The 72,089-nt window shown below is 44.6% G+C and overlaps 4 protein-coding genes and 1 pseudogene across 12 annotated transcripts in view; 3 read left to right on the top strand and 2 right to left on the bottom strand.

The window, feature by feature from the left end:
* LOC147031647 (tetratricopeptide repeat protein 1-like) overlaps window positions 1-6,327 on the top strand; it is a 60,318-nt gene extending 53,991 nt beyond the window's left edge. For both annotated transcript variants that reach the window (XM_085866357.1, XM_085866352.1), the window contains exons 7-8: window positions 5,281-5,335; window positions 5,436-6,327. In XM_085866357.1, the coding sequence (XP_085722483.1) occupies window positions 5,281-5,335; window positions 5,436-5,563 (183 nt within the window). In that variant the 3' untranslated portion in view covers window positions 5,564-6,327. The remainder of the gene's footprint in view (window positions 1-5,280; window positions 5,336-5,435) is intronic.
* Window positions 6,328-10,736: 4,409 nt separating this feature from the next.
* Window positions 10,737-38,915, top strand: LOC147031648 (peroxynitrite isomerase THAP4-like). 6 transcript variants are annotated; one of them, XM_085866374.1, is made up of 6 exons: window positions 10,770-10,870; window positions 22,156-22,286; window positions 24,770-24,926; window positions 26,051-26,160; window positions 32,641-32,744; window positions 34,508-38,464. In XM_085866374.1, the coding sequence occupies exons 2-6, from the start codon at window positions 22,187-22,189 to the stop codon at window positions 34,664-34,666; spliced, it is 630 nt and encodes a 209-aa protein (XP_085722500.1). In that variant the 5' UTR covers window positions 10,770-10,870; window positions 22,156-22,186; the 3' UTR covers window positions 34,667-38,464. The 6 variants fall into 6 exon arrangements, with proteins under 6 accessions (XP_085722509.1, XP_085722500.1, XP_085722518.1 ...); XM_085866402.1 differs by lacking the exon at window positions 34,508-38,464 and adding an exon at window positions 27,277-27,384 and having other exon boundaries at window positions 10,853-10,870; window positions 22,156-22,341; XM_085866377.1 differs by lacking the exon at window positions 10,770-10,870 and adding an exon at window positions 38,471-38,915 and having other exon boundaries at window positions 22,156-22,341; window positions 34,508-34,614.
* Window positions 38,916-41,674: 2,759 nt separating this feature from the next.
* LOC147031649 (uncharacterized) lies at window positions 41,675-64,727 on the bottom strand. Its single transcript, XM_085866359.1, has 2 exons — window positions 64,602-64,727; window positions 41,675-44,652 (listed from the first exon to the last, which is right to left on the bottom strand). The coding sequence occupies exon 2, from the start codon at window positions 44,125-44,127 to the stop codon at window positions 43,081-43,083; it is 1,047 nt and encodes a 348-aa protein (XP_085722485.1). The 5' UTR covers window positions 44,128-44,652; window positions 64,602-64,727; the 3' UTR covers window positions 41,675-43,080.
* Window positions 57,433-57,573, bottom strand: LOC147031650 (signal recognition particle RNA; annotated as a pseudogene).
* Window positions 64,449-72,089, top strand: part of ZW10 (zw10 kinetochore protein) — a 99,995-nt gene continuing 92,354 nt past the window's right edge. For all 3 annotated transcript variants that reach the window (XM_085866328.1, XM_085866334.1, XM_085866343.1), the window contains exon 1: window positions 64,449-64,747. In XM_085866328.1, the coding sequence (XP_085722454.1) occupies window positions 64,643-64,747 (105 nt within the window). In that variant the 5' untranslated portion in view covers window positions 64,449-64,642. The remainder of the gene's footprint in view (window positions 64,748-72,089) is intronic.

Here is a 72,089-nt window from a genome sequence, read left to right on the forward strand (position 1 = left end):
CGCAGTGTCTGGGGTGGCGGACGAACCGGCCCCCACGTGCGAATTCGCCCACGGATCGGACGATGGAAATGTTTGAGGCATTGATGAGGAAAATGGATGCGAATACACAACAATTGGATGCGAATACGCAACAAATGAACGAAGTGAAAACGAAAATGGATACAAACACAAACGAAATAAAAGGCATGAACAAGCAAATTAACCAAGTGAAGGCGAATATGGAAACAAACGCACTCAAAATGAAGGAAGAAATGAAAGAACTGCGGGGTGAGACGCAGAACATGGGCCGAGGCCTGCAGGCGGGCATGAAGGCAGTAACCAGGGAGCTCAAAATGGCGACTCCACGTGTGGGAGCGAACGAGCTGGGAGGGGGTGCAACGGCTGTCAGGCCCGCGGTGGAGGCGGGTGACAAAGTAATTCGGGGGACGTGTTGGGCGAGAAGAGTGACGGTGACCGAGAGGGAAAAACTAATTGGGGTGACGGAGACGTGCACGAGGGAGATAACAAGGGAAGAGACGGAAATAATAGTTGAGACAAGGGAGATAACGGAAGATATGGAAATAATAGAGACACGGGAGATGGGAACGATAGAGGAGAGACTGCATGATAATGACAAGGTTAGAGACGTACACACACACACGGAGGTAGTGGAGGACCATGAGGGTGAGCTGGCGGACTGGGTGGAGACCCAGTGCGAGCAGCGGGATAGCCTTCTCCAGGAACGAGGGGAGGGAGTATGCCCCCTTGAGGCGAATCACGACCAGGTGGGTTCAGTCGTGCTTTGCGAGGTTGAGGGGACGGGTGCTGTGGACAGGTGCACGGAGAGCTTGGGGGGTATAGAAGCCCCGGAGACCCTTGTGGGGACACGAATCCCCAGTGTGGCTGTCCCTGTGTGTGTGGTGCTAGGTGTGAGTGCGTCCCCGTGTGTGGAAGCGACCCCGTGTGTGAGTGGTATGGTGGCAAGTATGCCGAAGGGCGTGCTCCCCAGCACGCCGTGTGTGGATGAGACACCGCGGGCGAGTGTCCCCGCGTGTGTTAGTGGAAGTCCGCGAGTGAGTGGAGCCATGTGTGCGAGGGAGGTGGCATGCGTGAGTGAACGGCCGAGTGCAAGGGAGACCGTGTGTGTGAGAGAGCGGTATGTGAGGGAGATGTCGGTCGGCATGCGGGAGCACGCAGCCGCGTCTCCCGGTGTGAATGTGAGTGTAATGGAATGGTGTATGATCGTCGTGCCACGCGGGAGTGCGTGTGTTGAATGGAGACGACGACGGCGAGAGAGAGACAAAAGCCGAGTAGCGGCTGTCGCTGTTTCGGGGACCGTGCCTGGTTCACCCAGCAGCGAGCGCGAGGTCCGTGCCGTGCAACGCACGAGGCCCCCACGTGCTCGCTTGCGAGAGTGAAGTCCCGGTCCGGAAACGCTAGCGGTGGATTTGTCGATCCCGCGGACGGACAAAGTTTAGGCAGGTAAACGGATTTGGACCGGATGGGTTCTCCACGCGGGCGTGTGTGTTGAGCTTCAACGGGCAAAGCACATGTGTTCGCGTGGGGAACCTCTCGAGATGTGAGGCTTGTGTTTTTTTTATGCGCCGGGTGACGTCATGGCTGAGTGTATGGTTGGAATCCGGCAGGAGGGTGAATCCCTGCCAGATGGTACCGTCCAAGAGGGACGAGGGACGCGAACAGCTGCCATGACGTCACACCACAGGTGCGCGGCTGTGAATTGCCGCGCAGGTTGCGAGTTACCGCGCTGGTGCTGCGCATGTGGAAAAAAAAAAAAAAAACAAGCCTCACTTTCGGGTGAACAGGATTTCCTGGGCAAGCTGTGGAAGACCCCCTTGGCCTGGGCACAGGATGGAAACTAGTTAGGGGGAAGGGTTAGCTTAGTTAGACCGGCTCCATGGGGCAGGGGAAAGTCCTCATGGGGCCCTTGGAATGGATTAGTTAGAGGGATTGTAGTCAGATTTCGGTTGGGAAATTATTTTGGAGACAGTGACAGACTTGTGAGTGTGTAGAGGGGACGTAGTTTAGCTACGTAGTGTTAAATGGAATGTGCTACTAGTATAAGGGACGACGTGGGAGCACGAGTTAGTTAGGGGATGTAGTTTGCAGGATGGCAGAGTTCAGTGGTGTGTGTGTTGAAGAGTTGATGGGTTGTGATGTGAGTACATGTGCTTGGTGAGTGAGTGAGGCCAGTGGGTCTGTGTGAATGGAGTGAATGGGGAATGCATGGTGCGATGAGTGATTGGGGGGAGGAGTGACTCCCGCCCAAGGGACCCCGGGGTCAGTATAAAGTAAGTTAGCTGGGTTAGTCAAATTGAAAAATGGAAGTCGTTTTGCTGTTGGTGGGGAAGTAGGCTCGAAACCCGTTTGGAGGGGTGCAGGAGCCCTGTTGACGGGCTGGGAGCGTGGCTGCGAAAGGTGAGTATCGCTGAGTGGGTACCCCGGGCACCAGGCTAGTTGGCCGTGGTAGGCCAAGGGCCCAGGGGGGCCGGGATATTGTAGTGGGCACGGGTGCGTCCGCTTGGTGCGGGGCCCGGGGCGCCATTAGCCGCGTGGGGAGTGTTGTGGGCACGGGTGACCCTCGGAAAGGGGCCCGAGAAGCCAGCCTGCCACGTGTGCGTTTCAGGGGAGGTGCCATGGGAGCACTCCCCGGTGTTTAGGGAGCTGGTAGGCTCGGAGGCAGTGTAGTGCCCGGGGGTGCCATCATAGGGGAATAGGCAGAGGGTCGTGCCTGCCAAAGGGAGCCACGCGTCCCAGCCATGAGACCGTGTGAGGGCACGGGAAGAAAATTGGGGGGCGAGGCCCGAAATTGTGAGGACACCAACACAGGCGACGGGAATCTGGGTTGTTAGAACCAATAGTTTAAGCGAGAGGCGCTTGTTGAAAGCCCCGGGGTAGTTTAACAGTTAAATGGATAGGGTAGAATAGGAAGTGTACCCCTCCGCACCATCCATCCCCTCGCTCTCGTTGTGGGCCGCTGGACCCACTTTGTGTTATCGATCGCTGAAGTCTGGGGAGGCCATTCTGAGCCTTCGTTGGGCCTCGACACAGGACGCAAGCTCTCCCTTATTCCCCTCCGGGAAGGGAACGTAGGGGTTGGGAGTAGGCCAGGTGACAGGATAGGTTAGCCGAACAAGGACGATAAAGGGGGTTAGGGGACGATTTATAGTGGGGAAGTAAAAATAAAAAAAAATAAGTTGGGGCTAAATTGGGGTTTGACAAATTAAGGGAGTGGGTATAGACAGTGACAGGCAAAGGCGATAGGTTGGGAGGGAGACCGTAGGGTAGGTCCGAGCCCACCTTCCGAGTGGCCAGCACCACCGCACTCCCTCCACCAACCTCCACTGAACGGCAAAGGCTGGCCAGCTTCATCTGCTGGCTGCGTTGCTGCAAGGCCTGTGCCGGCCCACTTCATCGGCAGCTGTTGTTTTGCTGCAAGGCCTGTGCCGGCTGGATCGTCAGCAGCTGTTTACTGCAAGGCCTGTGCCAGCCAGTTCGTCTGCCAGCTGTGTTTGCCTGCAGCGGCCTTGTTCTGCGGGCTGTGTTGCCTGCTGCCTTTGCCATGCCATGCCCACTGCCCCTGTTCACCAGGCCGTTCAATTTTGCTTTGCCCCCCTGTTCATTTCCATGTGCGTCAGGATCAAGGCAACAGTTTGCAAGCTGCAAGAACTGCCCTGTTGGCAGCTACAACACGGGCCTGCAGTGGCGGCCCGTGCACCGTGTTTGCGTCCATCCATTCATCCATCCATCCATCCATCCGTTGTGCTCATTGCGTGTGCCACTTGAGCTGGCACGGAGACTGCGTTTGTGCAGCCCATGCACCGTTGTGGTTCACTGGGTTCATTTTAAAAAGGGAAGGCCTTGGACTGCGTGTGAGCAGCCGGCCACGTTCCCTGTCACCTGCATTGTTTTGAGCCAGAGACTGCATGCGAACAGCCTGGCTCCCTGCTAACTGCTTTCTTTTTGCAGAGTCCATTGATCCTGGGCCATGGTTTAGTGTAAAATTTGTAAGTTAAGGTTAAGATGTACTGTACATATGAGTGCGCCCCCGGCATGTATGTCTTCGCGCCGGCAATTTTATTTAAGTCGTCCGTGTGAGTGGGTTTGTTTAGTTAGTTACTCAGCCCTCAGGTTATTTATTTTGGGGACACGAATACCATGAATGTCGCACTCAGGGATCCATAGGTAAAACGTACTAGGGGAGAACTACACATGATGGCACACGAAAATTTGACGACTCGGGACGAGTCTGTAAAAAGGGGAGGGGGTAGTGTTGTGGTTGAGGAAATTCGCAAACCACCATTCAGGTCCTGTAGGTGAGATATCTCTGTAAGTACATGTGTAGTTAGCCCCAAACCCATTGTTTAGAGGGAATAAATGTGATTCCTTCGGGCTGCGACCCTTTAAGATAGCCGTTTTTCTGTTCTATCTTTATTTTGAACCAACCACGTCTCAACCGCCATCACACAACAACCACCAACCGCAACGCCGCTTCACAACAACAACAACAACGCCAACAGCCACGACCTTTACCGTCACGGCTCGCTCCCGTAAACATCGCGTCACCGCCTTTCCAAGCGTCGCCATGGCCATCACCGCCACAATAAACCCTCCACCACCTTCACCTCTCCTCCTTCTGCCGCCATTCCCGCACCGCTTGTGGGCACCGAGCGTCAGGCTCGGTATATACAAAAACTATATATATATATATATATATATATATATATATATATATATATAGTTTTTGGCCCCATCTCTCAATGGTGAAGAATCACTTAAAAAATTATCTGGATTCAGATCCTCACCAAAATCAAATAAATTCGGCTTTGTCGCACACCCAACCTGTCCACCAAGTTTTGTCTGAATCAGTCCACAAATTTGAGATATCCTGTTCACAGACAAACAAACAGATGGGTGAATACTTAACCTCCGTCCACCTTTGGTGGTGGAAGTAAAAAAGGGAGGGCGGAAGTAAAAAAAGTGAGGACCTCAGCTGACACTCACAACATATTAAAGGATGGTTGTGTACGCCTATTCCTAATTCAATTATTGCCTCATCTGATCCTCCAAAAAGAGAAACCCTGTTCATAAAATGTACAATGAAATTGGTGTGATCAACCACAATTTAGGGAAACAGAAGCATGAGATGTACGATAGCTGCAAACAAAACTTGGTCAGTGAGTTGAGAATGAAATGAACTGACAATGTCTCTCTCACTCTCTCTTTCTTGCTTCATCAACTGTTGTTGTATGCTGTGTTTTCTTTCTTCATGTGTCACATCAGAGTTTGACTGAAAGAATAAATGAGCGAAACGATCAAATGAAGAAGGAGATGTTCGGTGGGTACTGACAACATTCATACCTTTAAAATCACCTTCTAAGCCTATGTGCATGTGCACCACACCATTATCCAAATGGATGCTTATTTTTGCCGTGCAGATAAACTTCGAGAGCTCGGCAATATGACACTCCGGCCATTCGGGCTCTCCACCAAAAACTTCAAAATGCAACAGGACCCTGAATCTGGTGGCTACTCGGTCAGCTTCGTGCAAAACCCAAAGGACTGAGTGTTTGAGAGGAAAATGGTTATTGGCTCTGACCATGGCCTTTGGACCGTTCCATTTGTAAATGTGTTCTGTTGATGCCATAACATTTTGGGCAGTTTAAGCAAAGGCCATTTCCAATGTCTTTGATGCTTTTTATTATTCCTTTGCTGGTTTTCATTTTGACAAAAAATGGTGAGAGCAAGAGGAAAGGGCAAAATTTTTGACATTTAGAAAACTGCTTGGAGTTGTGAAGACAAAGGCTGCACCTTTGGAAGTAAGGGGTTTATTGAGAGCACAGGCAACGGAGGTGACCTGCATCTGGAAACATCACTGGTATTGTTGGAAAAACCAGAAGCCAAGTTGCTGCTCATTGTTGCAAGCTTTTTTCTGAATTTGGAATATATTTGACTTTGGCAGCATGTTCTGTTCTCGTTTTTCCACACTCCTCTCCCATCCCTTTTCACAGTGTACGGATGGGTGTGTACTTCTGGAGTGTGTGAATAAATGATGGAATAATAGTTAAATTATGATCACTATGTAGAAACATTACTCGTCACCTGCATTAAAATACCGGTGTGCAAATCTTCTAGATGTGAAAGGTAAAGGGTGCTCATTTGTCCTTGGAAGCAAAACAGGAAGAGGACGTTTTTCTTTTTCTGTTGAAATTACCGACTTCAGGTCTGTATTGATTGGTTTGATTGTACATGCTCTTTAAAATAACATCCACCTGCTCCTTACCTGTGAAAAGTTTTCAATCAAAATAAACATTTATCTGCTCATGTTTATCAATTTTCTCTTTGTAGATATTCTTATATAATACAACATAACGTTGTATTATCAGTTGGATTTTACTTTATGAATTTACACTGACAGTGATGTCATTCTTTTTAAATCTGGACATACAGTATTTTTGACCTATACTTCTTAATCTTGTGTTGTTTTGATCGATGTCCTTGGCATCTTCTATTACCAAAAGGAGATGTGTGTCCGTTGGGCTTCATTATAATGGGTTCCTGATTATATATGTATATATATATATATATATATATATATATATATATATATATATATATATATATATATATATATATATATATATAAAATGGCACCGTTGGAAAGCTAACTATCGATTTCGTTGGTTGGATAGCTAATAATCTATTTACTTGGAACAAAAAATCATGTCTTTAATAACAAAGATGCCCCTTTTAAAAGTCCGTCATTCTGCAATTGAATTACAAGAAATGTGAATTGGAGCTTAATGCAGCAGATCTAGCAGAAACCCTTTCAAATAACGTGTGAGGAACATGGAAAGAGTAGACAAAATTGAAGCGAGTAATACTTCTCGAAACAATAGAAAAATATGTAAAAGTACACGAAAAGTGTGCACAAACAACAAACACAGCTGCAGCTGTGTGTGCAACTATCAGGGATCCCTTTTCACGGTCTTCCCTGCTGCTCGGATTCGTCAGCAGCACAGCCATGATCAGACCGCTGATCGGTCCTGATGGACTGGCCCACTCCCTCTCATCTTCCACACGAACCCCTCACACAAAACACTCATATCTACAACAAAGTTGTTTTTTTTTTCTCGTTGGAGAGTGATGACCTGATAGCAATCCTCTTTCTCTTCCTCCTAGCCAGAGACATAGAAAATAACCTGGGGCTCACCACAATATACATTTGCCCAACTTGCAAAACTTGCATCACCAGCTCTCAGGCCAGAGGGGGTTCTGCTCACTGCACGAGGTGTGGTGAAAGGTTCCATCTGGCCTGTACCGTCCATGTATGTATGTACATCTGCAATCAGAGTACATGTATACATGGACCTGCAGTTTTCGGCTGAATCCAAGCTCAGACCAAACCAACGACGCACCGACATTAGTCTCAAATGCATTACGACCACTCTCATTCCTTCCACCCCACACACCACCACCACCTCAACTCCAAGCGAGTAATACTTTATATCTTTATATCCTCCACTTTATAACACACACAATCTTTATATCCTCCAATACTACACAGATGTCCTCATCAGCAAGGTCATGCAACTAAAACACTTCACTCTAAAAAAAACAAGCCACATAACCATCGTATAATAAACCAAATTACACAAGAAAAACAAAACATCGACCATCCCCAACTATACTCTGATACACCAGAGATTGAGGCTTCGTCACACATGCACAAGCCAGTTAGATACACAGACATCACTCAAGCCACAGAGGCACTTCTACCACCAGACAACACAGTCAAACTTCAAGTTTTCAATGTTAAAATGGGTAACAAAGAAAACACGAACATCATAAATGTTTACATACCACCAGACTCCACCCGCTGTACCAACCAAATACCCACCTCAATTACAGAACCTCTGCTCCCTCCCAAACACCATCGTTGGAAGGGATTTAAATGCCAGACCCAGCCTGGTATACCTATCACCAACAAAACATCAAAGGCTAATTTTTTTTCCGGTAATTGAACAAATCAATACAGAACACGACTGAAATAATGTATGTAAACAAATAGACAATTTAATGGTGTGGGTTGAGATTGGGGGGGGGGTGGGGAGCGACAGGGAGGGTAGGCAGGTGCGACCATGCTTCTGTGCAGGCTGAGCGATGTGTTGGTTCTAGTTAATGGTGAAAAAAATCACCAAGGGCAATAATCGAAATCAAAAAAAGTAATTTATTACAATTCCACGGAGTGCAATGTTGACAAGGAGATAGGTACAGCACAGTGCTGTATGTGCTGCTTGTCTCAGTTACCGCATTTCGAAGCTTTTAAAATTTTCATTTTAACTTTTATCATTCCACAATAACATCTGCACGTAGTGCTATCCGATGCCCAATGAAGTCGACGTATCGTGCTCATCTATAATAATAATAAATGTCAGTGTGTCTCCTCCATAACCATGAAACCTAGCGGCCCGAAACTGCATGCACACAAAGGGAACTCGAAGGGAGTGCATGAATGTACACCGGATGTTTGGGTAAATTTAAAACACCCCTTTTGAACATAATCAATGGGCTTATTAAATTAAAACTAAAAACAGGCTTACCCTTGGTAAGCCCGCGTTCACCTCACAGGGGTCTGAATCTGCCATTTTGTCTTGGCGTAATTAAACATTGTCTTGCCTTGGTATCGCAATGACCTCTCATGGACTAATTAAAGTATATAATAAAAATCTGTCTTCAGATTTGAGTATCGGAACTGGTGGAGTAAATAAGTGTCGAAAAACTGGAGCGAAATCTGAAAATTTAAAGAAATTACTGATTTTTATAACTTTGCATGTATCTTTTATAAGCGTTAATCAAGGCTGTGTGTGCTTCCTCCTCCATATTTACACAAGAAAATGTGAAATTGCCAAAGCATTAAACCTCACTCTTTCGACTTTTTCCCAAAATGTAACTTCATCGAGTGCAATGAAAAGAATTAAGCAGATGAAGGCTCCCATGGTGTGAGCAGTAGGCATGGTGACCTCGGCTTGGTTCTCGATGGGGACATTTCCGGAGTTGGTAAGGCAAAATTATTTGGAGGATTAGAATCAGTAAAGCAATGGGCCAAGTGAGCTACGAGTTCAAGAGAGAATTGAAAAATATTTTCACTGCCTACAAAGCAATGAATGAATCCTCCCCCACACCACGGCAGTATGGCCGAGAGGTGTGCACATTTTCTCAAAGCTGTCGAGCCTGGGTTTGAATTGTTTCACCTTTTTGTGTGATCGGCTTTCATTTAGGATGTTATTTCTTTTCTTTAGGACCTTGGAGTGGTTATCTTCTCTCTTAAAGGTCCCATGACACTCAAAAGTACTGAAATTGCATGTGTATATATATATATATATATATATATATATATATATATATATATATATATATATATATATATATATATATATATATATATATATATATATATATGTCCTATAGGAGTTTTTCATCGTGATTTCAGATCTGACAATGTTTTTTCACAATACTCGTTCTGTAAAATGTAAAATTAAAAAAAACAAACCTCTTCGGGAACGCCCAAAAAATTCTGCCAAAATCTACTGAACGATGCATAACCCACATGACGAGGTGGGCGGGAGGAGGTAGTGAAAGCGGTGGGGTGCGGTGGGTGTCCGGATGGGGTGGTGGGAGGAAGGAGGGGAAGGGGCGGGAGTCCGGAGGGGGAGGGAATTGTGTGGGAGGAGGCAGGGGTTGAGGTCGGATGAGGAAGGGGAAGGGGTGGGAGGAGGGACCCAGCGTTGCCCGGGCAACGTTGGGTATCTTTGCTATTACTTAATGTGTATGCTCTCGGGAACCTTTCTCGAAAGTCTCAAGGTACCATGTTATAATGACTTCTTGTCGCCCTATTTTCACACAGTGCCCACTCCTCTGTAACATTCTGATCGTCATAAGAGATAGGATAGCAATGATGTTCTATTACGCAGGAAGAAATCATTTCAGGAACTCCAATATCATGAACAACAAACCATGGCTTTCGACCAGGTACCATTACGATTCAGCATACTCAATGCGTGGCCATGACTTGGGATGTTTAGCATCGTGCCGAAGATATTCTATGTCGTTGAACGACATTCGGAGAGGAGGAGAAGGGGATTGGGACCATACTCTGCACAGAGCGTTGGTGCTGCTGAAACAGTCTCCTTGGCTATTGGGCACAATTCTGGACGGGTCACCACTCCGACACAGTATACCAGCAAACTGGTACTCATTTTTCCAACCTTGGAAGGATGACAGGTCGAGTTAACCCCACCTGGTATTAATTCAACAACTGAGCGGGATTTGAACTCAGGACCCGAGGATCCAAAGCCGAGGATCCCGAACCATTGAGCTAACACCAGGCATACATTTGGACGGACTCGACAACAAAAATTACGGACAGTATCACAGAAGCAGTGGTGTTCAAATCGTCGCTAAGGAGTTGTTTTCACCGCGCTAAAATGGCGGCGGCTGTTGCTAACCGGAAGTAACCCAAAGTTACGTCTCCCGATAATCGTAGGTGCATCGTGCATGTTATAATATTTGTTATCGCCGGTCATTGGGGTTATTTGTTCTCACGATAAAATTGGCAGGAACTAATAATGTATTACCTGTCGAACGAGCCTCAGAATGTACGCGTGTGTGAGAAGTTTGGAGGATTTCGAAACTGGTGAAACAATGTCCGCACGTTGTTCTCGTGCACGTCGTGAAGTAATGACGTATTGACGCAATGACGTAATGACGTGAATTTAAAAATAGGTTGTGGTTCCTTCCTGGTTTACCTTTTGCTGATATATTTTGACGGTATTCCAGCCGAGGAAATAAGTTTGTATGGAGAAAACGGAAGGTAATTAAAGAAGAGAGAGAAAAAAAGGTTTTCAAAATTGTTTTTTTGAAAGTTACTGTGGATGTTCGATCTGATTTATACATTAACCGTTTTTACAAACGTCCTTTTGCCCTTGTTTTTTTTTTTTTTTTTAATTCGTTGAATCTCCTAATGACCCGGTGGACGTTCAAAATGAAGGTCCTAATTATTTCATAGTGCAACTTTCACGATATATTTTTTTTTGTTAACGTAAGATAAACCATATAGGTCGTTTGCAGTTTCACCATGTTGTGTGGTATTAACAAGCGGCTGGCGTGAGCTTACGTCGGTTAAAAAATTAATTAATTAATTAATCTTACGCACGTCATAGTGTTGTGGGCCGGGGGGGGGGAGGGGTTCGGTGGCGAGCAATGGTCGCCAGGTGGAGCAGTAGGGCCGTCTCCCACCGAACACCCGGAATTTATAGGTCGTCACCCCTGACAACTCCGGAGTCGACGGGTCACTTTAGGACCGTGCTCGCCAATTCTCTGATGGCGCGGGGTAGGGTTAATAGCCAAATTTCAATATACCGGGGAAGTCACACCCTCGACGGACCTCAGGCAGGACGGGTCGTTTACCGAGCCCGATCCAGGTGTAAACCGAACGGGGATTATCAAGATCCGTCGGTCCAGACAGAACAACTTACCGGTTCTAAACGGCCTTACTATTTCTCAATACGCACCTTGCTAGGCCAATGAAAGAAAACACGAACAACGAACTGGAACATTTAACACGGGGGTTTATTTATAACAATAATCAGGGAGGGGAAGCACACAAAGAGCAGAGTTATCACGAATAAGAGAAATGCAAACCATGTACAATGAAAAACACTAAACAATTTCTACTTATACAGACTGGTGACACACACACACACACACACACACACACACACACACACACACACACACACACACACACACACACACACACACACACACACACACACACACACACACACACACGATGGCCACAGCCTGTCTTTGCACCTGTCCGCCTCGTGCAGCCTGCTCGACCTTGTCCGGTGGCAGGACTCGGACCCGCCGCCAACAACGCAGCACCAAGTACCAGGGACCAAGATCGATGCCATGGACGCCAGCCAGCACGGTAACGGACTAGATGAGAACGCCAGCAGGCAAGACTAGGCTTCCTCTCTTTGCATCGACGAGGCGAACCTTGCTTGCGACGAGGCGAACCTTTCTTGCTTCGACGATGCGAACCTTTCTTGCTTCGACGATGCGAACCTTTCTTGCTTCGATGAGGTGAACCTTTCTTGCTTGCGACGAGGCGAAACTTTCTTGCTTGCGACGAGGCGAACCTTTCTTGCTTCGACAATGCGAACCTTTCTTGCTTCGATGAGGTGAACCTTTCTTGCTTCGACAATGCGAACCTTGCTTGCTTGCGACGAGGCGAAACTTGCTTGCTTGCGACGAGGCGAACCTTGCTTGCTTGCGACGAGGCGAACCTTGCTTGCTTGCGACGAGGCGAACCTTGCTTGCTTGCGACGAGGTGAAACTTGCTTGCTTGCGACGAGGCGAAGCTTGCTTGCTTGCTTGCGACGAGGCGAACCTTGCTTGCTTGCGACGAGGCGAACCTTGCTTGCTTGCGACGAGGCGAAGCTTGCTTGCTTGCTTGCGACGAGGCGAACCTTGCTTGCTTGCGACGAGGCGAACCTTGCTTGCTTGCGACGAGGCGAACCTTGCTTGTTTGCGACGAGGCGAACCTTGCTTGCTTGCGACGAGGCGAACCTTGCTTGCTTGCGACGAGGCGAACCTTGCTTGCTTGCGACGAGGCGAAACTTGCTTGCTTGTGACGAGGTGAAACTTGCTTGCTTGCGACGAGGTGAAGCTTGCTTGCGACGAGGTGAGCTTTGCTTGCTTGCGACGAGGCGAACCTTGCTTGCTTGCGACGAGGTGAACCTTGCTTGCTTGCGACGAGGTGAACCTTGCTTGCTTGCGACGAGGTGAACCTTGCTTGCTTGCGATGAGGCGAACCTTGCTTGCTTGCGACGAGGCGAACCTTGCTTGCTTGCGATGAGGCGAACCTTGCTTGCTTGCGACGAGGTGAACCTTGCTTGCTTGCGACGAGGCGAACCTTGCTTGCTTGCGACGAGGCGAACCTTGCTTGCTTGCGACGAGGTGAAACTTGCTTGCTTGCGACGAGGTGAACCTTGCTTGCTTGCGACGAGGCGAAGCTTGCTTGCTTGCTTGCGACGAGGCGAACCTTGCTTGCTTGCGACGAGGCGAACCTTGCTTGCTTGCGACGAGGCGAACCTTGCTTGCTTGCGATGAGGCGAACCTTGCTTGCGACGAGGCGAACCTTGCTTGCTTGCGACGAGGCGAACCTTGCTTGCTTGCGACGAGGTGAACCTTGCTTGCTTGCGACGAGGCGAAGCTTGCTTGCTTGCTTGCGACGAGGCGAACCTTGCTTGCTTGCGACGAGGCGAACCTTGCTTGCTTGCGACGAGGCGAACCTTGCTTGCTTGCGACGAGGCGAACCTTGCTTGCTTGCGACGAGGCGAACCTTGCTTGCTTGCGACGAGGCGAACCTTGCTTGCTTGCGACGAGGCGAACCTTGCTTGCTTGCGACGAGGCGAACCTTGCTTGTTTGCGACGAGGCGAACCTTGCTTGCTTGCGACGAGGCGAACCTTGCTTGCTTGCGACGAGGCGAACCTTGCTTGCTTGCGACGAGGCGAAACTTGCTTGCTTGTGACGAGGTGAAACTTGCTTGCTTGCGACGAGGTGAAGCTTGCTTGCGACGAGGTGAGCTTTGCTTGCTTGCGACGAGGCGAACCTTGCTTGCTTGCGACGAGGTGAACCTTGCTTGCTTGCGACGAGGTGAACCTTGCTTGCTTGCGACGAGGTGAACCTTGCTTGCTTGCGATGAGGCGAACCTTGCTTGCTTGCGACGAGGCGAACCTTGCTTGCTTGCGATGAGGCGAACCTTGCTTGCTTGCGACGAGGTGAACCTTGCTTGCTTGCGACGAGGCGAACCTTGCTTGCTTGCGACGAGGCGAACCTTGCTTGCTTGCGACGAGGTGAAACTTGCTTGCTTGCGACGAGGTGAACCTTGCTTGCTTGCGACGAGGCGAAGCTTGCTTGCTTGCTTGCGACGAGGCGAACCTTGCTTGCTTGCGACGAGGCGAACCTTGCTTGCTTGCGACGAGGCGAACCTTGCTTGCTTGCGATGAGGCGAACCTTGCTTGCGACGAGGCGAACCTTGCTTGCTTGCGACGAGGCGAACCTTGCTTGCTTGCGACGAGGTGAACCTTGCTTGCTTGCGACGAGGCGAAGCTTGCTTGCTTGCTTGCGACGAGGCGAACCTTGCTTGCTTGCGACGAGGCGAACCTTGCTTGCTTGCGACGAGGCGAACCTTGCTTGCTTGCGACGAGGCGAACCTTGCTTGCTTGCGACGAGGCGAAGCTTGCTTGCTTGCTTGCGACGAGGCGAACCTTGCTTGCTTGCGACGAGGCGAACCTTGCTTGCTTGCGACGAGGCGAACCTTGCTTGCTTGCGACGAGGCGAACCTTGCTTGCTTGCGACGAGGCGAACCTTGCTTGCTTGCGACGAGGCGAACCTTGCTTGCTTGCGACGAGGCGAAACTTGCTTGCTTGTGACGAGGTGAAACTTGCTTGCTTGCGACGAGGTGAAGCTTGCTTGCGACGAGGTGAGCTTTGCTTGCTTGCGACGAGGCGAACCTTGCTTGCTTGCGACGAGGTGAACCTTGCTTGCTTGCGACGAGGTGAACCTTGCTTGCTTGCGACGAGGTGAACCTTGCTTGCTTGCGATGAGGCGAACCTTGCTTGCTTGCGACGAGGCGAACCTTGCTTGCTTGCGATGAGGCGAACCTTGCTTGCTTGCGACGAGGTGAACCTTGCTTGCTTGCGACGAGGCGAACCTTGCTTGCTTGCGACGAGGCGAACCTTGCTTGCTTGCGACGAGGTGAAACTTGCTTGCTTGCGACGAGGTGAACCTTGCTTGCTTGCGACGAGGCGAAGCTTGCTTGCTTGCTTGCGACGAGGCGAACCTTGCTTGCTTGCGACGAGGCGAACCTTGCTTGCTTGCGATGAGGCGAACCTTGCTTGCTTGCGACGAGGCGAACCTTGCTTGCTTGCGACGAGGCGAACCTTGCTTGCTTGCGACGAGGCGAACCTTGCTTGCTTGCGACGAGGCGAACCTTGCTTGCTTGCGATGAGGCGAACCTTGCTTGCTTGCGACGAGGCGAACCTTGCTTGCTTGCGACGAGGCGAACCTTGCTTGCTTGCGACGAGGCGAACCTTGCTTGCTTGCGACGAGGTGAACCTTGCTTGCTTGCGACGAGGCGAAGCTTGCTTGCTTGCTTGCGACGAGGCGAACCTTGCTTGCTTGCGACGAGGCGAACCTTGCTTGCTTGCGATGAGGCGAACCTTGCTTGCTTGCGACGAGGCGAACCTTGCTTGTTTGCGACGAGGCGAACCTTGCTTGCTTGCGACGAGGCGAACCTTGCTTGCTTGCGACGAGGCGAACCTTGCTTGCTTGCGACGAGGCGAACCTTGCTTGCTTGCGACGAGGTGAACCTTGCTTGCTTGCGACGAGGCGAACCTTGCTTGCTTGCGACGAACCTTGTTTGCTTGCGACGAGGCGAAACTTGCTTGCTTGTGACGAGGTGAAACCTGCTTGCTTGCGACGAGGTGAAGCTTGCTTGCGACGAGGCGAGCTTTGCTTGCTTGCGACGAGGCGAACCTTGCTTGCTTGCGACGAGGTGAACCTTGCTTGCTTGCGACGAGGCGAACCTTGCTTGCTTGCGACGAGGCGAACCTTGCTTGCTTGCGACGAGGTGAACCTTGCTTGCTTGCGACGAGGCGAACCTTGCTTGCTTGCGACGAGGCGAACCTTGCTTGCTTGCGACGAGGCGAACCTTGCTTGCTTTCGACGAGGAAAAACTTGCTTGCTTGCGACGAGGCGAACCTTGCTTGCTTGCGACGAGGCGAACCTTGCTTGCTTCCGACGAGGCGATCCTTGCTTGCTTTTTCTCCACGGCTCGCCACTTCCTCTTATCCTCCCCCTCCCCCGCGGGTCGAGGGCACCGCTCTGAGGGATTCGCCTCCGGATTGGACGAGGCGTTATTGGGCGACTCGTGGCCTCCCTTCATTGGCCGGGCCGAACACTCCCTCTGGCTGGGCAGGGCCACCCCCGAGGTGGTCAGCCCCCCTGATTGGCTGTGGCGCACGTGCGATGCTTGCCCTTCGCTCATTGGCTGGAGGAAACGCTCTTTGCCCCTATTTGGAGCGGAGCCTCGATCCGAAGCGACGGAGGCTACGCCCACGCCCTCAGCCAAAAACACGTGGGCAATAGCGACCGGGTTGAGTGCGGGACAGTGTCACTGTTGTTGTAGATGAAAAAAAAAGCCTAACTAAAAAAATAACTCACAGCGCACACACGAAATTCCCATTAGACAGAGGGGATGGATTCTAACTATACACATACTTATCGAAATAACTAAACTGCAGGGATTCTGGCTGTTTGTGTGGACAAGGTTTCCAAATCCGTAACAATCCGAAGGATATTGAGGTACTTCGGGAATGTGGTGGTGGCTGTTGCTTTGACAGAGCAGCGTTTTCTGTTGCTCTCCCCTGACCCTTCCCATCTGCTAAGCGCATGCTCCTGTTTGTGTATATACGCTGTTGTGTTTGCTTATGGGAAATAGGTGTACAAGTTAGTTGGTAATTGCTTTAAAATTTGGGTCGTTTGGCGATTCAAACGTTTCTCACTCGGCTGTGGTTTCCTCATTTCGATCTCGTTCTTTCCATGTCCCACGATTCTGTGTCTTTTGTAGAACGAATCTGTGATGTATTGCCCTTCCTCAGGTTTCACGTGAGTGCTGTGTGCGCATGAGTGACACATGGGACCAGTAATGTAGCTGAGTGTAGTGAATAGAACCTTCGTGAAGGTGAGTGCATCGTGGCCGGTCTGATTGTTTGTACTTCACGACATCACAAGCTCTTGAGACCTCTCGCTATGGATGAAGCAGGTTTCAAACGTACAACCGGCTTTGGTGTAGCCTTACACGAAGATTGAGCAATCTTATTAACAGTATCAACACTTGAAGAGTTCTGGCTCTTTGACGAGATCTTCAGCTTTTCAGCAGTCGTCATACATCTCTGTGCAATCTTCACTGCTTTTCCGAGGTCAACGTCGTCTTCTTGAGCAAGGAGTTTTCGTAAGATGACATGACATTTACCCCAATCACAAAAAAGTCTCGGAGCGCTCATCAAGCACAGCACCAAACTGACACGGTTCTGCTAAACGGCACAGATCAGTGGCAAAACTGGAAATGTCCTGATTTTCCTGACTAGTGTGTGTATAAAACGTATACCTCAATATGATTAGACCAGCTTTCGGGTTGAAGTGTAGCTTGACGAGCTCACAGAGTTCTTCAAATGACTTGTCGGTAGGTCGCCGTGGTGGCAGCAGGTTTTTGATGAGTCCGTACACCTTCTGCCCGCACATAGGCAACAACACAGCACGACGACAGACGGAATCACCAACAGCCGCCATGTTGTTGGCTACGAAATACTGGTCCATCCTCTCGACAAAATCCGCCCAGTACTCCCCCATCGGAGTATTCATGGAGAATGCCGACAGTCGCCATTGAGACACGGATAGTTCTCCACCTCGTCGCCACTTGTGATGTGAAGTTCAAACAATCAGACTGACAACGATGCCCCACCCTTGTCAAAATCAACCCTGCTCGGGAGGTGGGTTAAGAGCTCTCAACCAGTGTAGAGAATTCCCTCCCGTGTCAAAAATTGACCCTGATCAGGAGGTGGGTTAAGAGCTCTCGACCAGTGAAGAGAATTCTGACCCTTGTCGAAAGCGTTCGCGTGAACACTTCCTAGGTTGCGTTGGACCCATGTTGCCAGGTTGGTGGATCGGTGCACTCATCGCTAAAAACGGAACGACCTTTGACCCGCGACCAGAACATGCGCAAATTATGTGCCCTCTTCTATTCTTAAACTTAGCAGCTCACCGTTCTTGACAATTCCCTTCAAAAAATGGGCTCGAAAGTGGAAAAAAGATCCACTTTGAGCAATGAGGACGTCATGGATATTTTTATCAATTTGGTCCGATGCTTCAATTCAAGATCAACTGGACGGCACAACCCGAAACAGTAAAGTGTTTGTAAAGATCAGTTATGCGCTGAAACTGTCTGGTATTGAGAAGATGGCTGTACAATGCCAGGACAAATTTTTAAAAATCTCTGTTGTGAGTACACAAAGGTAAAAGACTACAACAGGAGTCAAATGGGCGGCAAGAGCAAAACATGCCCGTATTTTGACATCCTCGATGAGGTTTTGGGATGTAGACCCACCTTAATCCAGGAAAGCTGTTGTGTGACAACTTTTAAATGCGTTTCCCTCCTCTAAAACCTGGTGGCTGTCTCTAGTGTATGCTTCCCTTCCATCCATTCCCTCACTTCAAGTGGCACCACAGCAGACTCCGCTCGAAAGAAGGCTGAATGCCTCAATTCCGTGTTTGCTTCAAAATCTAGTATCCCTAACGCTTCCCTCTTACTTCCCAGTCATACCCAACTGCTCCTGAATTCTGTCTTTTGCACCTGAAAAAGTGAAAAAATTTCTGGCAACCCTCAAATCTGACTCTGCAACTGGACCAAATGGCACCAGCTCACGTGTCCTAAAAATCTGCTCTGCAACTCTTGCAATTCCTCTCTCCGCCCTTTCCACCCTGTCATTTACCATAGGTCATCTTTCATCTGCTTGGAAATCAACCAACATTACTGCAACACCTAAAACAGGTGCACAAACCAATCCCCTTAACTACAAACCTATTAGCTTACTTCCAATCATCAGCAAGGTCATGGAATCCATCATCGCATTTGACATACAATCATTCCTTTTCTCCAAAATACTCATCTCAGATCATCAATTCAGATTCAGACTTCGTCACTCTACCCTGGACATGTTGCTTCGACTCTCCAAACAATGGATGGAAGCCCTCAATATCAGACATGAGATCAGGGCCGTCTCTCTGGACATATCTCAAGCCTTTGATACAGTCTGGCATCCTGCCTTAATCTCCAAACTGTCTGCCTATGTAATACAAGGCCAAGTCCACTCTTGGATTCCTGACTTCCTCCACTCTCGTAGCCAAAGTGTGGCTCTCAACAGAACCCTTTCATCTCCTCTCCCTGTCAAGACTGGAGTACCCCAAGGCAGTGTTCTCGGGCCCATATTGTTCCTAATCTTCATGAATGATCTCACTGACTTTCTGGAAAATCCTCTTTATCTCTCTGCTGATGACTCCACTCTCTGTCGTGACATCCCTCATAATTCTGACTGGCAAGCAGCAGTCTCTTCCCTCTCTTCAGACCTTGACAAAATCACAAACTGGTTAAACACTTGGAATATGTCTTTCAATCCTGAGAACTCTCTCTCTCTCTCTCTCTCTCTCTCTCTCTCTCTCTCTCTCTCTCTCTCTCTCTCTCTCTCTCTCTCTCTCTCTCTCTCTCTCTGTCTCTGTCTCTGTCTCTGTCTCTGTCTCTGTCTCTGTCTCTGTCTCTGTCTCTGTCTCTGTCTCTGTCTCTGTCTCTGTCTCTGTCTCTGTCTCTGTCTCTGTCTCTGTCTCTGTCTCTGTCTCTGTCTCTGTCTCTGTCTCTCTCTGTCTCTGTCTCTCTCTCTCTCCAAAAGGACTGTAATGCAAATCCTCTCATCTATTTTCTTAACAACCCTCTCGAAGAGGTTCAGTCACTCAAACTCTTGGGTCTCACTTTTAGCCATGATCTCTCTTGAGCAAGCCACATTTCAAAGTTGGCCTCCAAAGTTAGACGCTGACTGGGCCCCCTCCATCGTGCAAAGTCCTTCCTTGGCACACCTGAGCTCCGATACACCTACCAGGCTTTTATCTGCAGCTTGATGGAGTATTGCTCTCCCCAATGAGTGGGGTCTGCAGCCTCACATCTTGCTAAGTTTAACGCTGTGGAAACCAAGGCTTTTAAGATCATTGGAATCTCTCATGATGAAGCTGAGATGAGAGGCCAATCACTTCGCCATCGCCGACAGGTCAGTGGTCTCTCTGCCTTCTTCTGTTTCATTTCTGGTCTTGCACCCTCTGCCCTCTCTGTGCTTTGTCCCCTTCAGGTATCTGCATAATGCAAATATGCAATAATATGCATAAAGCAATAATAACCTGCAACCCCCTCTGAGTGATACTGCCTAAATCCAGAACCACTGCTCACCTCCACTCATTTATTCCTCTTTTTCCCTGCCTGTGCAACCAACTTCCACACTCTCTTCAATGCTTTCTTCCCTCCAGGTCTTCAAGACAGCTGTTCACCATCATCTCAAGTCACCCCCCATCCAAAATCATGATATTTTCTGCACCCGTTAAAACACCCCCACCACTCCCAAATTTTGCTTATGTATCCATCTTGTCTTCCCCTTGCGTTTTCCCCTACTCTTCATCACTACCTGCATCCCTCCGTCAACTTTCTACCTCCACCCTGCCGTTGGTGTTTCCCCTTTCCCCTGCTGTTCCCTTTGTTATGTTGTGTCCTGATCTGTTCTGTGTCCTAGCTCTTCCACGAGCCGAGACCATATGTGTGTGTGTGTGTGTGTATATATATATATATATATATATATATATATATATATATATATATATATATATATATATATATGTATATATATATATATGTGTATATATATATATATATATATATATATATATATATATATATATATATATATATATATATATATATATATATATATATATATATATATATATATATATATATATATATATATATATATATATATATATATATATATATATATATATATATATATATATATATATATATATATATATATATATATATGTATATATATATATATATATATATATATGTATATATATATATATATATATATATATATATATATATATATATATATATATATATATATATATATATATATATATATATATATATATATATATATATATATATATATATATATATATATATATATATATATATATATATATATATATATATATATATATATATATATATATATATATATATATATATATATATATATATATATATATATATATATATATATATATATATATATATATATATATATATATATATATATATATATATATATATATATATATATATATATATATATGTATATATATATATATATATATATATATATATATATATATATATATATATATATATATATATATATATATATATATATATATATATATATATATATATATATATATATATATATATATATATATATATATATATATATATATATATATATATATATATATATATATATATATATATATATATATATATATATATATATATATATATATATATATATATATATATATATATATATATATATATATATATATATATATATATATATATATATATATATATATATATATATATATATATATATATATATATATATATATATATATATATATATATATATATATATATATATATATATATGTATATATATATATATATATGTATATATATATATATATATGTATATATATATATATATATATATATATATATATATATATATATATATATATATATATACGTCGAAGACGGGTAATGTCACTGAAATGGACGCTCATTTTCACCCCTGAATTTCATGAAAGATAAGCATCAGTTCACCACAAAAATTACATTAAGCCCCCTTCCAGATAGTAAAGTAAATACCTGCCAATTGTCCGGAGGCTACGATGTGATTTGGCACTGCAAATTGGCACCAAAATTTGGCGTTTCTGTCTTATTGTGTATATACATATATAAACTTTGGGGAGCACAGTCAAAGTTTGACATCAAAGATGCACAAAACATTTTTGACATTGAAATTTTGCAATGCAATTCTCGAAGTGGAAATTGTTCCCCAATCGGTGTGAACGCAGCTGTTGTGTTAATGCCTGTGAGGAAGGCGGATGGTGGATAGTCAACCATGAAAGATGCAACTTGCAGAAGTGCTACTAATATGTAAAAAAAAAAAACAACTAACAATTCATTTGGGCAGCAGACAAATGAATGAGTTTTAAAATATGAATATAAAATAATTTTCTCTTGACTATTTCCAGGAGAATCCAGGAAGAAACAGTAACAGTCCTATGAAGTGGAAGAAGCTCAAGCAATAGCAAGGTAAAAAAAAAGCTGTGAGTAATGCTTTGCTTTCCTTCAGTAAGCAACAAGAGGCAACTAATAAATTGCTGATGGAGTGGGAGGAGAAACATGTTGAGAAAGAACGGGACAGAGAAGATGCACGTCGACATGAAGACCAGGAGCATGACCTCTGGCTGTTTGGAACGTTCGGTCAGTTGGTGGTTCAACTTGGACGTGGGCAACAACATCAACAGCAGTCTGAACAGTATGCATCTTAGAGCAGTGGTGGTGTGTCTATTCATTTTGAACAAGATGGCACCAGTTTCATGAAGTTGTACAATTGTCATAAGATCCTGCATGTAGACTTTGGGGTTTTTGTTTTGGGGGTGTTCACAATGTTTTAGATTTTTGTGAGTGCACAAAGCATGCATTTTTTTTCCAAGACCGCTCAAATAGTGTAATTAGGGTCATAGTTGCAGTGCGACACTTGGGTTGGATTATGTTAAGTTGAATTAGTCTGTTCAATTTTCTACAATTAGTTTGTTCAATTTTCAACTAAATACAACGTTTTTCAGGGTGTTCTATGCGAGCTCTTTTCTTCCATGAAATGGAAGAAATAAAATAATTAAATAATTCTTCTAACACCCATGTCAGAAATGAAGGTCAGTTAACTTTGGCGCAATGCAACATGAAACTATGCTGGCCTGGCCGTGCATGCTGTGACCTGTGACCTGTTATACCATGTGTGCAGTGAGACATAAGCACAATACACGAGTCGAAAGTTACACATGTAGCGCAAAAGCTGGTTTCACATATAGCAAGTGTGAACACGATGCGTTGTTGGCCCGTGTTGAAACTGACACGGATTAGAACCGTGTAGATTTTGACATGGGTTAAAGTCAAATATTGGTGGTTGAGTGGGTTTCTGTCACCTCGTTTTTCAACCCTATCCACCTATTTTTGATTGTATTAGTGATTAAGAATAACGTTTTTATTATTATTCTGGAATTCATGACTTTGGAGCTTATTTCATGCATTTGCAGAGTACCCGCCCGACAGGCGATCTTGCTTCAAGCATGCAACACATTCTTCTGACGCATACCTTTACTTGGGCGGTGTATAGGTAACTGACAGCTCTGTATACAAAAAAAAAACGCAACAACCTGGGTTACATGCATGAAGCAAAAACATAACTACTGCTTATAATTCAAAACACCTCAGTGCACTGGCAAACGTGGGGACAGGAATAATGTACTGTAAATGGTGGAGACTTGTAAGACCCTCTCCGACCTGGAGGCGGTGCTACACAATACACATTTACATAGAGAATTTGTGTCCCCTTCCCCCCCCCCCCAAGACCACTGGCAAACATTAAAGACACCCCTATACATTAATTGAGGTCATGCTGATCCTATGCAGCAAGTCTGGATGTTATCAACCAAGAACTGTAGCAGTAGCGTGACAAACAAACACACAAGCCGGTAGGCGACGAGGGATTCGCTAGGATCGAAGCGATAGCTCGGATGCTTTTCATTATGACCGATCCACCGACGAAGATTCATTGCCAAGACGTATTGGTTCACATACAATTGTTCCTCTGCCTGGCAAGATTTTTCCTATTGCGTATTTTGCCAACTGGCACTCCTCATAAAAATGACGGTAAATGGACACCCTATTTTTGAAGGACTACCATTTGAAAAATAATCGATCTGCTGGTTTGTGCTGTGGAGCCTCGCGTTGCAGACACACACACACACACACACACACACACACACACACACACACACACACACACACACACACACACACACACACACACACACACACACACACACACGGAAAACCCGATAAACTTCTCTCAATGCTCTTGTTTGACCACACCTCCTGAGCCACACAATATTTTTCATAAGCCACACCCACTTTCCTACGCCACTCCTACTTTCCTACGCCACTCCCACTTTTCATCAACCACGTCCACTTTCCCTAAGCTCCGCCCACTTTCCTAAGCCCCTCATAAAAATGACAGTGAATAGACACCCGATTTTTGAAGGACTACCATTTGAAAAATAAAACCTCAATCAAAAATCGGCTCGAGTAAAATTTTCTAAATATCTCGAAGTGTTTACCTCCGAAGTCTCGTTTCTCTACATTAAAAACTGAAGGACAAGTATTGAAAATACTGTACGCGGTTTTTCGGCCGCTGCACAGCAACGGGTGGTTGCTAGGCAACGAAATTCAAACGCGCACATTCCCAGACCATATGGCACCTGTTGGCAGAGTTTCATCGAAATCGGTTCACTGGTTCGTGCTGTGGAGCCTCGCGTTGCAGACACACATACACACAGACAGACAGACGGAAAACCCGACAATAAGGGATATCTAGCATATATAGCGAATCCAACAAACGCATGTCCATTCGTAAGGATTCTGACTTTAAAGGGAAATTGTCACTGTGACGAAGAAAAATGTGGCACCTTTTGATACAAGCCACTACTGCTTTTTGGGTTTAATGTAATAATCTGCACTGCCACATTGAGTTTGTCATTGAGTGAAAGGAAAGACAATTATCTGTTTCCCATGTTCATCTTCAAATGACATCGTTAGATCCAGTGGTTTGTGTCTAATTCTCATCCACAATTTGAGGGTCACTGGTAAGAACAAAACAAAATTCTCTCCTGACACCTGTTTCCTAGGTCTTCCTTTGCATCCAGATGTTGCCCATCTCGAATGGCTGCTTGGCCACTGGGAATCGAAGACCCTAGGTCAAGGAACCTATCCCACCATCAAGTCTTTCCACTACCATGAGCAGGCCAACTTCACACACTGTGGGCAACCTCTACTAGATTATGCGTAGGTCATCGAAGCAACCAGAGCAGTGCACTGCAATCTTAGCATGCTTATATCACATGTTTATTAACATTGGGTTATATTGCATGTCGATGTTGGAAAGGTAGAGCAAATTACCTTGTGGGAATGACGTGATTAATGAGTGTCTGATGTCACATGAATCCAATATATTGGGGAAAAGTAATCTTGCTTTCAAATCTGAATCACTTTTGCAATTAAGATACTCCATTATATTCTTGTCTTCCCTTTTATTTTGAGATCACATAATCCATCCATCCATTGGGACCATACTCTGGCAGAGTGTTGGTGCTGCCTGAGCAGTCTCCTTGGCTATTGGGCACAATTCTGGAGAGGTCACCACTCCGACACAGGATACCAGCAAGCTGGCACTCATTTTGCCAACCTTGGAAAGATGACAGGTTGAGTCAACCCAACTTGGTATTAATTCAACAGCCAAGCAGGATTTGAACTCAGGACCCTAGGATCCCAAGCCCACCACTCTAGCCATTAAGCCAACACCAAGCATGATCACGTAATGATGCAAGCAAAAAGCCTGATGTAGCCCTGCGATAACTGAAGCTACAGTTTAATTAACGCTAGTCCTTTAGTCGATGCTGAATGAGCAATTATTGCTGGTGTAACATCTCGTAATCTCCCAGTCCTGCAATGCTGCCATGATTTCTGCAATCCTCTCCCATACCACCTATGCCTACCCCCACCCCACCCCCAACTCTTTTCCCAAATCCTCCCCCCCCCACCCCACTAAGTTGTTATGTCTGTCCTGAACAGCTATAGTTATAATACTCTACTGGTGTCCAGCACCCAAAATTATTTGCAACATCATGTGATGTCATAGAATACCAAATGATTGTCCTCCATTTTGTCAAGGAAATGAAAATAATTACAACAGTGCAATTTTTTCATCAATTATTATTTAAACTTTCAAAAATTATTTGACAATATAAATAACTAGTTTTAACAACTATGAGCCTCTTATAATGGTTTTATCCAACAAATCAGCGCAGAGGTTTTTTAAAAACATTTTACAACAACATGGAAATGCAGAACACATTCAATACATTTGGTGCAAATATCTTGCATAATATACACTCTGCTTTGATTTGCAGGTTTTATGCGTTCCATGGAGACACAGGGCGGCCTCTACATCGAGAAGTTGGATTTTTGCGACCGCGAGCTGGCACCGACCAAATTGCCTTGATTGGTGCACAGAACACAGGTGCTGAAAGAAGACGTGACCTTTCATATGACAGTCATGAGGCCTCAACCATCAAGAAAGAGATGTGGTGTGCCTTGTGATCCCGTCGTTAAGCTGCACTGATGGTTTGGGTCAAATGATTACGCGTAGAGGATGAAATTTGTAGTAATACTGATTGATTCCGGCGGGTTAGAAAATGCATAAAAATATACAATGTTCAACTGCTGGGGCCGTCTCTTCATACAGATTGTGTTCGTGTGTGTTGTTTAATACATCACTGGTTAAATTTGTACAGTGAACTCTTAATATCACAGGTTTTGACCAATTGCAGAAACCTCTTTATGTACTGATTTAGATGGCGCAGCATTTATTGTTGACCAATCATGGTTTTTGAGCTGAGTTGTGATGGTTATCTCACACCATGAGCCTTTTGCACCATTCATAATTAAATGGAATGGAAATGTAAAACAATAGACAAAAGTAATTCTTTTAATTTTATTTATTCGCTGGTTTAGGGACTGCAAAATTATTGAATAAAAAAGGAACACATTGACAGTTTACAAAGGAAAACATTTAAAGAAATTAATAGGGGAGGAATGGTGAGGGTGAGGGTGAGGGGGCAGTTTTAATCGCTTCTGAATGTTTAATCTGCTTCATCGTAGTAGGAGACTTCATTGTAAAGTTGATTTGTATTTAGTTTACATGTTTAATTCGATTGTGATGTGTTTATTTTGGCTGGCACCCACCTTCCTCTATATTCTCTCAAACCTCAGGAACATAACCCTCTTACAGTCACACCTGGGGATAATTATTGATTATGGGAGAGCTCATTGGTTGTTCCCTCCAATGATGGGTGAGAGATGCAATTGGACCTTTGGTAATATTTTTGTCTATTATTTTTAAAATCTGGGTGATATTCCTGTACGTGCCCCACTGTTCTCTCCACTCCCCATCACTGCCATCCTCCCCAGTGAAATTAAGTTGATAAACTGATAGATTTAATTAATGTGTTGTTGTAACATAAGCAAGACTCCAGCTTGTCAGCCATCCGGGCCGCACTGGAAGTGCGTCCTTTATTTTTCTAGTTCCATTCAGATAACCAACAACAACAACACTAAAGTTGTTTCTGAATTGCAGGCACTTCAAACATACATTACAGATGTGATGCAGGCATGACGGGTCAAATGGCCTCCTGCATGAAAGTCCGTTGTATCCTCCATTATGCAATGCGACGTGCATGACATGGTGAGATGATTTATTTGCTCTCCACCATAAAAAAAAACAGAACACGTAATTGTCGATGCCATTTATTTTCGTGACATCATGGCAATGGGACACAGATGAAGTACAAACCTCTGATAGATTAATGCTGAATAATTATCTGTCTATTTCATTGTGAACAAATCACATCATGCTGCGTAGTGGTGAATGTTTTCACCTAAGGATCCAACATGAAAGTGGCAATCTCAACATGAGGCATGTCCACCTCAAGCAGAAATCACTACATTGCACCGTCATCGCATTGACCATATGAGCTCTCAAATCTGAGCCTGGGGAATAGCATTCAATGCCTGAATCAGCTCTTATCCCAGCTTATTAAGTGTCTTTGGTGGTTTGGGCAAGGTTTGAACACGATGATCAATGACATCCCACAAATACCCAATGGATTTAAATCAGGCAGGAATGCAAACCAGGATGTCATGACATTAACATTGTCATTGACAAGAACATTCCTTGTTTGAATGACCCTGTAAGCAGGAGCATTATTGTGCATAAACATGATTCAAGGACTATCTTGTTGAAGGTTAGGCAGCACATGCTGCTGTCAGATCTCATTATTTCTTCGCTCTGCCGTCAAATTGCCATGGATGCGGATTAAGTAGGTTTGAAAGGTTTCAGCAATGCCACCCCACATCATGATACTTCCACGTGCAAAATTTGTGGCTTCCTGGACACAGACTGGTGCATATCGCCCAGTGAGTTTTCTGTAGACCCGTGCACGACCATCATGCTTTTCAAGGAGAAATGTGGATTAATCACTCAACATAGCACTTGCCCATTATCTCTGTGTCCGTCAGACATGCTGATTTGACCACTGTAAGCGTGGTTGCATGTGTAGCAGTGCAAGTTCTGGACGCTGAACAGGATGACGAGCACAGATCTCTGCATCACGGAGACTCCTCAAGATGGTGTATAACACTTATCCTGCGAGGTCCAGTAGTCCAATAAACCAACGACTTTTGATTGGAAAAAAAATAGGGGAGAAATGAAACTTGGCAGGTATCTTCATGTGATTATCAGAAACAACATACTAAAAGTCCCCGAGTGTCACGCGTGAGCTAACGTGGCTACACGGGAAGTGACGTCATACCTTTATAAAACCACTTAATACCTGTGACTTCTCAATATTTGTTAGGAAAACAAGCCGTTTTTTTGACAGATACCTTCCTGTGACTGTCACAAATGAATACCAACCTATGGAAGACATCACCAACAGTACTGTTTTGAACATGGTCATTGAAAAGCTGGAGGCTGTCAAGCTCCAGGCCGCGAATACTAGCCGAACAGCCAAACTTTGGGTTCAGTATTTCAATCAGGTAACACTGATGCGCGAATTTGTACGTGCCGAGCGATGTGGTGATTGGCAATTGCATCTCGAAACGATTCGCGGAATGATTCCACATTTCCATGCAGCCGGACACTTGGCTTATGCAAAATATGCTCACTTGTATCTTCAGCAAATGTCCAAGTTGGATGCCAAGATGACACCAGCAGAGTTCCAGAAGTTTTCGTCCATGGGTAACTTCACAATCCGACATAGTGATAAAATGTGGGCGGGAGTCTGGACTGACATGACAATAGAACAAGTTTTGATGATGCGCGCAATAAAAACGTCTAGAGGCCTGACACGTGGCTGAGGCCTGACTGACAGTGTTTTGAACCGGTGGGTGCTCGGTATGCCTGGCTGTACAGAGCTAAATCATCGTTTTGAAGAGTTCTGTGGCGTCAGTTTCACTACTTCTAAGGAACATGTTGAACTTAGGAAATCTCGCCAATTTCGGGATAACCAGGATGTAGAAAAACTCTTTGCGTGGCTAACAGTCCATTCACCTTTGCCACAAAGCCATGAATTGATGTCAATAGGTTCCGGTGTTGTAGGCAACGATAGCATCAACTGTGATTCCGCAGTAGAGATTGGTACAGAAGCAATGAAGAAATTAACGGGCAAGACTTTCGGTGATGTTCAGTTCCATCGGAAAGATAGGGTCCTTCCATTGGCAACCGTCGGCAACTCCGTGAAAGTGCGCAACGAAATCATACCCGTGAATACCATGCAACTGTTCAACAAGATTATCTGCGTGATAAAATCAGATGAGGACTTCGCTTCATGCCTAGAGTATGAGTTAGCCCCTCGCCCCTTGTCATTGTTCGATGGCATATCCATGAGAAAGACAGAGAAGGCCGTTCTATACCGTGTGATAGAATCATACGCCGCAAGTGAACAAACTTATCCCAAGGATAGCATGTGCGTTGTCGATGGAGGTTATCTACTGCGACGGGTGGTATGGCCACAACATGGGACATACAGCGACGTGCACAGCGCGTACGTATCCTATGTACAAAGACACTATAGTACAACCAGTTATGTCATATTTGACGGCTACGGTGATGTATGTTGCACAAAGACCGTTGAACACAATCGAAGAGCTAAAAGGGTCGAATCCGCAGAGATATTGTTCACTGATGACATGCCTATTACCATTCGACAAGATCGATTCTTGACAAATGGAAGGAACAAGACCAGGCTAATTGAGGGTTTGAAAGTACAGCTGGAACAAGCGGGCGTACGAGTAACAAATGCGGAGGCAGATGCCGATACGATGATTGTTCGCACTGCAATAGAACTGTCACATGATAAGGACGTAGTAGTTGTAGGCACAGATAGTGATTTACTAATTTTGCTGACTCAACTTTCTCAACCAGACAATTGCATCTGCTTCTTTAAACCCGGGAGAGGAACAACACCTAACAAGGTATTTGATATCAGACGTGTCCAGCGTCGTCTACCAGAGGGATTCTCCCACAATCTGTTTTTTCTGCATGCGATGAATGGTTGCAATACCACTTCGGCTCTCTATAGACAAGGGAAGAAGAAAGCATTCAAGCTACGACTGAAGCTACTATTGAAGTCCAGATCTAAATACGTGCATGGAAGTCTTCAATAACCCCTCATCATCAGAATGCTCCGTTACATCTGCTGGAGAAGAGTTCCTATTAGCGCTTTATGGAGCTCCGAGGACAACATCTTCCCAGAACAAGCACGGATATCAATGTTTTATGAAAGCAGTTGCAAAGTGTCCAATTCATACCAAACTCCAGCTCGCGTCCCTACCACCTACATCTGCAGCAGCAAAAGAACATTCCATGCGTGTTTATCATCAGGTACAACAATGGTGAGGTTGTGATATACCACTGACAGAATGGGGTTGGGATTTAGTCGATGGACAGCTGTATCCAACTCTTCGCGCAAGCGTCCAGCCCCAGACACTCTTTTAAATTTGATTTCATGCAACTGCAAGACTGAATGTGAGCGACGATGTGGATGCAGGAAAGCTGGCATTCAGTGTTCACCGCTATGTGGTCAGTCTCGCGGTGGTGGTTGCAGCAATTCTGAAAAACCAGACACTGATGAAGAAGTAGACGATGAGCCAAGCCGTGAGGTCCAATGTGAAGAATCCAGTGAGCTTGTGCAATCTGACAATAGTTCCGACGATGAATATGATGAAGATGACACAGGTCTACAAGAGGACGATCTCCCTAGTTCGGATGTTTATTCGGATGAACCTACAGCCTCAATGTCGACCAAGGGGTGCGAAAGAGAAAACTAAGCATGTAAACAATAAGCAGTGATGCCTTTTGCCGAAAACTGATACCTTTGTTGATCCTGTGAGATTTACTGCAAGTGTTTGTGACCGAGAACAATTATATTAAGTATGAAAAAGTCTCTAAAAGTGCATTTTACGGTAATGACGTCATTTCCGGTATAGTGACGTTAGCTCACATGTGACATGCGGGGACTTTTAGTATGACATTCTTTAAGGTCCAAAGAAGATTCCCACCAAGTTTCATCTCTTCCCTATTTTTTTCCAATCTTTGCCAAAAAAAGTCGTTGGTTTACTGGACTACAGGGAGTATGTTTGCAGTACTATGGGCAGTTTGAAATTGATTGGCGTACTTTGTCCATGCAAAAGTATCGGTCCTGAGTGGGAATCCTTATCCTGAGAAGTCCACTTCTTGGTAGTGTCTTGTTGATATAGTGGCTTGATAACATCTTCTGAAGTCATAAACAGGGTGTCCAATTATTTCATTCCTCTCATTTTCTGTATTGTAATGGATTGTTACCCTGCGCAGGTGAAGCAAAAAACAGGGTTAAGCAATTGGTTCATGTCTGTCCATCTGTATTTCCAGTTTATAATTGTCAGTTTATGATCAAGGAACAACTTATTGAAATTGAATGTTATACAGTATTTTGAACATGAATCAGAACATGAATCGAAGACAAGTTTCTCGTTTTGCCCTACCTTGGCTCAGGATTTGTCCTGAGCGCACATGCACAGAGAGGAGTGAGATAATCTTTTTTACTCTGTCTGCCTGCCTCGCAAGTGAAACAAAAATGAAAATAATTTCAAACAGGAAACTCACTGTTTTTTAAGGACGTCATAACGGACACATACGACAAGCACAAATAACTAATGTCATGTGTTAGATACGATGATGTAATAAATACTGCGGTAAAACTGGAATTAATTTATTTATGTGACTTTTACAATCTTTATTTAAATTGAATTATATACTTGAAGAACGGAGTACATAAATAATGTCATACTTCCAAGAACTTCCCATTTTCCATACTTCAATTTCAATAAAGGTTCAATGGGGGTGGTGTATAAGGGTGGTGTCAGATGCGGATGCTGGTCAGACAGCCAGACTACTGCTTCTGGACTACTTCAAAAGCACGAAACGTTTGAATTTTTATTTTAACGATCATTTAAGTTATTATTTTGTTAAAATTTCAGTAACTGCATGGGGGTATCGTGTTCTATGAACTCTCGAGTTAAAGAATGTCTGTCATCAGTGAGTTTTTATTATGATTATTTAGATCATTCACAGGCTGGTGTCTCAGAAAGACTTCAAATTTGCTCAGAATACCTCATGTTACCTCCAAAAAACCGAAAGGTGCATGAGTTGCACATGCTGATGGATTATTGCACGAGGCAATTTTGTTACATGGAAACTTGCAATTGGATGTTCTGCACATCCCTCGTGCCAAAATGGCACTTGGAATGAATGCTGGAACAGGACCTCAACAATCATATTATCACTTCTATATGTTCGGGGTTTTCTTAATGGCAGAGAATATAGTTATATGGGAATTACTTTGGAGTTATGTTAAATGAAGAGAATGAAGGGCAGTTTTTTATGTCACTTTTCATGCAATAGGCCTTTCGATCGTGGAAGAGGGTGAAGTTCGCGGAAAAGAGATTACACTTACCTCGCATTCTGTCAGCCGCATCACATTTGGAAAGGAGCCCAGAGTTGTGAAGGTGATTAAAATTATGCACTGCACAAAAATTACAATCCTGCTTTCACAATGTTGAATTCTTATTTAAAGCTCCTGTTGGTTGTGAGACAGTGCCTTCAGTAAATATTCACACCCCTTGATTTTTGTCACATTTTGCTGTGTTCCAGCATGAATTTAAAATGCATTAAATTTAAACTTTTTTGTCACCGATCTCCAGAAACTACTCCATAATGACAAAGTGAAAACATGTTTTCGAAATTTTTCTGAATTAATTCAAAATTCCATGCAGAAATGTCTAATTTACATAAGTATTCGGCCCCCTGAGTCAATAATTTGTAGCAGCGCCTTTGGCAGTGATTACAGCTTCGAGTCTTCTCGGGTATGTCTGTACCAGCTTTGCACATCTGGATTTAGGGATTTTCTCCCACTCTTCCTTGCAGATTTACTCAAGCTCTGTCATGTTGGATGAGGAGTGTCGGTGAACACGAATCTTCAAGTCTTTCCACAGATTCTCAATGGGATTCAAGTCTGGGCTTTGGCTGGGCCACTCAAGGACTTTCACGTTCTTGTGCTAAAGCCATTCCATTGTTGATTTGGCTGAATGCTTGGGGTCATTGTCCTGTTGGAACATAAATCTTCACCACAGTCTAAGGTCGTTTGCACTCTGAAGCAGGTTCACCTCAAGGATTTGCCTCCATTCATTGTTCCCTCTATCCTTACAAATCTCCCAGTCCCTGCCACTGAAAAACATCCACATAGCATGATGCTGCCACCACCATGATTCACAGTTGGGATGGTGTTAGATGGGTGATGAGCTGTGCTCAGTTTCCACCAGATTTAGCAGGGGCAACCGCCAGATTTAGCGGGGGCAAAGAGTTCAGTTTTCATCTCATGACACCACAGAATGTTTTTCCTCATGCTCTGAGACTTTCACGTGCTGTCATGTGCCTTTTTCTCAGGAGTGGTTTCTGTCTGGCCACTCTCCCATAAAGCCTGGATTTGTGAAGTGCTGCAGAGATAGTTGTCCTTCTGGCAGGTTCTCCCATCTCAGGCAAAGAACTCTGTAGTTCTGTCAGAGTGGTCATTGGGTTCTTGGTCACCTTCCTGACCAAGGTCCTTCTTGCCCGGTTGCTCAGTTTGGTCAGACAGCCAGCTATAGGACGAGTCTGGGTCATTCCATATTCTTTCCATTTCCTAATGATGGAGCTCACTGTTCTCTTGAGAACTTTCAACACTCTAGAAATTGTCTTGTACCCTTCCTCAGATCTATGCCTCCTTACAATTATATCTCGGAGTTCTATCCCTAGTTCCTTGGACTTCATGGTGGAGTTTCTGCTCTGACATGCACTGTCAACCGTGGGTGTTTCTCAACATCAGGCGTGTCCTCAAGGTGTGTTTCTTTATAAATAATGTCCAATCACTTGAATTGACCACGGGTGGATTCCAATGAAGTTGTGGAGACATCTCAAGAATGTTCAAAGGAAATTGGATGCACCTGAGCTCAATTTGGAGTCATAGCAAAGGGGTTGAATACGTATCGATGAAAGACATTTCAGCTTAAAATAATTCTCAAAAAATGTTTTCACTTTGTCTTCATGGTGTACTTTGTGTAGATCGGTGACAATTTTTTTTAAATTTAATCCATTTTAAATTCAGGCTGTAACACAAAAATATGTGAAAGAGTTAAGGGGTGTGAATACTTTCTGAAGGTACTGTACAGTGTACATACTCACTGACGAATACATCCCAACATATCTGATATGGTGTTTGCTTTTCTCTTCACAGACAAAACGGATTTTAAGCCTTGATCAAGATGGAAAGCTAAGACAATGCTTTTCAATGGCAACCAGCAACCAAGAAATGAGACCTCATCTTGAAATAACTTACTGCAGGTTGTCCCAGATGTTGAGCAGAGTAACTGAGAAATGGGATATGGTACTCTGATTGTTCTTTTTTTTCAATTAAGTTGCTTTGGAATGTGTGTATGCGGAAATTGATAACATAAATGAAAGAGCATGTTCTGCGGAAATTGATAACATAAATGAAAGAGCATGTTCCACGTGTAATGACTCTCTGTATCCATTGGTGCATATGCACCATTGGCACATGAAATATTATCTTTTGCACTACCACTTCAAAGCAAAGCAGAAAATGACACTGCAAGGACTTCTGGGATCTGAGTGCTGCACATGGCTGCCCCATGGAGATGTGCCAAGAAAGGATAAATATAAATATATCATTCATCATGAAAATGAAAGATTGGGTGTTGTGTTTGTATAGCCAAACGATGACCAACTTATTAGATATCTCAAATAACAAGTGAACATAGTTATTATTGTCATGCCATTTTTCGTCTTGGTATAACTTGCTGTTTTAATCTCTTCTAGCTGGTTTCAGTGTTCACCGCTATGTGGTCAGTCTCGCGGTGGTGGTCTGTAACTTCTGATTGGTTCTACTATCACTACTACTGACACTGATTCCACTGTACTCACTACCATGAACACTACCACTGATACTCCTGACCCATCTGACATTATGAGGAAGGAAAAACTGGAAACTTCAAAAGGGGTGTGCTTGGGGAGGGTAAATGGGGCCACAAAGCATCATGGTTTTGGATGGGGGCTGATGACCTGAGATTGTGGTGAACAGCTATCTTGAAGTCCTGGAGGGAAAAATGATATTGAAGAGAATGAGGAAGTTGGTTCCACAATCGGAAAAAAAACAGAGGAAGGAAGGAAGGGAGTTGAGCAGCGATTCTGCATTTAGAGGGAGAGTAATACTCCATAAAGCTACGGATGAAGGCCTCATAGGTGGGTAAGAGTGCAAGAGATCAGGTGTGCCAAGAAAGGACTTTATACGACAGAGGATGCCCAGTCGGTGACTATCTTTGGAGGCCAACTTAGAAGTGTGGTTTGCCCAAGAAAGATCATGGCTGATAGCGAGACCTAAAATCTTGAGTGCCTGAACTTCTTCAAGAGGATATTTAAGAGAGTAGATGGAATGGTTTGCCAGACAGGCCTTTTAGAGAGACAGAGACAGAGTGAGAGTGAAATTTATCAGGATTGAAAGCCATATTCCAAGTGTATAAACTAGCTTGTGATTCAATCAAGGTCTGCAAAGAGGGAAGAAGCTGCTGCCTGTCTATCAGAGGGATGGATGTTACAGTGGAGGATGGACTCATCAACGAAGAGATGTTACTCCTTTCTCAACCATGTATTCACAACAAATAGCTCAATGCTCTGGGCAATCTCAAGAATCCTCCCCCCCCCATCTTAAAATGGGGAGAGGATTCTTGTTGGTTGCTGGTTGACGGGGTTTTCCTGCCATATCCATTTGCTACATGTTCCAATTTTTATCCACCCACTTTTTGTCCTACATGGCCACCTACATCTGCACCAATTATAGATGGTACCCTCCTAACTATGTCTTCTAACTACTCTCTGAATTCCTCTTTCTCTTCGTCTGAACACCCAGATTGTCGTGTACCCCGAGATTGTACTCACTCGTCCATTCTTTGCCACCAACTTCAATGGCATAAACCCATCACGAATTCTCTTCACTTCTAGTACTTTCCCTTTCCACCCCTCCTTCAATATGATGGCAAGTCCATTTCTCTTTCTCTGTTCTTCACAGTAAGAAAAATTCTAGCCTTCTAGTTCTTTTATACCTTTCCCAGTCAATTCCGTCTCCTGTGCAATCTTCTTCTTCTTCTTTCGGCTGCTCCCTTTCGGGGTCGCCACAGCAGATCATCCGTATGATCCGCATAGTGATTTGGCACATGTTTTACGCCGGATGCCCTTCCTGACGCAACCCTGGTCGCCTCTTACGACACAGGGATATAAACACAGGGTCCTGTGCAATGTACACACAATATATCAACTTCTCTTCTCTTCTCATCATCCTTTCCACCAACTCTTTCCCATATCCATTTCATTGTATCAACATTCCATGTTCCCACTATGATGCCCTCATTTTTCTCGACATGCCTCTTTAGCCACAGCCACTGGTTCTTTGGGCAGTACCCCCTTTCCAACTTTTCATATCAGCCGGGAGTTGCTGGTGCGTGTTGCTTGAAGGGGATGCACTAGCCCTTTCAAAATATCTGGATCCAAGAATCCTTTTTGCATTGGAACTTATCTTTTTTTTTTTTTTTTACTGTCGGGTGCCCTTCCTGCCTTTGTCCAAATGAATGGGTGTTGTTTAGGAGACACCATCTCCTTACTAGATAGTGTTGGCTCCCAAAAGGTAGCTCATCCGTCCTTCATCAAGTGTTGTTTTTAGTCCTGCAGGGTGTCACAATCACCATTCTTACTGGCAAGCCAGTGAGGGGAGTCTGTTTAGTCACCAACAACCCAACCATATGGCAAGTTGCACTGGGTTACATGTTGCCAGTGGCAGTCCAAAGACCGACCTGACTTTTGACTGTCTCAAATCTGTGTCAAATCAAAGTTTTCTGTGAAGTGGGTGGAACAGATGCGTTTCTTCGAGGTGTCGGATGTTCTTAAATTCCCAATGCTGTGACCGCTATTGATCAAGCCTTGCACCGACAGCCCCTTGTCTTTCAGGAAGGGTCATAGACAATCCTTTTATTCTGGAACTTGGAGTACTTTTCAGCCATTTTTTGTTGCACCCAAATATCAAACAATGTGGCATTGTAAAATTGTATTCACCCTTTTCAATATCTGAGCTACAGTGTTCTCATTACACAACTATATAGAATGTTGTTGCAATCTCATGTGATTTCCCAAACAGTCCTGTACTGCAAAAAATGCAGAATGCAGGCCCCTGCACAAAGTAACGACACCACATCTATATATTAATACTGAAGGACCAATTTTATGCTCCTCCTAGTGGTCGCGTCACGTTTTTCTCGGTACTGTGACCTGGACTGAAAGAAACTTCGTACCTGTAAGAGTGCATCGCACATAGTGGCAATAGTCAACCTTCAACCCTGAAGCATTAGAATAAATATAAATATTTCAAAATCATCACACGGAAACGCTGTAGTTCCTGAAATCGTCCACCGGAGGGCACATTTTTCAACTTTGAACAGTAAAGTGGAAGGAGAATAAATATAAATATATCAATATCATCACACGGAAACGGTGTAGTTCCTGGAATCAGCCACCGGAGGGAGCATTTTTCAACTTTGAACAGTAAAGTGGAAGGATAATCTATATATTAATACTGAAGGACCAATTTTGTGCTCCTACTTGCGGTCACGTCACGTTTTTCTCGGTACTGTGACCTGAGAAGTTTTGACACGGTGTTTGTACGTCAAAGTAGACACGTGCACAAATCAGGGGACTTCTTCACAAGGAGTAGTGTACACCAAAAATGTCGTGTACAAGGACGTTTTGTAGGCCTCATTAGGTAAGGCCATGGAGTACATCGACTGGGATCCGGCTCTTACAAGAGCCGCCACTGGTTGTCATATTGGGCTCATGGAACGGAATCCGTCTGTGACGGGGTTTCGGCTAGTGTAAAATGTTTCAAAACATCACTTCAGTTTTTATGCAGTAACTTATGGGCAGATTATAATCGAGGAAATGTGAAAAATATAAGGTAACTGAACTGCATATTCAGCTACAACTACACATTCATGTTGACCACATCCTGACATTCTGCTTTGAAGATTTTTTTTTTATATTTCAGCTCGGTTACATCATACCTTTTCTCATTGGTTCATTCGAGCAGCGACCAATGATTTCGTGGCATTCTGACCATTTTCTCCATTCTTTTCCACAGAAAGATGCCGTGATGAACATCATTTCCTGGTAATATCAAGGCAACACTAAGTCTTTCCTCTTGTTTGCATTTTAATGAACAATGCTTTGGTAAAATATAAATTCTTGGTAAAGAATAAACTTATTGAGAGTTTGCTTCTGAATCCATCTCGTCCACCAAATAGTCCTTCTCCTACCCCGCCTTCTTCCCCCACATCCCATATTTGTCAAAACCACCCTCCATATTGTCCCCCAACCCTGCTGTTTGTATTCTCCCCTTCCCCATTCCACTCTCTTTCTGTTATCTCCTGATCCATTCTATGTTCCTGCTCCTACACAAACCTCAACTTTGCATACAAAAAAAAAACTTACAAATGGTTTACAATACATTGTTCGGTACTTTGGAACATTACCTAGGGATGTTTAGTACAAAATAGAATATGAATAAAACTGTTCATCAATGTAAACCTTGCCTGTTTATTCCTTTTTCCCCCTAAAGTTTTCTTTATATTTGCCGAGAGCTTATAGTATGGAGCTCTCACACACACACACACACACACACACACACACACACACACACACACACACACACACACACACACACACACACACACACACACACACACACACACACACACACACACACACACACACACACACACACACACACACACACACTCTCTAACCCCAAGATGCCAAGAGACACACCCTTCTTTCATATGCAGCACATTGCTGTGGGTGGCATCATTTTTCTGGGGGCATGGCTGTGCCGCTAATGCAATGCCACCTCTAGGTTAGAGAAGGATTTTGGAAATCGGCCAGGGTGCTGGCTATCCTGACAAACCATTAAAAAACAGGTGCTGTATAATGGTTTGCAGCTCTCCTCTCCATCCAGTTCAGAGGTGCTATCAATTCAGGATGAGGGGAGTGTTTTAATTCTTGCATTTTAAAACTTATTTTTGTCTTGCTGATATTATAATACAACACCATAGTGTAGAGGTAATGGACTTACCTTGAGCAGTCTTGGCTGGGAACGATTTCTGACTGAACCATAAACTGTCAGATTTGTGTTGCATCATCAGGAGTGCTGTCCATCAAATGGATATGATGCTGGGTGTCCTCTCTGCTCGCAGTTGTTGGTGGACAAAAACGATCGCACTGTATTTCCTGAAGACGAGGTGAGTTATCACTGGCACTCTGAACAAATTCCAAATTCCTACCACCTTTAGTTGAGCATCAGTTCTGGCCAGCCAATGTGTGAAAGACTTGAGCCATAAATTTCACCTGGCTGACTCCACAAGAATGTGGGAATAATTGGGGCCATTAAAAGGTGTACAGTCTTAGATTATTGTCTTGCTGATGACATTTTAAGGTGGAAATGTGTCCAAGACTGAGGCATTAAAATACTTTCCACAATATACTGTCCTGTGGATTCACTCTGGAGAGATGTTACCCCTTCCCTTTCTCCTTTCTCCTCCCAACCTCCCCTCTCTTCCTTTTGAATCATCCCAACCCTACCTTCCATTCCCTATCCTAAGATCCCCCCTTCATTTTTTATCATCTTCAGCCCACCACTATCCACTCCAACGCTTGTGTACATAATAACTTTATGGTCTCATCTCCGACACCTCTTTCTGAACTATAACAGGAAACCTCTACAGCTATACAGGAACTGCCCTACACCCCTTTGCTCTTAATGATTGCAAACGAGAAGCCAATCTACACTTTGATTGGTAACACCGTGCATACAAAGATTGCAAATATACAGATATTTCCATTCTTTGAAAGAATTTGTATCAGGATTGATAACTATCCAAGCATTTGATCAGCCATTACTGCCAGTCCTGGTACAAACAATACAATTTGTTTACTGCTGTTACTTCTTTTCATGGCCCAAATTATTCGTACCTTCTTGTGGGGTCAGTTGGGGAACACTCTTGTGGGATCACATGAACCGGCTTCCCAGGTCTGACATTCTACCGAAGGAGTGGACATTTCTCGTTTGTTCAGGATGCCAGCGATAACTCGCCTACTGTTCGCGGAAGACACTGTTATCTTCAATGTCCACAAATGACCGGTGTTGGCAGACGGGTCCTCCAGGTTATCGTCTTTCCGATGGCCGACATGCACACGTGATGCCTCGCCGTGCATGCAAAACACCAGGATGACGGTTCAGAGCTCTATCGAGATTCAAAACCAGGCTAGACAGCTCAAAGGCGAATTTAAAAGAGAGGAATTGAAACCTTGTTTTACACAGGTAGGCCTGGTTCACGTTACCAATTGACAATGCAGCTCATGATTCTCAGACCCCTCGGGCAAATCCCGTATATTAGATTGCTTCATATACAAAATGGAACGCACAAGCAACTAGCATATAGTTGCTCAGCATGAGCAAGGCTCAGATCCTTCCCAGCTGAGCCTTGCCTGCTGAGCAGCAATACTTCTTGGTGGACAGCTTACAGGTGAGTGTGCTTACCTCTCGGCTATCCTGGCTGTAAACTAAGTTAATATGAAGTTGTTGGCATATTTCTTTTTCGATCTGCCATTGTATTCAAGCAGCGTAATGTAACACGGGGCCCTTTCTTTGTGGTGAGCAAAGGTGATCGATGTTGCGATATGAGGCTGCGCAATGTAGTGATGCATCACTGTGACCTTTTGTTAACGTTTCCACAAAGGTTGTAACAAAAGTCAACCGAAGCCTTAATTTATCTCTCCAGAACCTTAATTTCCACCTTTGAATTAATTACACCTTTGCAAGGAATAGTAAATTAGATTGACGTCCGTCCAAGATCTATAGCTGTCGCTCCTCTTGGAGCACAAATAGTGAAGTGGCTGGAGATGAAAAAGGGCTCTAATTTAAGAGATACCCCTACCGGTGGTATAACAAGCTGAAACCGGTCTCATTTGAACCGGATGGATGTCTAGTTTTTGAAAACTGAGGTTGTAGTTGTTGAAATTCCGCACAACTTGGTGAATTAACCCCTTGAGTGCAGGAACATAAGAGAAAATGGCCATTTTCAATAATTATTTCCTTCAATAAGCATAAAATACATGTCGAATGGTTGAATATTTCATGGTATTTCTCTGCATTGGACATGTTTTAAGATATTTCAGGGGGTTTTAGGCTCCAGAAGGGGTTAAGGACCCACAAAATACCCCCAATTTTGCCAGTTTTTTGTGCAATTTTAGCAAAAACTTGTACGTTTTCTCTTATTAAATGCCCAATATATGTTTTAAAAGTGCCAAATGTGATTATTTTCATCATGCAGGGTGTCTCATTAAAGAATATGTCAGTTAAACTATGATAGAATGTTCACAACCAGGTAAATTAACCTTTTCTCTGACATGTGCACGGTTCAAGTGAAAATTCTCATTTTTCTAAAATCGGCATCTTTTATGCAAAAATGAACTGTTATCATGGAAAACTATGGAAAATATCAGGGTTACTATTAGAAATTGATATTATGCAAGGTATTTCATGGACTTTTATGCTGCCAAGGGGTAAAAGACCCCCGGAATACCTCCAAATCGGCAATTTTTTAAAACTAATTTTATGCCACAATTGCCCCTTTTTTCGCATGATATTGTCATTACATGTTATAACAGTCCCAAGTCTGATTTTATGAGCCAGTCAGATTGTCTCATGAATGAAATTGCAGTTGAACCCGGATAAAAAGATTCACACCTTTGAGAAAATCTATTCAATATGTTTATATTGTTGTGCAGTGAAACCCACTCATGAATCTTTCAATACTGATCACATCTGAAATCAGCTGGCCATGCATCTAAATATCGAAAACAGTGTCTATCTCTGTTGCATTTTCATTTTCCTGTTGTACGACATTGCTGTGATTGTTGCAGTCAGTGCAGCTGCATAGGTCAATATACTCTAGTCCTGCAAGGACACAAGGGCACATCCTCCCGTTTTCACAGTTTTTGTCAGTGCAGTGGAGGTGTGTTAAGTCTTGAACCTCAGCTGGAGCGGAATGTTGAGTATACATAGTCTGGGTAATTCCACCACCTTCACAAGCGGACCAGCCATGACCAACTGGTGATATCAACCATGGGTTAGCAACATGGCTGTCACACCAAATCTTGGTTTGATACTTGGCCGTAGGATGTGCTGCTTGAACGCATCCTCAGTTTGGGGAAGCATAGATGCTGGTGTCTGTGGTCGGGGCCAAATGGAAACGTAGATCATTCAATGAATCCAAGTCTTTGCCTTTTTTGCCATACATGAGAAGCACTAATTTCCATGACAATGAAACACAAGTGTCTATATCAGCCTCATGAAATCCTTCATATCTGACAATGCTCGTGCATTCTTGATCAGTGTAGAATAAGCTGTTCGCTTCCCAATTCTGTTGAAAGAACATGTGGTGTCACACCCAGTGATAGCGTGTATGGCAGGGAGACACAAACAGTCGGTCCTGTGGTGTAGTGGGCCTGCGGGGGCAGGGCATGATGTGGGGAGTGTGGTGGAGGAGTGGTTTTAGAGTGGTCACGTGCTTGCACGGGATATAGGAGTGCGCGCCGCCTGAGGCGTTGTCGTAGTTGCTGTAGCCGTTGTGGCCTGCGGAGCCTGTAGGGCGTGTGGCTTGTCGAGTGCATCGAGTACGCAATAAAGTGGAGTTACGGGCAACGTACGCTCACGCTCCCGTTCGTGGCAATACAGCAGGGTTGTGCTGTTCCCCCGCTCGTGTCTGCCTTGGAGCACCTCGGCCACGACACCACAGGTCCTAACTGAGTAACTATCTCATGGACTGGAATGTATCTCTCCTTTCCAGAATGCCCAGCGTACATGTATACCTTGTCAGTCAGCTGTTTTCTACGAGAATAGTAGATCAACAGTACCAGGACATCCGTGTCATCACAGCGAACAATGACCCTTGAATGATCACGTGAGAGACTGACGGCATGGAGGATTATCCGAGTATCCGCTTCCTCCTGTGTACTCTGAAGAGAGTCAATGGATGAGACTCCGAGTGATTGTACTTCTTTCACCAGCTTGCCATCACCGAAACCACCGGCCAGAATAAATGATTTCTCGTTTGGTAATTGTTCGTAATTGTCCAATATATGTTGAGAGATGAAGTTTGCTAGGCTGGACTTGTTGCCTCCACTTTTCAGAAACTGGCGGTAGTTCGGAACCTGTCTACCAGCGGCTTGATGAAGAATGACAGCATTGTCCAATTGATCTGATTCATCAAAAGATCCAAATTCGTAATCACCCGATTCATTGATTTGAATGTTCAGAGCAGATACCTTCTTCACTAGATCACCGACAGTTACCTCATTCGAACAAACAAGATCGGAATTTTCAGTCTGGCTAATGAAAAGCATCCGATCACCAAATCGCTTCTTCAGCTTCTGTTTGAACTTCCATGATGGATATTCGCTGGGTTTCTCCGCTGTACTCTCACCTAGTTCCTGAAGTATAACCAGGAGTCGTTCATGCAATGTAGACGGTGTCACAACCTTCTTCACCTTTGAAAAAATTGTGCGTTCAATTTCCCAACTTAAACTAAGAACAGCCTTATCATGGAAATTCATAGCCTTCTCCAATTTAGTCTTTGACCGGTCAGCCTTTATATTTCTTGGTGAGATATAACAACTGTAACAGGATCTGTGGTATTTTGCATCATACGCAAATAAGTCTGGATATGACAACATTCGCATGCGAGTCCTGTCATCGAGTCTTTCCAAAGATGCTGCAATGACACGGTCACGATTTGAAGGTCCGGTGCCAGTGGCGATTTCTGATAACCTTTCTGCTCTTTTGTACGATTTCTCACAGATGAAACAATCAGTTCTTATGTTAAACGTGGAAGTGTCTGTGCACCGGATTCGGGATGGACCATGTCACCAGCATTATCAGCCGCATCATTCGCAGTAGCAAGTTCATTTTGTACATACTTGAGATTACTTGCGGTTGTATAAGATGCCCTACATTTCTTATGGTATCTAACGGTAACAGTTTGGTTTAAAATGCCATCTTTGATCTTGAGCAACCTGTTGTGCACAGTGTCCTGATGTATTTCCGCAGCTCGAAGAACAGCTTTTACTCCGTCAAGTGTTGGATTTCTTATGAATGGATTGTCCACTGACTTCTCATCTAAAGTCTGTTCACATATTACACAACTTTCACTCAGACGTCTTCTCTTCTCAAGGGGTTCTCCAATCAGATCCATCTTGATTAATTCCCTGCAAGAGAAGGGTATTAAATTTCAGCTAGAGATGCCATATCGGTGAATCACCGCGGGGAATTAGGCCTATGAATAAGGGTCAGTATACTGGGTGTGGAGCCTAATCAGAACTCAATTAAAGATGCCAGCTATCCTCACACAACATACACTTACTGAAGGGAGCCAACACCAAGGATTTATAGCCACTGAGCATGCAGAGCACTTTCGCTTTTCATATATGTGGCATTCCATGGCCATGCTAATACCATGTACAACACATTGTTTACACACACATAGGGCCTACACCATCACTTACAGCACATAGTTTCATTAATCCTCTGATCTTGTACTATGAGAACATCTTTGGTTTTCTTTTTAAGATCCTACCTGTTCAATAGGCCTAATTTGACCAATACAATGAATGATGATCCTCTTCTTGAGGTCAGTGTCTTGAAGTTGAGAAGAAGATTTGACATGTTTGAGCCATGCATGACAGAGGCACAGGTGTCATGATGCCAAAAACAAAAGATCAGCAGTGGCAATGCTCCCTATGGTGTCTTGGTTTAACATAATATCATCATGGGAGAAAATTCCAACTGTTATTATCATTATTAATTGTATTTATTTACAGTACATATGCGACATGTGGGGGTATTTTGGGTTCCTTTTAATCCCCTGCTCATGACAAACTGCACAGAAGAATATCTCAAAACATGAAATACCATCGAAAATTACAATGTAATGATTTTGGTTCAAAATCGTTAAAAAAAAAAATGCCAAATTAGTGGTATTCCGGAGGGTCTTTTAGCCCTTGGCAGCATAAAAGTCCATGAAAAACCTTGCATAATATCAATTTCTAATAGTAACCCTGATATTTTCCATAGTTTCCCATGATAACAGGTAATTTTTGCATAAAAGATGCCGATTTTAGAAAAATGAGAATTTTCACTCGAACTGCGCACATGTCAGAGAAAGGGTTAATTTAGCTGGTTGTGAACATTCTATCATAGTTTAACTGACATATTCTTTAATGAGACACCCTGCCTGATGAAAATAATCACATTTGGCACTTTTAAAACATATATTGGGCATTTAATAAGAGAAAACGTACAAGTTTTTGCTAAAATTGCGCAAAAACTGCCAAAATTGGGGGTATTTTGTGGGTCCTTAACCACCTTAGGAGCATAAAACCCGCTGAAATATCTTAAAACATGTCCAATACATAGAAATACCCTGAAATATTCAACCATTCTACATGTATTTTATGCTTATTGAAGTAAATAATGAATTATTGAAAATGGCCATTTTTTTCTTTTGTTCCCGCACTCAAGGAGTTAATTCACCATGTTGTGCAGAATTTCAACAACTACAACGTCAGTTTTGGAAAACTAGGCATCAATACGGTTCAAATGAGACCGGTTTCAGCTTGTTATACCACCGGTAGGGGTCGACTCATTTTTCTCGGTCTCGGCCACTACACTATAATCGTGGCAGGGCAGGATTTATAGGAGGGTGCACGGGGCATCAGCTCCGGGGCCCCCCAACAAACCGGGGCCCCCCACCGCCCCCCCCCCCCACAAAAATGAGCATTAGATTTTTAATGCACTTTTAAGACTTTTTAAAGCAAAACAAATGAATTAAGTAGACTTGAGCAAAATAGCTTCTCAGTTTTTAGCTCGTCTTCGACAAAATCAAGGTGACCTGTTGAGACATAACGATGTCCTTCAGTCAGTCAGTCAATCCCTTCTTCCTTCCAGCAATGGGTCCATTAACATTTTTTGTCTTTCCTTACTCTGAGGTAGCTCAATGGATCATTTTGAAACTCAACATGATGATTCATGCTGTCGATGCACAAAAGGTAATGGAGCCCTTTTGAGAATTTCCATCAGCGTGGTGTTGGCTTAGTAGTTAGGGTGGCTGGCTTGGGATCTTATGGTCCTGAGTTTGAGCCTCATTGGCTGCTGAATCAACACCAGGTGGGGTTGACTCCGTCTGTCATCCTTCCACGGTTGGAGAAATGAGTACCAGTGTACTTGTACAGGGGCAAAGCATCAGCAGCATAGTCACACCCCACCAAAATGATAGCTACCTGGCAGTCAAGCAGCCATATGTAAGAAGAAGAAGAAGAAGAAGAAGAGAATTTCCATGCAGGTCATGAGATAATTAGAGCTAATCAACTCAAAATGTAATCTATGTTAAAACTGTATGTCCATCACATATTGCGAGATTCCATGATCTCACAAGAGGTTTTGTTGTTTAATTTAAAACTCAATTTAATCTCTTAATAATTACTTCTACCACTCAAAGTGCATGTAGGCTATATTTTCAGCCCTGTCTATTTGTCTGTGAGCTAGGGACAGATTTGGACCAAATTTGGTGGAAATATTGGGTGTGTGACAAGAATGAATTGATGAAATATCCATGGAAGCACACAAAGGGTGTTTTGGCATCAAGCATAAAGGTGAAGATCCTGATCCAGATCTAGCACTGGAATTTTTGAAGTGATGCTTCACAATTGAGGGTTGAGGCTAAAAACGATATATTCGCATGATATCTCTCAGTTATGGACGGATTCTGACAAAACATAGTGGACAGGTTGGGTGTGTAACAGGGAAGAATTGATTTGATTTTGGTGAAGATCTGAATCCAGAACCGGATACAAGGATTTTTTATTTTGTTAAGTGATCTTACCTCATTGAGAGATCGGACCAAAAGCTATGTAAAAGCATGATATGTATCAAAAAGTTGTGGTTGAGTTATGACAACACTAGTTAGATGAGTTGGTGAGGTGATAACAACAAGCTGATTCGATTTTGGTTCAGGTTAGGATCCAGAATCAGCCTTTCAGTGGGATACAAAATGTAAACTGTCAAAACTAGAAGGGCATTCGGTAGAGCGCATACCTCCACCACATAATGCCTGATCCATGAGAACATATCTGGCCCAATACATTTTTGAAATATCATGCTATATATCGTTTTTGGCTCTATCTCTCAATGGTGAAGAATCACTTTAAAAATTAAATAATTATCGTCGACAGATCCAGATTCGGATATTCACCAAAATTGAATCAATTCTTTCTTGCCACACGCCCATGTCCACCAAATTTCGTCCAAATCCGTCTACAACTTTTTGAGATATCATGCTATATATCATTTTTGGCCCAATCTCTCAATGGCAAACAATCACTTTAAAATTATTGCAGCTGGATCTGGATCTTGACCAAAATTTAAACAGTTCGTCCTTGTCACACACACAACCTGTCCACAACACTTCGTCTGGATTCGTCCACAAATTTTTGAGATATCCTGCACACAAACAAACAAACAAATGAAATTGCTCGTTGAGCAAGGAATTGCCAGAATAACTTTGTTATATCTCCATGATCAACACTTCCGGTTCCGGTTTTGAGCGGCAAGGGGTCTCCTTCGGGGCTCCCTGCTGACGTTCTCAAAGTTAAGTTCCGGTTGTTATTTGTCCCGTTTTAACTGTTTCATTTTCTCACCTACATGTTAATGTGTGTTCCTAGTTCGGTTTTGTTTCAAAAATCGTGCTATTTTGTGAATATTTATGTCGACGTTCTTACCTGGTGTTTGAGGCCTAGTCCTAGGCTTGAGGCCTACCGGTTCCACTCGGTGTTCGATCGTTTTTTTTTTGTTTGTTTGTTTGTTTTTTCTCCCCATTACCTTCAATTTCTATCCTCCCCATTACCTTCAATTTTCATCCTCCCCACTTTCCAAACATCCCCCATTCTCCCAACTAATCTCTTTCTTATCTCAAAAAAAAAAAAAAAAAAAAATATATATATATATATATATATATATATATATATATATATATATATATATATATATATATACCCAACAACAACAACAACAACAACACGCTCACCTTCTCCCGATTCTGCTACTTCTTCTTCCTCTTAACTTCCTCCTCGTCTTCCTCGATTTCTTTTTTTTTTTACACTTCCATGACCTAATCTGTTGAACTCTCTCATACATTAATATTAACAACAAAAACGATCTTATAATGCTTCATCTTCCTCTCTCACACATGTGGTACTCTTTACTGTTTCACAATGCACTACTCTTCTGCTATTTTAACAGACTGCTCTCATTTCGACCTCTCCTTCATTCCTTGCCTAAAAAATCCAACTATTACAGCGCTTCTTCTCTCCATGCTCTGAATTCGCCTTCATTGCATCCATCAAGAATTGTGTTAAATCGCATCTCTGACCTAAAACTTTTAAAAACCACAGTTTGCCATGGATGCTCGCCTTCCATCAACCATTCTTTTTTTCCAACTTCAGTGCCAACTCACCCCCCTCACCCCTCACTCTCACTCTCAAAGCAACCATCCCACTCTTCTCCCTCCAAGCCTCCCCCTCACCTCTTTCAAAAATTCCCCCCTCACCTTTCTCCCACCTTTCATCCCCCTCACTCTTCCTTCTCTAAGTTGCCCCCCTCTCATCCACCAACCTGCCTCCCTCCACTTCCCTCTCACCTCCATCTCTTCACTCCACCTCCTCAAATCCTCAACTGCCATCTTCCTTGTCTCTTGTCCCCCCTCTCTCCCAGCACCACAGAGCCTTTTCTCCTCCTCATTCGGCCCCCTCCCCTCGCTATTCTGCAATACCCCACCCTCCTTCAGCAACCCTCCTTACCTCCCCCCCGCATCCCCCGTCCTACCCTCCCCCGCCCCCTCCACCTCCTGCACCCAAAGCCTCCTCCCCTACCTCTTCATTAAAAGTGTGGACCTCAAATATCCGGGGCCTTCGCTCAAACCTTTCAGATCTTTCCATACAGGTTGCCACTGACAAACCAGACATTATCTGCCGAACAGAAACTTTCCTCTCCCAAGACGTGTCTGACTCCCAAGTATCTCTCCCTGGTTACTCCCTCTTACGGTATGACAGACCTGAGCCTCGTCCTGGTGGAGGTGTTGCTCTCTTCATCAAGACTCTATTCCTCACTCTCCCTGCACTGCCCTCACTCCCCCACACCCCCAGGAATACCTCTGGCTTCGGCTTCCCCTCCACTCCCACCTCATGTTTATATGTGTACTGTACCGTCCACCGAACAGTGATGACTCCATCTACACCTCACTCTCCGAAAACATGGACCATCTTCTATCTTCTCATCCAAACTCTCTCTTCCTCTTATGTGGCGACTTCAATTGTCATCACGCCAGTTGGCTAGGTGTGGGTACCTCTCTCACCTGCCATGGGACATCAGCAAAAGCTTTCTGTGACTCATTGGGACTGACTCAATCGGTCAACTTCCCGACCCGGATCTCAACCAATGGTACTCCATCTCTTCTGGATCTGATTTTGACAAATTTCCCTGACAATATCTGCTGCTCTTCCTTCGCTCCAATCGGTTCTTCTGACCACGTCCTTATTAAAGTGGACATCTCTCTGGCTGTTATCAGAGAACCACCTCACCGCCGTCGAGTCTGGCATTTCACTCAAGCCGACTGGCAGGGTCTCCGAGCAGCCATCAAACTTACAGACTGGTCTCCTATCACTACTTTCTCAAACATCAACTCATCCTGGGAATTCTTTCAAAGAAACTTTCTCTCCCTCATGCACAGATTTATCCCCTCTCGTGTTCAGTTGTCTTACCCTTCCTCCCGCCCTTGGTTTACTGAAGCTTGTGGTGAGGCAGTTGTCCTGAAACAACTTGCCTTTGCCTCATGGAAAGCAAACCCAACTGAGGGCAATCTCAGTTCTTTCCACAAAGCTCGGAACAAGTGTGTATCTACCCTCAGGAGAGCCAGAAAACAACATCTTTCTCATCTCAAGTCTGAACTCTCAAACCTCTCTCCCTCCTCAAAATCCTGGTGGCGTTTAATCAAATCTGTTTCTGGTGTATGTTCCCCCTCCATCCCCTCCCTTACCTCAAATGGCCGCACTGCTGATTCCACACGTGATAAAGCTGAATGTCTAAACTCGGTGTTTGCAGCTAAATCTTGTGTCCTAAACCCATCACTATCTCTACCCACCTTACCCAGTCGCACCCAACTGTCCCTGGACTCTGTATCCTTTTCTCCTGACAAGGTGGAGAGCTTGCTTTCAAACCTCGAGTCAGATTCTGCAACCGGTCCAGACGGCATCAGCCCACGTGTCCTCAAAGCCTGCTCTTCTGCTCTTGCTCACCCTCTCTCTGTTCTATTCACCCTCTCATTTTCCCAAGGTCATCTGCCATCTGCTTGGAAATCTGCTAACATCACTGCCCTGCATAAAAAAGGTGCAAAAACAGATCCCTGTAACTACAGACCAATCAGCCTTCTCCCAATCATCAGCAAGGTGATGGAATCCATCATCGCTTCAGACATGAAATCCTTCCTCTTCTCCAATGGCTTGATTTCCAATCATCAATTTGGTTTCAGACCAGGTCACTCTACCCTGGATATGCTGCTACTGCTCTCCCATCAATGGATGGAGGTCCTCAATGCCAGACAGGAAATCCGAGCCGTATCCCTGGACATATCACGTGCTTTTGACACAGTCTGGCACCCTGCCCTACTCACCAAACTCTCTTCCCATGGTATTCAAGGCCATCTCCACTCATGGCTCGCAGACTTCCTCTCCTGTCGCAGTCAACGTGTGGCCCTAAATGGAGTTCTTTCATCCCCTCTTCCTGTGCAGGCTGGAGTTCCTCAAGGTAGCGTTCTGGGCCCTGTTCTTTTTCTGGTTTTCATCAATGATCTCTCGGACTCTCTGGAAAATCCTCTATTTCTCTTTGCCGATGACTCCACCCTCTGCCGTACCATCTGTCATCCCTCAGACCGGCAAGCAGCAGCTTCTTCGCTCACTGCAGATCTGGATAAAATCACAAACTGGTCCAACACGTGGAACATGTCTTTCAATCCAGACAAATCTCACACTCTCACTATGTCTCTTCGAAAGGACCATTTACAAAACCCCCCCATCCACTTTCTCAACAATCCTCTGGAAGAAGTCTTTTCTTTCAAGCTTCTGGGTCTCACTATCTGCCATGACCTTTCCTGGGAAAGTCACATTTCCAACCTTGCCTCAAAAGCCAGTCGCCGACTGGGAATCCTCCGTCGTGCAAAGTCCTTCCTCGGCCCTCTTGAGCTCCTGACCACTTACAAAGCTTTTGTCCGTAGCCTGATGGAGTACTGCTCTCCCCTCTGGGCTGGTGCTCCTGCCTCCCACCTTTCTCTACTTCACGCTGTCGAAACCAGGGCATTTAAGATCATCGGCATCTCCCGCAATGAAGCTGAGTCTTTGGGCCTCTCACTCAATCACCGCAGGTTGGTCGGTGGTCTTTCTGTCTTCTACCGACTCCTCTCCAGCCTTGCCCCCCCTGCTCTCTCTGCGATTTGTCCCAACCACATTTCCACAGGGCGCTCAAGGTCCGCCAACAACCCCCTTCTGGTAAAACTACCAAAATCACGAATCACTGCTCATCTTCACTCTTTCATTCCTCTTTTTTCCCGCCTTTGGAATAAACTTCCTCACTCTATTCTTTCCCATTCTTCCCTCCAGGCTTTCAAAACAGCTGTTCACCACCACCTCTTATCTTCCCCCATCCAAATCCTCGATCTTTTCTACCCCCGATAATCCACCCAAGCCCACTTCCTTCAATTCTCCTGCTTTCCTTCCTGAAAGTCCCTGTAATGTCCATCTTCTCCTCGCCATGTTCCCCGTCCCATCCCCATCCCTCTCCCTTCCACAGTTCACCTGTGTCTGTTCCCCAATGTTTTGTCCCTTCCACTCCCGCCCCTCTTGTCTCATGCCTCCTTGCTGTGAGTTGTGTGTTAGCTCTCATACGAGCCTCGACCAAGGTATACAAAAAAAAAAAAATAAAAAAAAAATCTCTGAAAAAACAAAAACCTGGAAATCAATTTGGTTCTTGTAAGTCAATAGTGCTACTGTTTAATGAGTTATAGCACTTAGTTTGGTCATGATCATAACTTGGAAATCAATCGGACTTGAAATGGCAATTTTTATCACAATTTGCAATTTTTGACCTGACCCCCCTGACATTCGACCCCCGACCGCTAAGAAGGGTGTTGGTGTGACACCGCAATGAGACATATGGTTGGATGCAGTATTGGAAGATGCACATTTTGGATTTGGTTTGAAGTCGATACGACCATGTTAGCGGATGTTATTGCGAAAATAAGAATTTCGGTTTTTCGGTGACCTTGACCTTTGACCTAGATTCACCAAAAAAGACAAGTGTCTAAGTTGGACCATGGCCAACGTCTGTACCCAGTTTGGTCATGATCGCTGAAATGCTGTGGCTGTTACAGGGTAAACAAACACACAAACAGACAGACAGACACAAACAGAATGACACACACAACCGACCAATATAATTGCCGAAATCCGAAGGATTCTGGCAATTAACACACAAACAGACAAATGAAATTGCTCGTTGAGGAAGGAATTGCCGGAATAACTTTGTCATATCTCCATGATCTCTGAAAAAACAAAAACCTGGAAATCAATTGGGTTCTTATAAATCGATAGTGCTACTGTTTAATGAGTTATAGCACTTAGTTTGGTCATGATCATAACTTGGAAGTCAATCGGACTTGAAATGGCATTTTTATCGCAATTTGAAATTTTTGACCCGACCCCCTTGACATTCGACCCCCGACCCCTCTCTCTCTCTCTATATCGAGTGCAGCCTGTGGCTGCTGGTTGCATCATTGGTTGGAACGCGGCTATGCCGCTGATGCAGTGTCCCCCTTACCAGTACACTGGTGCTCATTTTGCTGACCTCGAAAGGATGACAGACTGAGTCAACCTCCTGGTGTATTTTAATTCAGTGGCCAACGGGGCTTGAACTCAGGACCCGAGGATCCCAAGCCGCCACCATAACCACTAAGCCAACACCAGGCTTACCCCCGACCGCTAAGAAGGGTGTTGGTGTGACACCCCAATGAGACATATTGTTGCAGGGCCAGGTATCGGTGACGAGCACAACCACCAGATGGAGCAGTAGAGTCGGCTCCACCGATCACCCGGAATGCATAGGTCATCACTCCGGAGCCGACGGGTCCATTATCGGACCGAAGTTCGTCAATAGGTTGACCACGTGGGGGAGGGTCGATTGCCAATTTCAATTTACCTAAATACCCACGTCGTCCAAACTACTGGGGAAATTCACCCTCAACGATGCTCGTACGGAACGAGACGCTAGCGTGCTCGAACCGTGTGCGATCCGAGCGGATAATCACCAAGATCCGTCGGTCCAAATGTCCCTTTACAGCGGCAACAGCCTGGCTAATTCTCCAACACGCACCGTGTTAAACCAATAAAAGAAACACAAAAACGAACATACATTTAACACATGGGTTTATTTATAATAGGTGGGGAAGGAGGGGAGCATGTTAGAAGCAGAGTTATCACGACTAATAGAAATGAAATGCAAATAATGTACAAGGCACTTAACAGTTGCAACTTAAAGACGGGCCCACACACACACACACACACACACACACACACACACACACACACACACACACACACACACACACACACACACACACACACACACACACACACACACACACACACACACACACACACACACACACGGACCCCAATGGTCTTTATTGAAGACCTCCAGCTCGAGGATAGGTGAGCTCGAGACCAGAGCCTGCGCTTGGACCTGTCCACCTCATGTGGTCTTTGACGATCTGGCTCTTTGGGACTCGAACGCGCAGCAACGATGCCACTCCAAGCACCAGGGATAGAGGAAAAGCGTCGGACGCCAGGTGGACGAGACGAGAGACCACCGAGCACTGCCAAGCCGACCAGACCGGACGAGTCGATCTCCGGCATCTCAAACCCGATCGCTGCCAAGCCAACCAGACCAGACGAGTCGATCTCCGGCACCTCAAACCCGATCACTGCCAAGCCGACCAGATCAGATGAGTCGATCTCCGGCACCTCGGACCCGATCGCTGACAAGCCGACCAGACCAGACGAGTCGATCTCCGGCACCTCAAACCCGATCGCCCAACCCTGACACTGTTTCCAAGGCCCTGGCGTTCCTTATATTGCCTTTCTCCTGCAGGCTGGGGTGTCGTGGGAAGGATCGCCGTCTGAGACGTCTCGCCTCCCATTGGTCTGGGATTCGTGGGAACATCGGTGTCTGAGACGCTCACACCTCCCATTGGTCGAGAGGCTGTGGGAAAGGTTGGCGTCTGAGACGTCTCACCTCCCATTGGTCCGGGGTTCGTGGGAATGTCGGTGTCTGAGACGTCTCACGCCTCCCATTGGTCACGGGGAACATTTTATCTCTCTGGGGCAGAGTCAGAGCTCTGGTGGCCGAGAAATCTCCGCCTACGTACGTGGTCGAACGCATGTAGACTATGGCGTCGGTGTGAGGAAGTGAGGTGAAGGCATGTTGTTGTGAACAACTCTCCGCAGCGCACACACGTAATTCCCGTTAGACACAGCTCGGGGGCCCTAACTCTAAACACACACTTACCGATATAACTGTTCTATAGGGACCCTGGCTGTTGTGTGCGATGGGTTCCAGATTCGTAACACGACCTCCTCCCCTTTTTACAGACTCGTCCTGAGTCGTTGAATTTTCGTGTGACCAGCATGTGTAAGTTCTCCCCTAGTACGATTTACCTACGGATCCCTGAGTGTGACCTTTTTTCATACATGTCCCAATAGTGGGGCAACTTAGCTAAATATAGCATAATTATGCATTTTGTGAAGAATGCACCAAATTTGGCACACGAGTAGCCTATCATATTATGAACAGATTTGGATATTGGGCCATCTCAAAATTTTTGATGGCAGTGGAAAATGGCTGCCACAGCCATCAGCGGCTGAATTTGAGATGGCCCAATATCCAAATCTGTTCATAATATGTTAGGCTACTAGTGTACCAAATTTGGTGCTTTCCTCACAAAATGCACAATTGTTATGTTAAGTTGCCCCACTACAAAAATAAATAACCCAGTGCGCTGCGTAGCTAAACCATCAGACTCACTTGGACAACTTAAATAAATTGCAGGCGCTAACACAGACATGCAGGTGGGTTAAACTTATTTACAATTTTTACCTTATCTATTTAAACTAATCATGGCCCAGGACCAGTCATCTGTGGGAAAAGAAAGAGGCACAGCAATGTCAACAGTTTGTGTGTGGGTGAGTGCTCCGCAGATGAAGGTCAGTCATCCTCAGGGCCTGCTCAAAAGGTCCCCCCTTGAGTGTTTCTGTGAACCTTTTGCTCTCTCCCTTTCATACCCCCAGCTGCTGGAGGCAACTCACCCTAACACGGCATGCCATATGCCGTCCCACAGGCCATTTGAAGAGGTAGCCAGGCTGTCCAATGCAGTCTCTGGCTCCTTTGTGCAAGAAGAGGTGGCCAGGCTGCTCACTGCAGTCTCTGGCTCATGGAAATGAATGGTTGGAAGCAAAAACACAAGAATGATGCACGGGCTGCACCAATGCAGTCCCCGTGTGCGGCTGCTTGCAGGGCAGTCCTTGCATACTTTGAATGATCCTGGTGCACATGGTTGAGGATGATGACACAGGGGCAATGCAAATAAGGGCTAGCAGGCATGGGGCCATGGCAGCAGCAGGCGAACAAGGCATGGCAAGGCCATGCGGAATAGGCGATACAGCACAACGGGCGGGCAGGTGAAGCTGGCCGGCCTCTGGTCTCGTTCCGCGTGGATCTGGAGGGAGTGCAGTAGTGCCGGCCGCTCCGGAAGCGGGCTCGGACCTAACCTATGGTCTCCCCCCAACCTATCGCCTTTGCCTGTCTCTGTCCATACCCACTCCCTTAATTTGCAACAAAAAGCAACCAAATTTAGCCCCCTTTTATTTTTTCCTTGTAATTCTGTCTCCCTAACCCCCTTTACCGTCTTTGTCCGGCAAACCTATCCTTTACATAAACTCCCAACCCCTACGTTCCTATTTTTGGAGGGGAATAGGGAAAGACTAGCATCCTGTCTCAAGGCCCAACTAAGGCTCACAATGGCCTCCTCAGAGCCTGCCATTTCACATTTGTCCCTTGTGGTGATCATATAACTACCAAGTTTGGTGAATTTCTGCATAACCGTTTGGGAGTGGGCATGACGGACAGAGACAGATCACAAACAGATGGACGGATCAGATTATAATATCCCCCACCCCCTTTTTTTAAAAAAAGCGAGGAGATAAGGGGTGGATTCAGAATTTTTTTTTTTGGGGGGGGGGTGTTCACTCAAGGTTAAGATGTTCTTATATTGTGAAATATACCCCCAAGCCTTATTCAAGTCAATGTAATCTATCCAGATAAGCAGTCTCTGACCATAAATTCACTTTCTCCACAGAAAAAAATTGGGAATAGCGAGCTATATGATGAAAAGGCCTCAGGCCTGTCACTAAGTGGAAAAAACCGGTTAATCTATCCAGACTAGCAGTGTCTGACCATAAATTTACTTTATCCACAGAAAAATTTGGGAATAGCGAGCTATTTGATGAAAAAGCATCAGGCCTGTCACTAAGTGGGAAAAACCGGTTAATCTATCCAGACTAGCAGTGTCTGACCATAAATTTACTTTATCCACAGAAAAATTTGGGAATAGCAAGCTATTTGATGAAAAAGCATCAGGCCTGTCACTAAGTGGGAAAAACTGGTTAATCTATTCAGACTAGCAGTGTTGTTGTTGTTGTTGTTCATCTTTCGGCTGCTCCCGTTAGGGGTCGCCACAGCGGATCATCTGTTATGATCCGCATACTGATTTGGCACAGGTTTTACGCCGGATGCCCTTCCTGACGCAACCCTGGTCGCCTCTTACGACACAGGGATAAGGGTTGGGTTTCGCCATGATTCCAGGCTGCCATACACCCTCTCATAGCGCGGCCCAGCGCAGAGCTCCCGTGCTCAAGCGATCCTCCAACCCAAGCCTCCTAGTAGCCGGATTACAGGCGCACGCCACTACGCCCGGTTATTCAGACTAGCAGTGTCTGACCATAAATTTACTTTCTCCACAGAAAAATTTGGGAATAGCGAGCTATTTGATGAAAAGGCCTCAGGCCTGTCACTAAGTGGGGAAAACTGGTTAATCTATCCAGACTAGCAGTGTCCGACCATAAATTTACTTTCTCCACAGGAAAATTTGGGAATAGCGAGCTATATGATGAAAAGGCTTCAGGCCTGTCACAAAGTGGGAAAAACTGGTTAATCTATCCAGACTGGCAGTGTCCGACCATAAATTTACTTTCTCCACAGGAAAATTTGGGAATAGCGAGCTATATGATGAAAAGGCTTCAGGCCTGTCACTAAGTGGGAAAAACTGGTTAATCTATCCAGACTGGCAGTGTCCGACCATAAATTTACTTTCTCCACAGGAAAATTTGGGAATCGTGAGGAACTTGATGAAAAGGCCTCAGGCCTGTCACTAAGTGGGAAAAACTGGTTAATCTATCCAGACTGGCAGTGTCCGACCATAAATTTACTTTCTCCACAGGAAAATTTGAGAATCGCGAGGAACTTGATGAAAAGGCCTCAGGCCTGCCACTAACTGGGAAAAACTGGTTCATCTATCCAGACTAGCAGTGTCCGACCATAAATTTACTTTCTCCACAGAAAAATTTGGGAATAGCGAGCTATATGATGAAAAGGCCTCAGGCCTGTCACTAAGTGGGAAAAACTGGTTAATCTATCCAGACTGGCAGTGTCCGACCATAAATTTACTTTATCCACAGAAAAATTTGGGAATAGCGAGCTATTTGATGAAAAAGCATCAGGCCTGTCACTAAGTGGGAAAAACCGGTTAATCTATTCAGACTAGCAGTGTCCGACCATAAATTTACTTTCTCCACAGAAAAATTTGGGAATAGCGAGCTATTTGATGAAAAGGCCTCAGGCCTGTCACTAAGTGGGAAAAACTGGTTAATCTATTCAGACGAGCAGTGTCCGACCATAAATTTACTTTCTCCACAGAAAAATTTGGGAATAGTGAGCTATTTGATGAAAAGGCCTCAGGCCTGTCACTAAGTGGGAGAAACTGGTGAATCTATTCAGACTAGCAGTGTCTGACCATAAATTTACTTTCTCCACAGAAAAATTTGGGAATAGTGAGCTATTTGATGAAAAGACCTCAGGCCTGTCACTAAGTGGGAAAAACTGGTTAATCTATTCAGACTAGCAGTGTTGCTGTTGTTGTTGTTGTTGTTGTTCATCTTTCGGCTGCTCCCGTTAGGGGTCGCCACAGCGGATCATCTGTTATGATCCGCATACTGATTTGGCACAGGTTTTACGCCGGATGCCCTTCCTGACGCAACCCTGGTCGCCTCTTACGACACAGGGATAAGGGTTGGGTTTCGCCATGATTCCGGCCTGCCATACACCCTCTCATAGCGCGGCCCAGCGCAGAGCTCCCGTCCTCAAGCGATCCTCCAACCCAAGCCTCCGAGTAGCCGGATTACAGGCGCACGCCACTACGCCCGGTTATTCAGACTAGCAGTGTCTGACCATAAATTTACTTTCTCCACAGAAAAATTTGGGAATAGCGAGCTGTTTGATGAAAAGGCCTCAGGCCTGTCACTAAGTGGGAAAAACTGGTTAATCTATCCAGACTGGCAGTGTCCGACCATAAATTTACTTTCTCCACAGGAAAATTTGGGAATAGCGAGCTATATGATGAAAAGGCTTCAGGCCTGTCACTAAGTGGGAAAAACTGGTTAATCTATCCAGACTGGCAGTGTCCGACCATAAATTTACTTTCTCCACAGGAAAATTTGGGAATCGCGAGGAACTTGATGAAAAGGCCTCAGGCCTGTCACTAAGTGGGAAAAACTGGTTAATCTATCCAGACTGGCAGTGTCCGACCATAAATTTACTTTCTCCACAGGAAAATTTGGGAATCGCAAGGAACTTGATGAAAAGGCCTCAGGCCTGTCACTAAGTGGGAAAAACTGGTTAATCTATCCAGACTGGCAGTGTCCGACCATAAATTTACTTTCTCCACAGGAAAATTTGGGAATCGCGAGGAACTTGATGAAAAGGCCTCAGGCCTGTCACTAAGTGGGAAAAACTGGTTAATCTATCCAGACTGGCAGTGTCCGACCATAAATTTACTTTCTCCACAGAAAAATTTGGGAATAGTGAGCTATTTGATGAAAAGGCCTCAGGCCTGTCACTAAGTGGGAAAAACTGGTTAATCTATCCAGACTAGCAGTGTCTGACCATAAATTTACTTTCTCCACAGAAAAATTTGGGAATAGTGAGCTATTTGATGAAAAGACCTCAGGCCTGTCACTAAGTGGGAAAAACTGGTTAATCTATTCAGACTAGCAGTGTTGTTGTTGTTGTTGTTGTTGTTGTTGTTGTTGTTCATCTTTCGGCTGCTCCCGTTAGGGGTCGCCACAGCGGATCATCTGTTATGATCCGCATACTGATTTGGCACAGGTTTTACGCCGGATGCCCTTCCTGACGCAACCCTGGTCGCCTCTTACGACACAGGGATAAGGGTTGGGTTTCGCCATGATTCCGGCCTGCCATACACCCTCTCATAGCGCGGCCCAGCGCAGAGCTCCCGTCCTCAAGCGATCCTCCAACCCAAGCCTCCGAGTAGCCGGATTACAGGCGCACGCCACTACGCCCGGTTATTCAGACTAGCAGTGTCTGACCATAAATTTACTTTCTCCACAGAAAAATTTGGGAATAGCGAGCTGTTTGATGAAAAGGCCTCAGGCCTGTCACTAAGTGGGAAAAACTGGTTAATCTATCCAGACTAGCAGTGTCCGACCATAAATTTACTTTCTCCACAGGAAAATTTGGGAATAGCGAGCTATATGATGAAAAGGCTTCAGGCCTGTCACTAAGTGGGAAAAACTGGTTAATCTATCCAGACTGGCAGTGTCCGACCATAAATTTACTTTCTCCACAGGAAAATTTGGGAATCGCGAGGAACTTGATGAAAAGGCCTCAGGCCTGTCACTAAGTGGGAAAAACTGGTTAATCTATCCAGACTGGCAGTGTCCGACCATAAATTTACTTTCTCCACAGGAAAATTTGGGAATCGCGAGGAACTTGATGAAAAGGCCTCAGGCCTGTCACTAAGTGGGAAAAACTGGTTAATCTATCCAGACTGGCAGTGTCCGACCATAAATTTACTTTCTCCACAGGAAAATTTGGGAATCGCGAGGAACTTGATGAAAAGGCCTCAGGCCTGTCACTAAGTGGGAAAAACTGGTTAATCTATCCAGACTAGCAGTGTCCGACCATAAATTTACTTTCTCCACAGGAAAATTTGGGAATAGCGAGCTATATGATGAAAAGGCTTCAGGCCTGTCACTAAGTGGGAAAAACTGGTTAATCTATCCAGACTGGCAGTGTCCGACCATAAATTTACTTTCTCCACAGGAAAATTTGGGAATCGCGAGGAACTTGATGAAAAGGCCTCAGGCCTGTCACTAAGTGGGAAAAACTGGTTAATCTATCCAGACTGGCAGTGTCCGACCATAAATTTACTTTCTCCACAGGAAAATTTGGGAATCGCGAGGAACTTGATGAAAAGGCCTCAGGCCTGTCACTAAGTGGGAAAAACTGGTTAATCTATCCAGACTGGCAGTGTCCGACCATAAATTTACTTTCTCCACAGGAAAATTTGGGAATCGCGAGGAACTTGATGAAAAGGCCTCAGGCCTGTCACTAAGTGGGAAAAACTGGTTAATCTATCCAGACTGGCAGTGTCCGACCATAAATTTACTTTCTCCACAGGAAAATTTGGGAATCGCGAGGAACTTGATGAAAAGGCCTCAGGCCTGCCACTAACTGGGAAAAACTGGTTAATCTATCCAGACTAGCAGTGTCCGACCATAAATTTACTTTCTTCACAGAAAAATTTGGGAATAGCGAGGTACTTGATGAAAAGGCCTCAGGCCTGCCACTAACTGGGAAAAACTGGTTAATCTATCCAGACTTGCAGTGTCCGACCATAAATTTACTTTCTCCACAAGAAAATTTGGGAATAGCGAGCTATATGATGAAAAGGCCTCAGGCCTGTCACTCAGTGGAAAAAAACCGGTTAACCTATCCAGACGAGCAGTGTCTGACCATAAATTTACTTTATCCACAGAAAAATTTGGGAATAGCGAGCTATATGATGAAAAGGCCTCAGGCCTGTCACTAACTGGGAAAAACTGGTTAATCTATCCAGACTGGCAGTGTCTGACCATAAATTTACTTTATCCACAGAAAAATTTGGGAATAGCGAGGTACTTGATGAAAAGGCCTCAGGCCTGTCACTAACTGGGAAAAACTGGTTAATCTATCCAGACTAGCAGTGTCCGACCATAAATTTACTTTCTCCACAAGAAAATTTGGGAATAGCGAGCTATATGATGAAAAGGCCTCATGCCTGTCACTAAGTGGGAAAAACTGGTTAATCTATCCAGACGAGCAGTGTCCGACCATAAATTTACTTTCTCCACAAGAAAATTTGGGAATAGCGAGCTATATGATGAAAAGGCCTCAGGCCTGTCACTCAGTGGAAAAAAACTGGTTAATCTATCCAGACTAGCAGTGTCTGACCATAAATTTACTTTATCCACAGAAAAATTTGGGAATAGCGAGGTACTTGATGAAAAGGCCTCAGGCCTGTCACTAAGTGGGAAAAACTGGTTAATCTATCCAGACTAGCAGTGTCCGACCATAAATTTACTTTCTCCACAGAAAATTTGGGAATAGCGAGCTATATGATGAAAAGGCCTCAGGCCTGTCACTCAGTGGAAAAAAACCGGTTAATCTATCCAGACGAGCAGTGTCTGACCATAAATTTACTTTATCCACAGAAAAATTTGGGAATAGCGAGCTATATGATGAAAAGGCCTCAGGCCTGTCACTAAGTGGGAAAAACTGGTTAATCTATTCAGACTAGCAGTGTCTGACCATAAATTTACTTTATCCACAGAAAAATTTGGGAATAGCGAGGTACTTGATGAAAAGGCCTCAGGCCTGTCACTAAGTGGGAAAAACTGGTTAATCTATCCAGACTAGCAGTGTCCGACCATAAATTTACTTTCTCCACAGGAAAATTTGGGAATAGAGAGCTACTTGATGAAAAGGCCTCAGGCCTGTCACTAAGTGGGAAAAACTGGTTAATCTATCCAGACTAGCAGTGTCCGACCATAAATTTACTTTCTCCACAGGAAAATTTGGGAATAGAGAGCTACTTGATGAAAAGGCCTCAGGCCTGTCACCAACTGATTCTGAGGAAAAGCTGAAGATTTTGGAATCTTTGCGACGGATCTTTACAACAACAATGTAAATACACAAAATGTTTCCAAAACAAATCAATGAAAATATCAAAGGACAAGCACAAAATGTGGCGAAATCACCGCGAGCACTTATCCTAAACTCGCCATTGTGGATCATCAGATCATTCATTATAATAATGGACGATGTAGCCACTGAAACATTGAATTACCTGTTGAAATAGTTCAGGATTCTACTGCACTTTGCTGTGGGACACGATCCCGAAAATGTTGCCTTTCTCTTCGGAGCCATAACTATACTCTGAGTCACAGAGATTAATACAGAACCAGTGGCGAAAAGTATTGCGGCTCGGATTAATTGCTGAGTGAAAGCAAAAGATGTGCGATTGCCGATTGTCCAGTAATATCACGCACAACGATCATGTGACATCATTGTAGTGGGGTGGGGGAGAGTGGGGGTGGTTCACGTGCACCCGGTGAACCCTCCCTGGATCCGCCATTGCGGAGATTATTAAATCAATCCTGCATTTCATTTCGAAATTCCAAGCCGACTCCAAGATACAGCTCGGAAATTCGGTGTGCAGGAAAAAAAAATTGCAGACGAAGAACAAATTAAGACAGTTATCTGAACTCAATGCTGAATTTACTGGAGTATGTATTCCCGTTTCAGATTGGAACACTAGTTACTCCTCCTCCTCCTTCTTCTTCTTCTTCTTTCTCTTCCTCTTCCTCTTCTTCTTATTCTTATTCATCCTCTTCCTCTTCTTCTTCTTCTTCTACTTATTCTTCTTTTCTTCTTCTTCCTCTTCTTCTTCTTCTTCTTCCTCTTCTTCCACCTCTGCTTCTTCTTCTTCCTCTTCTTCCACCTCTGCTTCTTCTTCCTCTTCTTCCACCTCTGCTTCTTCTTCTTCTTCCTCTTCTTCCACCTCTGCTTCTTCCACCTCTGCTTCTTCTTCTTCTTCTTCTTCTTCTTCTTCTTCTTCTTCTTCTTCTACTTATTCTTCTTTTCTTCTTCTTCCTCTTCTTCCTCTCTGCTTCTTCTTCTTCTCTACTTCTTCCAGCACAAGGCTGCAAAGTGGTGTCATTGGCTGTGCCGCTGATGCGTCGCCCTCTGTCGGTGAGGGGAGGAATTTGTAATATCGTTGGGGTGCCGGCGATAGCTCACCTACTCTTCGCTAAGGACATGTTGAGACCTTTAACGTACACCAACCAATGGCGACAGACGGCACGCCCTGTTTAACGTGCAGCCGATGGACGGCGCACACATTGATGAATGTCCCTGCCAGTGAAACACCGCGACGACATTTTATGGCTGCGTCAGGATTCGAACTCAGGCCCATGGGAATACAAAACGGGTTCTCTTGGAACAGATCCAAAAAGGTGGGGTGTATTATCGTATTGTTTGCTGCAAGGCTGGTTTCCTACTTTCTTAAGGGCCGACTTCTTTAACCGTCCTAAAGTCGAATTACAAAATGACGAATTTGTATTTCAAAAATAGAACCGTTTGTGTGACGTCAGCAGATCGTACGTAAATGTGAAAAAAAATAATAATAATGAAGCTCAACTCGAAAAGGGAGATGACGTGTCTTTCAAACCGTTCCCGCTGTTTCCTTTATTAGTTTATATATATATATATATATATATATATATATATATATATATATATATATACATATATATACATATATATACATATATATACATATATATACATATAAATACATATAAATACATATAAATAATAAATCCCTCACCTGAAGAAATTCATCACGGACGGTGAGCCTGCCTCGGCGCCATGACCTCTCTGGTGACTGAGGTCTTGGCGCTCTCCGGACGCCTCGAAAAGGAAGATCTAGCGACGAAAATTGCCAACTTCTCACGGAAGATGTTCGACGTGAAGGTGGGAACTCCGAACGGAAATCCTGCACACCCAGCCATGACTGGAGCTTGTGTTACTGTACCGTGGATCACTCACACTGTACTACAGACAAGAAGTGGGAGGTAACTCGGTATGAGAGCGCATACCGACCTCGACCGTGATGGACACTTTACGTTTTGTATCCACAAAGAGGCCCGAACTGGATTCGGACCTGAATCGATTCGTCCTCGTCACACACTTAACCTTGTCCACAAAGTTTCGTCCACCAATCCGTCCTCAACGTTTTCAGATGTCGTGTTCACAGACAAACAAACAAACTCACAGACGGGTGTACCATTAAAAACAAATGTTATCTATCTATAATTCCAGGTGTGTGTGTGTGTGTGTGTGTGTGTGTGTGTGTGTGTGTGTGTGTGTGTGTGTGTGTGTGTGTGTGTGTGTGTGTGTGTGTGTGTGTGTGTGTGTGTGTGTGTGTGTGTGTGTGTGTGTGTGTGTGTGTGTGTGTGTGTGTCCGCCCGCTGTTTCTCGATAACCACTGGTCCGATCTAATTGAAACTTGCCAGGTATATTGCTGGGGACCTGTGGATGTGCCTTTTCAAAGTTTGATAATACTAGTACGGGCCCGTAGGTGAGTGCCAGTATGTGCAGCCTCTCTCAAACCTCGAAAAGGCACATCCGTGGGTCCCCAGCAATATAATATTCCTGGCAATTTTCAATCGTGCAAAAGAAAAAATAAATAAACATTAATTGTGATGTCATTCGTGACGTCATAGCACCGTGTCCTGTCATTGGTGGACAGATAAATGGCCGTAACTTGGGAACCGCTCGTCCGATTAATATCAAACCTTGAAAAGCACATCCGCGGGGCCCCGGCAATATTCCTGGCAAGTTTCAATCAGATCGGACTGTCGATCGTGCAAAAAATAAATAAATAAATAAACATTAATTGTGACGTCATAGCACCGTGTTTTGTCATTGGTCGACAGATTAATGGCCGTAACTTGGGAACCGCTCGTCCGATCGATATCAAACCTCGAAAAGGCACATCCACGGGTCCCCAGCAATATAATATTCCTGGCAAGTTTCAATCGTGCAAAAGAAAAAATAAATAAACATTAATTGTGATGTCATTCGTGACGTCATAGCACCGTGTCCTGTCATTGGTGGACAGATAAATGGCCGTAACTTGGGAACCGCTCGTCCGATTAATATCAAACCTTGAAAAGCACATCCGCGGGGCCCCGGCAATATTCCTGGCAAGTTTCAATCAGATCGGACTGTCGATCGTGCAAAAAATAAATAAATAAACATTAATTGTGACGTCATTCGTGATGTCATAGCACCGTGTTTTGTCATTGGTCGACAGATTAATGGCCGTAACTTGGGAACCGCTCGTCCGATCGATATCAAACCTCGAAAAGGCACATCCACGGGTCCCCAGCAATATAATATTCCTGGCAAGTTAATCGTGCAAAAGAAAAAATAAATAAACATTAATTGTGATGTCATTTGTGACGTCATAGCACCGTGTCATGTCATTGGTCGACAGATTAATGGCCGTAACTTGGGAACCGCTCGTCCGATCGATATCAAACCTCGAAAAGGCACATCCACGGGTCCCCAGCAATATAATATTCCTGGCAAGTTTCAATCGTGCAAAAGAAAAAATAAATAAACATTAATTGTGATGTCATTCGTGACGTCATAGCACCGTGTCCTGTCATTGGTGGACAGATAAATGGCCGTAACTTGGGAACCGCTCGTCCGATTAATATCAAACCTTGAAAAGCACATCCGCGGGGCCCCGGCAATATTCCTGGCAAGTTTCAATCAGATCGGACTGTCGATCGTGCAATAAATAAACATTAATTGTGACGTCATTCATGACGTCATAGTGCCGTGTTTTGTCATTGGTCGACAGATTAATGGCCGTAACTTGGGAACCGCTCGTCCGATCGATATCAAACCTCGAAAAGGCACATCCGCGGGTCCCCTGCAATATTCCTGGCAAGTTTCAATGAGATCGGAACGGCGGTCGCAGACAGACAGACAGACAGACACACAGCGATTGCTGGAATTGTCGATAGATGGAATTGGCAAAGCCTCGAAGCGAACGTAGAATTCTTCTTGCATTCGCTTCTGACTTTACATAAAACTTGTTCACAACTGTATCCTTGCCAACTATACCATGGTACATGTAAGCGCCGCACAGCTGATGATTTTGATGCAATTTCCGGTTACTTCGGCCTGGATTCGGGATCAGCGATCAAATAATGTAAATCATGATTAAAAATTATTTTTTTGATGATGTGGGAGATATCTTTATTAAAATTAACTTTGGGAAAAAAATAATTGAATAAATAAAGAAATAAACGATCACTTCTGGTCAAGAATAAAAGAAAATATAAGTTCCGGAAAGAGTTTCAAAATCGCTCCTGGTAATGTGAAATACAAAATAATCACTTCCTGTCATGAAAAAAATCACTTTCGGAAGTATAAAATTAACTTTTGGAAAAAAAAAATTGAATAAATAAATAAACACTTCCGGTCATGATCTCCCGGCATGCATCATTCCCCATGACAAAAACCGGAAACAAAAAAAAAACCAGAAGCAAAAAAAAAAACCAGAAGCAAAAAAAAAAAAAACGGAAGCACAATGGTCAGAGCCAACGATACGGATTCAGAATTGCCAGGGTATTGTGTTGTTTTTGTTGTTTCCTATTCTCTCATGTGCATGCCTTAAGTAATATTCACAAGATAGAAATAAAACCCAATCGTGTTTATACACCGCACAGCGTTTAACAACAACCAGAAGCAAAAGGTCATAACTAACGACACGGATTCCAAATAGCCAGGGGTATTGTGTTGTTGTTGTTGTTGTTTCCTATTCCCTCACGTGCACGTGTTAAGTATTCAGCTCACTGTGTTCGCTATTAATCGGACAAGTGGTTCCCAAGTTATGGCCATTTATTTACCAAACCAATGACAGGACATGGTGCTATGACGTCACGATTGACGTCACAATTCTTTAAAAAAAATTTTTTTTCCACGTATCACAATTGACGCTGGGGACCTGAGTGTGTGCCTTTTCAAGGTTTGATATTGTTCTTCTTCATCCGTTTCAGCTGTTTCCAAAGTGTTTCCCAAGTTATGGCCATTTATGATACGGTTGGTTCGATCTAATTGAAACAATGCCCCAATCCAGTCGTCGTTTACGAAAGCGAAGGAATGAAGCTGCATGTCGTGCACGTGCAATGGAATCGGACGAAGCATGAGCTGCTCGCTTGACACGTGACACTACGCACGTGACAAAGCGTCGTGCAGAAGAAACGGATGAAGCACGAGCTGCTCGCTTGACACGCGACGCTACGCGCGTGACAAGGCCTCGTGCAGAAGAAACGGATGAAGCACGAGCTGCTCTCTTGACACGCGACGCTACGTGCGTGACAAGGCATCGTGTGGAAGAAACGGATGAAGAACGAGCTGCTCGCTTGGCAGACAACACTGAACGCGAGGCAAGGCGTCGTGCAGAAAAAAATCCCTCACCAGCGAGAAGATGGGCAAGTAAGGGATGCCCTGCGCCATCAGGACGTACACCGTGCGAGACTACAGCAGGTTCACCGTGAGAATCGCAACCTTGCTCGATACGATGATACCGATGATACTGGTCTGATCTCATTGAAACTTGCCAGGTATATTGCTGGGGCCCTATGGATGTGCCTTTTTCAAGGTTTTATATTAATCGGACAAGTGGTTCCCAAGTTATGGCCATTTATTTAGCAAACCAATGACAGGATAAAGTGCTATGACATCACTATTGACGTCACGTTTTTTTTTTCTTTTTTGCACGTACGGCCACGCACGTACGGGCACGCGAGAGCGAAGGAACGGCCTGTGTGGTTGGCACGCGGTTTGAAAGTGTTTTTTTTTTCTCGCACGTACGGGCACGCACGTACGAGCCCGCACGTACTGCCACGCACGTACGGGCCCGCACTAGTATATATATATATATATATATATATATATATATATATATATATATATATATATATATATATATATATATATATATATATTTTATTATATATATATATAATTACAACAAATCTGTTGTTTATATTCTACTGGGTTGCTCGGCAACACCAAGAAAAAAAATATATATATATGTATATATATATATATATATGTAACAAATCTATTGTTTATATTCTACTGGGTTGCTAGGCAACACCAAGAGTGGTAATTTATCATCTAAGTTGAATATGATCATGAAGGGTTGGATTTGAAACTTGTAAACCGAAGTGGAAAACAATGTAATTGTCATGTTCTTGCAGCTGCTCCCACGTTGTACATTGTTAACAACAGAGCTTATTCGAGTAAATCAGCATGTAATAAGTTAGCGTCTTCCTTTTTTTTTCATATGTTGATTGAATTTAGATTAACTAGTGCGTGGCCGTACGTGCGTGCCCGTACGTGCAAAAAAAAAGAAATAAAAGAAGAATTGTGATGTCAATCGTGATGTCATAACAGAGTGTGCTGTCATTGGTTTGGTAAACAAATGGCCATAACTTGGGAACCACTTGTCCGATTAATATCAAACCTTGAAAACGCACATACTCAGGGCCCCCGCAATGTGCCTGGCAAGTTTCAATGAGATCGGACCAGTGGTTGTCAAGAAACAGCGGTCACAGACAGACAGACATTGCTGGAATTATAGATAGACTAGTGCAGGCCCGTATGTGCGTGCCCGTACGTGTGTGGCCGTACGTGCAAAAAAAACAAACTTTCAAACCACGTGCCAGAAACAACAACCACACAGGCCGTTCCTTCGCTCTCGCATGCCCGTACGTACGTGGCCGTACGTGCAGAATTGAACCGGGTTTTGGATTCGTAGGATCATGCTTAAGGTTGACCTTGCGTCGCGTTCAGTGACGTGACGTGACGTCATCGCACCGTGTCCTGTCATTGGTTTGGTAAATAAATGGCCATAACTTGGGAACCACTTGTCCGATTAATATCAAACCTTGAAAAGGCACATCCGCAGGGCCCCAGCAATATACCTGGCAAGTTTCAATGAGATCGGACCAGTGGTTGTCGAGAAACAGCGGTCGCAGACAGAGACAGACACACACACAGATTGCTGGAATTATAGATAGATAAGGATTTACGTAATGCGTTGTAAGAGATGTAGCGATTCTATGTCTGATCTGGGTTCAATTTCCAACCTGATGATGACTGTACTGCACAGTTGGCAACTACGTTTGAGTCTAACAATCATTTTGCGCATTTTTAAGAGATGACTAAGAACCTTACCCCATGCAGTTTTGAGAAATAGGACTTGGGGAGGGTCTGTGAGCAGCAATTTTGATTGGTTGAGATTATGTATAATGCTGTAATATTTTCTCCAAGTACTGCTTAACGGAAGGGGTTTTGAAAGTTCCAAGAAGGTGATTTGTGTTCTCCAATGTTCAAGTATATAATTCAATTTAAATAAAATAAAGATTTTAAAGTCTGAAAGAAACTAGATGGTGTTCGTCGAATATTTACCCCACGCAGTCTTGAGAAGGACTTGGCGCAAGGCAATTCTTCTGGCGGCATATGTTATAATTTTTTTTAAATATCAAATCAATTGGAAGACAAAATAAATAAGATAGGTACTGTATTGGAGTCATCAGAGGGAACCTCAAGAGGGAAAAACCAAAGATGAAGTCATCAGGTGTAACCTGGATAGGATTCGGGTTTCAACTGCGACTCTTCTGCCCTCAAACCCATCAAAGTTGACCCTTTGTCAATTGCTACTACTCTACCCTGAAACCCATCCAGGTGCAGCCAAGTGAGCCTTATTCAAATAAATATATTGTTACGAATCCGCGCCCTGCCGGCGTGCGATCGACTGCGTGTAACCAATAGCGGCCGCTTCGCCCACCGAACGTGAAATTCAGTCGTGACCCTCCTGGAACTACAGCCAAGGAGCTAGTCACGGGTGGGGGTTTAACCTCACCACAACTCGGTCCGCATTCTACCCGCGCGAAATAGGGTCCGATCGCCGAATGGTCGATTTACCTAAGTACCCGCGCGGATAGCATACCGAGCAGTTTTACCATGCCACAGGTCGACTCCGGACATGAACCGCTTAAGCGGCTCGTTCCGTGCTGCAGGGATAACCGAGCGGAGTTATAGTTGACCTTAACGGTTTAGATTATTTACCGGGTGTTTTAAACCCACTACCAATCCCTTACGTGATGCAAGATGGAGATTCAATAAAAGGAAAAGACGAAGCAAAACGGGGAACAATCGGACAAGCACATTTATTCACGGAAGCACGGAAGGCACGTATATTAGTCAAAGGGATACAATAAAAGCAATACACGTATACGTTTATGCAAAGAAAAACACAAGCAAAGAACCAACTAAACGCAGATCTACAACCAAATAAGGCGATTCACACGGCAACACTTAAAACAGTTCTACTTCTCAAGACTGGCGCCACCCACAGACATTAACACAAAACCCCAAAAGAAAAGGAAGTCGCGACTTCCCTGAGCGCGTCGTCCAGCCCTTGGTGACCGCAACTCCGAGTCCCTCCGGCGTGGTTCACTGGGCTCGTGCCTCGCGCCTGCACGTGTCGTCCACCCGACCCGAACGAACGAAAAGAACCTCAAGCAGGGACTCTCCAACAACTCTCGACAATTCTCATTCAGGGACAACCGACCAGCGACTCTCCACAACTCTCGACAATTCTCCTCCAGGGACAAGGGGCCAGTGACTCTCGACAATTCTCCTCCAGGGACTAGGGAACAGGGACTCTCCACGCCCACCCTTTTGTAGGGTCGGGCTCTGTCCCGCGCCCCGCCCCGTTCTTGGCTCCTCCTTCCTTCGAGACGCTTCCAGAAAATTCCTCGAAGGGGGGCGTTCCTCTCCCCCGGCCATGTCACACCGCATATCCGCCAATCGGCGGAGGACGCGCCATCTCCTCCCCCTTTCTCACCAAGCGCGGGGAAAATGGCGGGAAAACCCCACAGGCGTTGTTGGTTTTCTTCTCCACGCGCTGTACGACGAGGGAAGGAAGATTCAGGCGGGAGATATTTGCGCGGGCGTTTTGGGCGGGAGATGCCCCTTCGCACTCTTGTTGCTGCTGCCACTCCGCTCCTTTCATCCGTCCCGCGGAGACCGTGACCGCACGGTGCTCATTGAATGGCGAGTGGTGAAGATGTTGGTAGCGTAGTTGTGGAAGGTGGCATCGTGGTGTGAATGGCGTGATTGTTGGCATCGTGTAATGAATGGCGTGATCGTTGAGATGTTGGTTGTGGCGATGTTCGTTGTTGTTCTTGCACCAAAATAACAACAGCAAAAGAAAAATGGC

Source organism: Eptatretus burgeri, chromosome 2 (assembly GCF_056783735.1).
Source record: "Eptatretus burgeri isolate ZD-2024b chromosome 2, Ebu_testis_v1, whole genome shotgun sequence".
NCBI lineage: Eukaryota > Metazoa > Chordata > Myxini > Myxiniformes > Myxinidae > Eptatretus > Eptatretus burgeri.

Bases quoted from the DNA above. Each gene is read 5' to 3' on its own strand.
- LOC147031648 (XM_085866365.1), top strand. From the start codon at position 22,206: ATGTTGAGAAAGAACGGGACAGAGAAGATGCACGTCGACATGAAGACC. The intron at 24,927-26,050 runs GTAGGTCATCGA...TTTGATTTGCAG, and splicing joins CAACCTCTACTAGATTATGC to GTTTTATGCGTTCCATGGAG. The intron at 32,745-34,507 runs GTGATTAAAATT...TTCTCTTCACAG, and splicing joins AGGAGCCCAGAGTTGTGAAG to ACAAAACGGATTTTAAGCCT.
- LOC147031649 (XM_085866359.1), bottom strand. From the start codon at position 44,127: ATGCGAATGTTGTCATATCCAGACTTATTTGCGTATGATGCAAAATAC.